The sequence below is a fragment of the Cetorhinus maximus genome, chromosome 38 (assembly GCF_964194155.1).
Source record: "Cetorhinus maximus chromosome 38, sCetMax3.hap1.1, whole genome shotgun sequence".
Lineage (NCBI taxonomy): Eukaryota > Metazoa > Chordata > Chondrichthyes > Lamniformes > Cetorhinidae > Cetorhinus > Cetorhinus maximus.
In genome coordinates, this window is record NC_135916.1 from 1,525,340 (window position 1) to 1,595,848 (window position 70,509).

The following is a 70,509-nucleotide window of genomic DNA, read 5'->3' on the forward strand; positions in this document are numbered from 1 at the left end:
GCCCTGCTGGAATCAGAACGCTGTTTACTCGCTTACCCGGGCCCTAATATTTTCATTTCTATCTGTTTGAAACAAAGGTCTCCCGCTCACTGAGTAAAAGGCCGTCAAGGGTAGTGGTTGGGGGGAGGGGAAGCGCGCATGCGCTCGTCTTGTCACCGATAAATTCCAGAACGCAGGGCTGCAATGCGCATGTGCTTTTGGAAACTAACTCAGAACAAACCAAAACAAAAACAGAATTACCTGGATAAACTCAGCAGGTCTGGCAGCATTGGTGGAGAAGAAATCAGTCAACGTTTCGAGTCTTCATGACCCTTCGGCAGAACTGAGTATAGTTAGGAGAAAGATGAAATATAAGCTGGTTTAAGGTGGGGGGGCGGGGGGAGAGAGAAGTTGAATGTGTGGTGATTGTGGAGATAAGCAAGCAGTGATAGGAGCAGATAATCAAAAGATGTTACAGACAAAAGGATCAAAGAGGTGTTGAACGTGGTGATATTGTCTAAGAAAGGTGCTAATTAAGAATGGAAGACATGACACTCAAGGTACAGCTCTAGTGGGGGTGGGGTGGAAAGACTAACAAAGTTTTAGTCTTAGATTTAAAAATAATGGAAATAGGTTGGAAAAGAAGAATCTATATAAATTATTGGAAAAAAAAGGGAGGGGGGAGAAACGGGGTGGGGATGGGGGGAGGGGGAGTTTAAGATCTAAAGTTGTTGAATTCAATATTCAGCCCGGAAGGCTGTAAAGTGCCTAGTCGGAAGATGAGGTGCTGTTCCTCCAGTTTGCATTGGGCTTCACTGGAACAATGCAGCAAGCCAAGGACAGACATGTGGGCAAGAGAGCAGGGTGGAGTGTTAAAATGGCAAGCGACAGGGAGGTTTGGGTCATGCTTGCGGGCAGACCGCAGGTGTTCTGCAAAGCGCTCACCCAGTTTGCGTTTGGTCTCTCCAATGTAGAGGAGACCGCATCTGGAGCAATGAATGCAGTAGACTAAGTTAGGGGAAATGTCAGAACAAACCAGGTCACCTGATCCTTCCCCATGTCAATTTCCTCAGGCTTGAGCATAGGAATTGGAATGTGGGGAACGGGCAGAGACGTTACGAGCGGGAGGGCCATCCCTGGATTAAATCCAAACTGGGCGTCTTTGCTTTTCATTCCAGGATTCCGCAAATTAAGCCTCATGTCGAATAGGTGTGTTTGCTGTTATAGCTCAGAACTTAATATCAGATCGTAAAAGTCTCAGGTTAATATAATCAGATTGAAAATGTCAGTCACTGACTGTCGTATTCAACAATTTTAGTCGAAGTTTTCCCGAGAGTTCCAGAGTTTATAGAATGTTTCGTTTCATTATTATTACCTCAACATCTGTCACTTTCCTGGACTGTGGGACAGAAATGTCTCTGCCTCTCGTCCAATGTTAGTGAGAGATGAGACCAGGCATCTCTCACCGCTGGGGGGATTTATAAGTGCCGGTCTTATCAATCAGCTCCAGAATATTGGGTGCTCCAATAAGGAAACCTATTAATCTTCTAAGCTCCAATGATTATAAGTCCAACGTGTTCAAGATTTCCTCACCAGTCAACAAGATAATCGCAGGAAGCTGCTCATGAACATTCCCTGAATTGTATCAAGAGATCGATATTATCCTTTTGTTCTAGCGGATGTTTGAGACACAATTATGAATTGTGATATGTGTATATTCTGTTGAAATAGTGACAGTGTGTCTTTTTTCACCCGATAATGGGTATGATGGTCACTCATTGTTATATTGTCACACGGTAGAGAAATGGAGGCTAATTGTTCTCTCTCTCTCTCTCTCCCACACACTCACACACACGTAGACACGCAATCACAAATACACTTGACCCCGCTCTTTGTCCCCAAACCCTCTACTTCTGTTGATGTGCATGTTACTAATGTTATTGATAGGACAAAGTCAACTGACACTAACAATCCGCCCATGTGATGTGTAGGACTGTCACTGTTTATTCTCTCAGAAATTCAGGTCTGATATTTCATCATATCATCTCCAGTCAAAAATCGAACTGTGCTCTGAAAAACTCTGCGATTGTCAGCAACGTGAACTTGCGCGAAAATGCTTCCATACATAACTGGACTTCTCTGGGTGTTGAGATTGGGATAAAATGCAATTGGTGAAATTGTGAATTCTCAGTTCAGGAGGAGCAACGTTAAAAGGGAAATCTAGAGCGACTGGGAGCAGATAATTTGTATTGTCACCAGAAATAAACATCTTGATGTGAGCTAATCAGACAATTACCTGAAATCATATATAATTGGCTCTACCCCAGATTCTGCAAATCAGACTCTCTGCGGGTCCAATGCCTCAGAGAGTTTTATGTTCGCTGAATTCACACTCGACAGCAAATAAATAGAAACCGGAGCAAAGATCGAAAAGAGATGGAAATCTCTACCGAGACATTCACAATTGTTAATCATGTTACTAATGAACCTTTAAATGTGAAGATTGTGTAAGAGAGAGTTTGAAGTGGGCGGGAGAATCAGAGGAATGAAACTGTGTTTGTGTGTCCGTTCTGATCAGGAAATTCCCGAGCCCCGCTTGGGTAAAATAAAAATATTTTCCAATGGAAGACAACCCCTGCTCCCCAGCTTAACCCCAAAGTGAGATTTCAAGACAATTTCATTGTTGTTATCTAGAGTTCGGTCTAAAAGTAGAGGTCATGTCAGAGATCGGGTGAAGGAGCCGCAGTAAATCAGGTTTTAATCGAAATTCGAGTCTTCAATTCGCGTGAAATCTTTTTGGCAGCGAACATTACAGTGTTTGAGATAAGAACGATTTAGTTTGGGACACTGGAGAGCCGGAATTTCCATGGAATTGGGGAGTTTGTGAGGAGAGAAAAACACAGAGAGGCAGCAGCAGCCTGGAGCTGACAGCAGCCTGTCTCCGCCCCGTCCGCTCGCTGCCTTTAAGTTGCTCAGTGCCGCCACCAGCGGCTTCATTTCTCAGCCCGTTCAGATTGACAGAGACACTTTTGTGCAGAGTCCTGGAACATGACCGATACTGCAGCCGCCGAAACGGCTCCTCCAGCCGCTCCCGCCGCCCAGGTCAAGACTCCCAAGAAGAAGAAGAAGGCGGCTCCCCGGAGCAGTGCAGCCGGTCCCAAGCTGGGCGAGCAGATCCTCAAGGTGGTGGCGGATTGCAGCGATCGCAAGGGGATGTCGCTGCCCGCGACCAAGAAGGCGCTGCGCGGCAATGGGGTGGATGTGGAGAAACTCGGCTCCCAGATCAAGCAAAGCATCAAGAGGAATGTGAAGAATGGCTTCCTGGTTCAGGTCAAGGGCACGGGCGCCTCGGGCTCCTTCAAAGTCCCTAAGAATACAACCCCGGGGAAAGTGGGAAAGAAGGCGAAGGCAGCAGCTGGCAAGAAATCTCCAGTGAAGAAAGCGGCAGCCAAGAAGGTGACAGCAAAGAAAGCAGCGGCCAAGAAAACTCCAGTCAAGAAAGCACCGGCCAAGAAAACTCCAGTCAAGAAAGCAGCGGCCAAGAAATCCCCAGCGAAGAAAGCAGCGGCCAAGAAAACAGCCAAGAAGGCGGCAACTCCCAAAAAGCCGGTGAAGAAAGCAGCCCCCAAGAAAAAGTCTCCGGCCAAGAAGGTGTCGGGCGTCAAAAAAGTGGCGATAGCGAGGGCCAAGCCCAAAGGGAGATAAGCAAAGACAGAAAAGAAGGGAAAGATCCCGAGCAAATTGTAAACCTCTAAACCCTAAGGCTCTTTTCAGAGCCGCGCACATTTCACATGAAAGAGCTGATCCCCTAATCATTTGATCCCTGTCTCGGAGCTGGGAGCAGATTTCAGATGGAAATGTTTCTTTTTCCTTCCACTTAAATCCCATTTTCCCGCTCAGTCACTGACACACTCTCCACCCGTCCCCTCCCGCACTGTGCAATAAAACACAGGGATATCCTTACAGCTCCCTATCCGGGATGTGTCCTAGTGCATTCAATGTTTATCTTTTCTTTATTCACATTTGCAGGGTGAGAGTCTGCAATGGAGTGAGCATCGCTCAAAATTCCGCCTCACAACTAAGGCCCATACCTGTTGTTTCTCTAATTCTGTTGGAAGAGATGTTAGGGAATTTCTCAATCCCTTTATTTCATTGTGGAGGGGAGGGGTCGTGGGCGAGTCTAGAGTTGTGTTGGTATAGAATAGGAGAGGGATTGAAATAGACGTAAACATTTGACGCTTAATAGAATTGCAGTATCGAGGGGGGGATATTACTGAGAGGATTGGATTTAATAAATTCGATTATCGAGCTAGCTGGTTAATGATGTTGAAGTATTTCAGTTACGTTTAAAGCTCTTTGTTCAATTCTCTTCAGAATTTGATAAATAAATGTATTTCGGGCAGGCAGGAGGAGGAGCTGGTTTACCAGAGACATTGCCCTGTCTGTCACTCAGTCTGTCTCGCCCCGCCTCTCACACTCTCTCTCTCTCTCTCTTCTCTCCCTTCCTCAGTTAGGTCGGGGCGGGCTGTATAAAAGCGGAACCTGAAGCAGCTCCCCACTCATTCAGCAGCGATTTGACTGAAGAAGCATCATGTCTGGCAGAGGGAAAGGAGGCAAAGGACTGGGGAAAGGCGGAGCAAAGCGGCACCGCAAAGTGCTTCGCGATAACATCCAGGGCATCACCAAACCAGCCATCCGCCGCCTGGCTCGCCGTGGCGGTGTCAAGCGCATTTCGGGCCTGATCTACGAGGAGACCCGCGGGGTGCTGAAGGTTTTCCTGGAGAATGTGATCAGGGATGCTGTCACCTACACCGAGCACGCCAAGCGGAAGACGGTCACCGCCATGGATGTGGTGTACGCTCTGAAACGCCAGGGCCGCACTCTCTATGGATTCGGCGGCTGAACAAATCGACCCGACTCTATAACAAAACCCAAAGGCTCTTCTAAGAGCCGCCCACAACCTCACATTGAGAGCAGTGACCTCAGAGCGGGAGAGGGAAAGCGAGATGTAGTTCATAAAAACAGCTTTTTCATCTGCGCATTCTCCATTCGCTATACTATAGTGAGTTACACAAGGTTTCATGGTTTAATTTCGTTCGGTTTTCAGGATTTCGCTTCCTTTCAACCTCCCGAAACTCGATTCCCAGCCTGGCTGAGGAACACGACAGATTCCAAAATAACACCGAGTTCACAAGATAAAGGCCATCATTTATTACACTTGAATGAGGTGTAAATATTTTGAGACACATTATTCTCGCTTCTTCGCACTATTTTCACCCGGTCTTTTTTTGCTTCGCTTTCTCTTCCTGAGTCTTTGAGACACGACAGGACCTGGGAGGTATCTGCAGCTGAGCTTTATATGGATCAGCCAGTATCGATGAGGTGCCGTAGGTGGGGGTAGAGGAGTAGGGGGTGATGGAGGAGTGGACCAGGGTATCCCGGAGGGAAGGATCCCTGCGGAATGCCGCCAGGGGGGTGTGAAGGGAAGATGTGTTTGGTGGTGGCATCATGCTGGAGTTGGCGGAAATGTCGGAGGAATGATGCCTCCGGCCAGCAATCGATCAGGGAATTTATTCTCCGTTCAAAAGCAGGAAGTCGGAGCTGGGACCGAAATGGGGCTCGAAAACATCGAGATTTTATGATATTTCTACTTTGAGATTTATTTTATCTGCCTTCAAACTTGCTTTATTTTAATGTCAGTTACTCGTCCCTTGAAATTGGCGGGCATTTTGAAATTGATGAACTGTCAGTTTCTGCTCCACCAATCAGGGCCCAGAAATCAATGCAGCCCCGCTGCTCTTTTCAAATTTCTGGGCGGGATTGCGCTGCATCCAATCAGGACAGGAGGGAGGTCACAGACATGTCTTAAATAGACAGACACAGAGCGGCTTGATCATTCTCAGAGTCTGTGTTCCACAGCGTTTGTTATCATGGCCAGGACCAAGCAGACAGCGCGCAAGTCGACCGGAGGGAAAGCTCCCCGCAAGCAGCTGGCTACCAAAGCTGCCCGCAAGAGCGCTCCAGCCACGGGCGGCGTCAAGAAGCCCCATCGCTACAGGCCCGGCACTGTGGCTCTGCGGGAGATCCGCCGCTACCAGAAATCCACCGAGCTGCTGATCCGCAAACTGCCCTTCCAGCGCCTGGTGCGAGAGATCGCTCAGGACTTCAAGACCGACCTGCGCTTCCAGAGCTCGGCCGTCATGGCCCTGCAGGAGGCCAGCGAGGCTTACCTGGTGGGGCTCTTTGAGGACACCAACCTGTGCGCCATCCACGCCAAGCGAGTCACCATCATGCCCAAGGACATCCAGCTGGCCCGCCGCATCCGCGGGGAGCGCGCCTAAAAACCCGACCCCCCCACCCCCCAGCACCATGTGCAACAAAGGCTCTTTTAAGAGCCACCAAGTCGGTCAGAGAAAGAGCTGCGATCTATTGTTAAAAGACGCCACCTCTTCTGCATATAATTTTCATTGTATTTCACCCTATACCTTTCCTTTGCTACATTTGTTGGGCTTTGGAGAACATTTGAAAGACGGTTATTTTATTATTCCAGGAATGTTTTCCCAAGTAGTGACAATTGAGGAAAACACACATCCCATTGGCTTCTGCACGTTATCAGTTACATCTCTGTTTGAGTGACCAATGTGGAGGATCCACGCATTGACTTATCTTATACCTTCGGGAGGAATGGCGGTGCGATCAATGCTTATTGGTCCATTTTATTACAGCTGGTAATGTTCCTTTATATTACCAATCAGATCTCTGCTTGATTCACCAACGTGGAGACGTCACGTGGTTGACTTCCTAAAGTAATGGCGCCAAATCGTCAGTTACTAACCCATTATATATTTCAAATTTGGAAAGACCGCACTGAAATCGTAATAGCTAATTCCCTTTTTAAATTATAACAATGCACGATTCACCCAACTCTCTCCATCTTTTGGACATCCTGCAGCTTACCTGTATCTGTTAGTTTCTGACTTTTGAGTGCGGAGTTTCATGTCTCTGACATGAAGCAGAAATTAAAGCGCCAATTTTGCAGGAACCGAGCCTTTGTTTTATTGAACATTGAAAAGCCCGACGAAACGTATGTAAAACGAATAATTAATTTGATACAGAATATTGCCTTAACATAAAGCTCAGTCAATTCCATAGTTTAAAAGATTGGTCTCCCTTACTGCACTATATCATATTTGGTCACAAGCCCCAAATTCGCTTTTAAAATCCGGAATCCATTCGGGTTTAATCTCGGACCTTTTTTCCAGTCCTCTTTCTCTTTGTTCAACATATTCTGGCATGTGAATATGGGCTTTTGTTAGGACTCTCTGCACCTTGTATATCATTGTCCGTTCTTTGAATATGATGCTCACTTTTCAACTTTTTAATGTAGCATGTGAACATGGATTTTAATCAGGACTTATCAGTTGTTGACTGTGTATAAGTGTCATATTCATTCTGTATGTATCAGCCTCTGGTGCTGTGTATGAATCTTGCTAACCTTTGTTATGTGCCTGTTGTGGTTCTGTATATGGCTGCAGAATTAATACTCTAAATGTAAATTTTGGACCCTGTGGGCATTGAATTCGTTTTTTTCTTTCACCATATCTGTTAAGAATTGATGAGTTGTGTGTTTTATTAAGTGTTTTCAGTTACTTGAATACTGTGATAGAGTTGAATTAATCCTGTACCCACCAGTGTGTTGCATTGTATGTGGATGAATACATTTTGCCCTCTGTGTAGTACTCTGTACCTGCTATGTATGGAAGAGTGCATTCATTCTATCTGCAATATTTTCTGGTACTATCCGTGAGAGAGGGATTCCATCTGAATCTATCAATATCTGGAACTAAATGTGAGAATGAAGTTGATACGGATCCAGCCAAGCTGTTTGAGAACAATATTTTTTTGTGTGTCAGTCAATCTGGGCAATTTTATGTCATTCTGGGTTTTTGGCTCTGCGTCCTTAAGACTTTTCTAAAAAGATTTGTGTATGTCTGTGGCTCCTGCTCTCCATTTAATTCCCTGCTACTCTATATGTGGTTGAATAATGCATTGCTTCCAAATATATTGTTAGTTTCTTGCTCTATATTTATTAGTCCCTTAAATTGATGGAGTGTGTATTCACTCATTTAGCTGACAGTGAGTGTGATTCATTCAAATTATCCCTGCATCTGCTATTGCATGGGAATGTGCCACTCTCTGCATGTCTTTCAGTGCCTAGTACAATGCATGATTTTGGGATTAAATTGTACATGACAGCGTCGGGTAAGGTATGTGTTTGTGAAGTTATTTCTATAATGTTATGGCCTCTATGATTCTATATGAATGAGATTATATTGGTATACTTCAGTTTCAGGTAGGCTAAGTGAATGTGGGGTTCATTATTTATCTTTCAGCCTTGGTGCTTTCCAAGAGTAAGTGCTAAGGTTAAACAAGAAGTGTTCTGAGAATTTCCATTATGATTCTTAGTGAGAATATTGATATGGCACGTGTTGTGTATTAAGGTCTGTATTCATTAAAATTATATTTTACCTTTATTTCAGATATTGTATGAGATCTTTGGTGTGGAATTTAATATGTTCCTCTGTGTGGCGTCTGGGTACATTCTTAGCTTCACATATACAGCTGATTGAAATGCACAGATTTAATGCTAAGACTCCACTCTTGTGAAAGGAATGGATTGTCTTTCAATCTGAAAAAGTTTTGGGCCAGGATTGATGGGCCTACCATTCTGTGACACTCATTGAGTTTGAATTGGGGATCATATTCTGTCTCCCCTGTCGTGTTTGAATGTTGCATTGAACATGTCTGCCCATTTTTGGTTTAACCTATAACATGGGTTCTACCAATGTTATAGCCATAAGTTATATTCTGTAGTTGCATAGGAGTTCAAAAATGGTACTCAATTTGTAGCTCTGTGAAAACAATTGTGAATAGCTACATCCCCTTCAATCAACTATATAGCCTCACATGTAATTGATGCAGTTTGTAGTCAAGGAATTACCATTGTACCTTTATTCATGCAGAGCTTTTCATAGAATCACAGAATCACACAGTGCAGAAGAGGTCCTTCAGCCCATCGAGACTGCAACAACACGTGAGAAACAGCTGACCTACCTACCTAATCCCATTTATCAGCACTTGGCCCCTTAGCCTTGAATGTGATGATGTGCCAAGTGCTCATCCAAGTACATTTTAAAGGATGTGAGGCAACACACCTCCACCACCCTCCCAGGCAGCGCATTCCAAACCGTCACCACACTCTGGGTAAAAATTTGTTCCTCACATCCTTCATAAACCTCTTGCCGCTCACCTTGAACTTACGCCCCCTCGTGACTGACTCTTCAGCCAAGGGGAACAGCTGCTCCCTATCCACCCTGCACATGCCCCTCATAATCTTGTACACCTCGATCAGGTCGCCCCTCAGTCTTCTCTGCTCCAACGAAAACAACCCAAGCCTATTCAACCTCTCTTCATAACTTAAATGTATCATCCCAGGCAACATCCTGGTGAATATTTTGTTAGACTGCTATGAAATATATAGCCCTGTCTAAATTCTGAGGTACTGCATTGCAATTTATTTAGTAACGTACAGTGAGCTATCTTTTTTCTGTTCTGGCTAAGAAGAGTTTAGTAATATCTGATGAGAATGAAAGAGAGAGTATGATATTTGTTGTGTTTTCTTTTAATCCTTTGATTGGTCTGCTGGATTATATGATAGATGGAAATATAAACCATATTAAGACTCTCCGGAGCAGTTTGTCTTTTGGATTGAACAGTTGTCTCTTCCCTTTGAAACAGTGTGGGAATGAATAATTATTTACTCGTGACAGTGGACATAATGACCTGGCAGCATCTCTGTTCTCTGTGAACGATGCTGCAAGTATCTTGTGTTGGAACAAGCTCACTTTTCATCTTGCTTATGTTATAACTTTTATAGTTGTCACTATTATGTATCCACCTTAGTTACTAGCCTCATCTGTCCATGCATAGCATTGTTTGTGTGCTGAGATTTGTTCACTTCTTTTTAAATTGATCATTTCAACCATTTTATGTGTACCATTGTTTCCACTGCATATTAATTTATTAATCTGCAGGCCTGTACTATTATTTGAGTAATGTTTCCATTTTTAAAAATGATGCTGAATTTCACTTTCATAACATATGGGTGAAAAGATTATTTTGTCATCTTATTGGAATTGGGATCCCCCTTCTTTGCTGCAATTAATTCTATGAATTGCATGTAAAGTCACTGGGATCCATTTAGGTATTTTAACCTGTATCAAATATATTATTTTCGCTGGAATGGAAGTGTGATGTTGGTCTGTAACTCTCAGGATTTGTTTGTAATTACACTGCACGTTAATTTTTGCTGTGAGTGACTGACTGTTTAGAAAATCCATCCATGTCATTTTTTCTTTAGCATAAGATGTGTTTCATTCTCTATTTTCCAGTTTTGTTTTATAAATGAGTGTAAGTTCTGTATAATTGTGTGCATTTTCAGGTATGTGAGTATGATTAGTTTTTATTCTCCTGTTGTATTTATTAATTTCTAAGATGCCAAAATGTGATTTTGACATGGTGCCTGTCAGTTACTGGTAAGTGAGTGCTAGTGTTACACTGTCCCTGTGAATATCTGGTGTATGAGCATTACTTTGTCGCACTTCATTACTTGCAAGTGACTTTTTTTTCTCCCTCTTTGTGGCATGTGAATGTGAATATGTGTGTTGCTCTTACTTGGCATTTGACAGTTTTGTTACCTGTCTGGTAAGTTAATGTGAATTTACACTCTTTCTTTTTCAGTTTTTAACATGTAAACATGTATTTGAGACTGATTCCCAATCTCTGGCATGAAAATTAGGAAATACCATAAATGTTTCAGTTTTTTATTCTGGATGTGTCACAAATATTCTTTAATCATTCTTCTCTTGTAAAGAAATTCTAAGATTTACTCAGATTCTCTTAGTAATGTTATGAAATTGTGTGATTATTGAACTGTGTGTAAGCCTGTCTGTGTGTGTGCGCCTGTCTGTGTGTGTGCGCCTGTCTGTGTGTGTATGGGTGTGTGTGTGTGTGTGTGTGTGCGCCTGTCTGTGTGTGTGGGTGTGTGTGCCTGTTTATGCTCCTTTTGTCTATCTTATGTGTGAATGGACTTTTCTCTCTATCTGTCATTTTTCAATATGTATATGTGCACATTGACTGGCACTCACAAGTATCTGGCATGGTGGTAAAGGTACATTTTGTACATATCCAGTTTTAGCTTTTCCCTTAGGATAGCCTTGGCTTTAAGTTGTAATATTCAGCTTCTGGTATGGAAGTGTGCATGTTACCCGTACCTGACCCTTTCAGATATGAGAGTGTGGTATTCAAATTGTCTGCTCTTTTCTAGCCTCTGATGTGAGCATTTTTACTTTTGTTAAAGTTAGCATTTTTAATGATACTCTGCAATTACTGGGAATTTCAGTATCTGATCTACGATTGTGGATTTTAATCAGTACTGGTTTGTTTCTGTTTGGGATTGATATCTCTGTTATAGGAGTGATATATTCCATTCTGTTATTGTCACTTTCTAATGAGCTGAATGATCCTTTTTGATCAGAATCTGTTTAATTTTGGTGCCTGAATATGGGATTTCCTTTGCAATTGTCAGATTTTGACATGAAGGAATGTTTATACTCTGTAGCAAAAGCAAAAACAAAATATCTACAGGTGGATGCTTGAAATCTCAGGAAAAAGGAAACACAATTGCTGGAAATACTGAGCAGGCCAGACAACATCTGTGGAGACAGGAGCTGAATTACCCTCCACCTGAAAATTCTGACATCAGAAAAGGTCATTGAACTGTCATGTTCACTCTCAGCCTTTCTCCACAGGTGCTGGCTTCCTTGCTGAGTATTTCCTGCATTGTTGGTGTTTCTTCCTCTCCCTGTACGTGTTAATTTCCAACAAGTGAATATGGCATCACTGTGCACCTGCCAATGTCTGACACTTATGTTTCACTTCTATTCTGACAGGGTTTCAACGTAGAATTTGGTGTGCGTGTGTGCACATGTGCATGTTTCTAGAATGGTAGAAATTTTTTTTTTCTGCACTTTTCATAGAATGCTATGCGAATGTCAGTTCCCCCTGTATCTGTCACTTTTTAACATGTTACTATGAGTCTTATTGTTTACCTGTCTGTGAATGGGGATTTTAAAATGCACCAAGTTATTTGCTGCTGTGTGACTGATTTCTTTGATACATGTTTGGAATTAATTATGGGTTTTTAAAAAATATATATACTTTATTTATAAAACATCTGAAAGAAAATTTCTAAATCGCCATCACAAGAAGTGAAAACAGATTCAACTTTTAGACATGGATCACGAGATGCTTCAATACATTCAATGAATATTACAATCATTTCAATATGGTCATTACAGACAGTCAGACAGCGCAATGATATTGGAGTTATCAACATACATCATGTTGCACACTTGAGGTGTTACAATACTATTACTATTCAATGCAGATATTTTTTGTGAGCAGTACAGCTTTACTCTGGGTATTTAACTCTCTGTAATGCACTTGTGGCTATTACTCTGCACCTGCCAGTGACTGACATGTGAGGATGCATTTTGCATTCACTGTTGCTGACATGTAATGCATATTTTACTACTTAACTCTCAGTTACTGGTATATAGATGTGCAGATTTTATTCTGTATCAGTAATTCTGTGATATGTCAGTTTGATTCATTTTCCTGTTGTTTGGGTCAGGGTCAGAAGTATGATCATGGAAAAATAAATATGTTGAAACTCTTAGGCTATTTTAAATGAATGAGAATTTAATTATTTGCTTTCAATCCCCGGCATGAGAATGTGCCCTATGCTTCTCATATTCTTGTAGGTGAGTATTGTCTTTCCTCCAGGTCTCTATGCACCTTGTAGGTCATTGTCGGTTTTGCCATGAACATGTCAGCCTGTATTACTTGAGTGTGATGTTCACATTGCAGCTTTCAATTTAGTGTGTGAGCATAGACCATTCGTTCCCTCCTCCCAACCCTTCAACCCAAACCTACAGATTTTGATGCATGTTCATGTGTGATTTTAGCGTAGCTATCAACGTCTGCTTTCTGGGTACCCATTTTCTTCTTATTTTGAAAATTCTGATGTGGAAAAAATGATTTTATTCTGCACCTCTCTATCGCTGGTATGTGTCTGTGGTTTTACAATGTAAGCATCTGCCCCTGTCATGGGAATTCAGGTTTCTTTTGTATCTGTCAGTCTCTCCTATGAGAGCAGTGAAACGTTATTTGCTGTACTTGTCAATATCTGCTTTGTCAGTTAAGGTTTAAGCTTTCTTGTTTGTAGAGATCTGTTGATATAACTATTAGTGAGAATATTGCTCTGGCACGTGATGTGTATGTGTGTCTGTCTTAATGAATATGTACTTTATCATTATCAGGGGAGGCGATGGTGTGGTGATGTTGTCATTGGGCTATTAATCCAAAGACCTAGGGTAATACTCTGGGGACACGGTTTCGAATCCTGCCGAGGTTTGGCGGATTCTGAAATCAATAAAAATCTGGAATTAAAAGAATAATGGTGACCATTGTCGATTCTTGTAAGAATCCATCTGGTGCACTAATGCAGGAAACCTGTTGTCCTTACCTGGTCTGGCCGACATGCGGTGTTGTGTTAGACCCACTTGGCCACACAGTTGTAATAAACTGCTAAAAAGTCACAAAAATGGAATGGAATCAGATGGACCACCCGACATTGAGTGAGGCTCCGGAAACAAAAACGACTAAACTCAGCCCTGTTGACCCTGAGGGTAGATGGGAACACCTCCAGCTAGAATTTCCACTCCAAGTCACTCCACCATCCTGACTTGGAAATATATCCTGTTCCTTCACTGTTGCTGGGGAAAAAATTTGGAATTGACTCCCTAACAGCACTGTGGGTGTACCTACACCACGTGGACAGCAGGGGTTCAAGAAAGCAGCTCACCACCACCTTCTCAAGGGCAACTAAATGGTGGCACAGCCAGCAAAGCCACATCCCGTGAATGAATTTTAAAAAAGATATTATATAGGATCTTTGGTGTTGAATTTATGGTGTTGCTTTATGAATGCTGGGTGCACTCAAGGATTAATTCTGTAAATTTCAATCAGCTTTAATACCTGGTATTTAAATTACAGGCGATGTTCTACTCTTGTGACATGAAAGGGCTGCCCTTCAATCTGATAATGGCTGTGATTGTTGACTGCAATTGGTGGACCTGCAATTAAGCAGTACTGAGTAGGAGTGTACTGTGGTAAAATTATTCCACCTCCCCTGAGTGTCTGACCATTGGATGGAGCATTTGTACCTAGTTTTGAGATCAATTTGAGCCTGACTATTCCTGTTCTCGGTGATGGTGGAGCTGATGTTCTGTCTGTATCTCTGCACTCTCGGAGTAACATCGTACCTGCTGTCAGTTAGAAAGAGGTGGCTAGACGTTTATTTTTCCTGGGATATCATCAGCTTGAAACTGATCCTTTCATTGATTTGCCTGGGGGAAGAAACAAAAGTCTTATAACTCAAAATCAGCAGAGGACATTGAAAGACAATAGGTCAACGTAATATTTCAACTGACAATAAATAAAAAAATATATATCTAGATGCAAAACATAACGAAACAATAAAAACTACAGTGTCTGATTCCACGTCAGCAACCTGCTTTGGTAGTTATCAAGCAATTGAGTGACACTCAGAAACAATCCACATCTGTATGGCTCCAAGGGTGACACTCCCCGAGGAAACAAAGACAGTTCAGATTTCAATATCCTGCTCCTAGCCGGTGCTAAAATGTTTATATCTTAATAGCTGGTGCCTCCAATACGTGTCCCCTACATGGTTTCTCTCCTCCTTACTCTCTGCCTGTTTCGACTGTTCACTGTCCAAATGCCGACAAGTTGCATGAATCAGCAGCTATACTTGGAATATACATTACAGGTTTGAGGAGAGAAAATCCCAATAGTTTTCAATTGCAGCTTCCTCAAGTTCTGTCTCCCTCAGCAGGGCCACACACAGCCCCATAAAGGACTCTCCCCGTTCAACCGCTCACTCCAAGTTCCTGAACACGTTTCCGCTCCGCTCCGCCTCTTACAAACAGCCCCCGGTTCTCCCTGAACTTACCCCGAGTCAATGATGATTTCTGTGTCCACAGTGACAAACCGGCGACCTGCTGGAATCAGAACGCTGTTTATTCGCTTACCCGGGCCCTAAGTTTTCCATTTCTATCTGTTTGAAACAAAGATCTCCCGCTCACTGGGCGCATGCGCTCTTCTAGTCATGTATGGGGAAACTGAAGGAGGGCAACAATGCGCACGCGCTTCTCTGGAAGAGACGTCACAGAACAAACGTCATTTGCTCCTCCCCTCAGTCAATGTTCTCCAGCTTGAGCATCACAATGGGTCTGTGTGGAACGGGCAGAGTTTCAGGCAGGTGGACGACTCCTGTATGAAGCTCAAACTGATATCGCTCCCTGCAGCATCTTTGCTGTTCATTCACAGGTTTAGCAAATCAATCCGCCCAGTGAATCTATGTGTTTGCTGTGACCAGGCAGAAGTTAATGTCTGGTCTTAAAATCACTGTTTAATAAAATCAGTTTGAACCTCTCAGTCACTGAGTGTCAATTCGAACATTTTTTATCCAAAGTTTACAGAGAGCTCCAGAGGTTATGGATCATTACATTTCGGATACTATTCACCTCACCCACTGGCATTACTTCTGTGTGTGTGATAGAAATGTGTCTGCCTCTGGCCCAGTATTAGCTGGAGCTGAATCAAGCCATCTCTCACCTCTGTGGGTCTGTCAGTTTTAAATTAGTTTTCCCGATCAGGTTCAGCATCTTCGGTCTTTCAAAAAGGAAAACTCTCAATCTTCTAATTTCCAATGATTAAAAGTTCAACTTGTTTATGATTCCCTCATCAGTCAACAGCATCATTTCTGGAATCTAGTCAGGAAAATTCACTGAATAATTTCAAGAGAATTATATCCCTCTCTGGTTCTAAAGGATGTTTGGGACAAAATTATTAATTCTCATATTTTTATATTCTATTGAAATACTGATGATCTGTATGCCTCTATCCGATGATAGATATGAGGGCCACTCATTGCTATATTGACACGTGGTAGCAATAGAGAGAGCGATTTCTCTGCCTCTCCCTCCCTTGCTCCTTCTATCTCCTTCAATCTTGCTCCCTCTCCCCCCTATCTCGCGACTTCTGGTGCTGTGCAAGTTAATAATGTTAATGATAGGTCAATATACACTGGCAATGTGAACACTCCCCCAGTGTTATGAGTCAGAATGTCACTGTTCCTTCTCCTCTCGGAAATTCAGGCCTGACATTTGATCTGATTTCAAAATTGATTTCACCCGAAGGAGAGTCACACTGACTTGAAAAGTTGACTCTGTCTTCCTCTCCACAGAGGCTCTCAGAGCTGCTGAGTTTTTCCAGCTATTTTTGTTTTTCAGATTTCCAACACCTGCACTATTTTGCTTTTATTTCATCGGTTCATCTCCAATCAAAAATCGAAGCGAGCTCTGAAAAGCCCTTTCATTGTCAGGAACTTGACTATGCGCGAATTTGTGTTCATATATAACTGGCCCGCTCTGGTTGTTGAGATTGGGGTACATTGCAAACTGTGAAATTTTGACCCGTCAGTTCAGTAGGAGCAACATAAACAGGGAAGTTTGGAGGGACCGAGAGCAGTTAATTTGTATTGTCATCAGAAATAAACATCTTGATGTGAGCTTTTCAGACAATAGCGTGAAATCATATATCACAGAATCACACACAGTGCAGAAGAGGCCCTTCGGCCCATCGAATCTGCACTGACACGTGAGAAACACCTGACCTACCTACTTAATCACATTTACCAGCACTTAGCCCATAGGCTTGAATGTTATGACGTGCCAAGTGCTCATCCAGGTACTTTTAAAAGGATGTGAGGAAACCCGGCTCCACCACCCTCCAAGGCAGCGCATTCCAGACTGTCACCACCCTCTGGGTTAAAAAAGTTATTCCTCACAGTCGCCATGAACCACCTGCCCCTCACCTTGAACATATACCCCCTTTTGACTGACCCTTCAAATAAGGGGAACACCTGCTCCCTATCCATACTGTATATGCCCCTCATAATCTTGTACACCACGATCAGGTCGCCCATCAGTCTTCTCTGCTCCAACGTAAACAACACTAGACTATCCAACCTCTATTCATAACCTAAATGTTTCATACCAGGCAACATCCTGGTGAATCTGCTCTGCACCCACTCCAGTGCAATCACATCCTTCCTATAATGTGGCCACCAGATTGTACTACAGCTGTAGCCTCACCAAGGCTCTATACAACTCCAACATGACCTCCCTACTTTTGTAATCTATGCCTCGATTGATTAAGGCAAGTGTCCCATATGCCTTTCCCCCACCCCACTAACATGACCCTCTGCCTTCAGAGATCTAGGGACACACACGCCAAGGTCTCTTTGTTCCTCAGAACTTCCTAGTGTCATGCCGTTCATTGAATACTTCCTTGTCAAATTACTCCTTCCAAAGTGTATCACCTCACACTTTTCACGGTAAAACTCCATCTGCCTCTTATCTGCCCATTTGACCATCCGATCTATATCTTCCTGTAGCCCAACACACTCAACCTCGCTGTTAAACACCAATCTGCGAATGAGACCATCTACGGCTCCCATGCCACAGAGAGCTAAACGTTCGCTGAGTTTACAATCGACAATATTCTTCAAAGGAAAGGGAGCAAAGTACGAAAAAGAGGAGGAATTCACGCCTGAGAGCTTCACATTATTGACCGCTGTTCCCTGTAAACATGTAGATGTGAACATTGTGTAAGAGAGTGTTGGAACTGGGCGGGAGAGTCAGAGGAATGAAACTGTGTTTGTGTGTCCGTTCTGATCATGAGATTTCCGAGTTCTGCTTGCCTAAACTAAAAATATTTTCTTTTCATAAGTTCCCTCTTTTCCCCAGCTTGACGCCAAAGTGAGATTTAAAGACAATTTCTTGGTTGTTATCTAGATTTCAGTCGAAAAGTAGAGGACATGTCAGAGATCGGGTGAAGGAGCCGCAGTAAATCCGGTTTTAATCGAAACTCGAGTCTTCAATTCGCGTCAAATCTTTTCGACAGCGAACATTACAATGTCAGAGAAAAGAAGGATTTAGTCTGGGACACTGGAGAGCCGGAATTTCCATGGAATTGGGGAGTTTGTGAGGAGAGAAAAACACAGAGAGGCAGCAGCAGCCCGGAGCTGACAGCAGCCTGTCTCCGCCCCGTCCGCTCGCTGCCTTTAAGTTGCTCAGTGCCGCCACCAGCGGCTTCATTTCTGAGCCCGTTCACATTGACAGAGACACTTTTGTGCAGAGTCCCGGAACATGACCGATACTGCAGCCGCCGAAACGGCTCCTCCAGCCGCTCCCGCCGCCCAGGTCAAGACTCCCAAGAAGAAGAAGAAGGCGGCTCCCCGGAGCAGTGCAGCCGGTCCCAAGCTGGGCGAGCAGATCCTCAAGGTGGTGGCGGATTGCAGCGATCGCAAGGGGATGTCGCTGCCCGCGATCAAGAAGGCGCTGCGCGGCAATGGGGTGGATGTGGAGAAACTGGGCTCCCAGATCAAGCAAAGCATCAAGAGGAATGTGAAGAATGGCTTCCTGGTTCAGGTCAAGGGCACGGGCGCCTCGGGCTCCTTCAAAGTCCCTAAGAACACAACCCCGGGGAAAGTGGGAAAGAAGGCGAAGGCAGCAGCTGGCAAGAAATCTCCAGTGAAGAAAGCGGCAGCCAAGAAGGTGACAGCAAAGAAAGCAGCGGCCAAGAAAACTCCAGTCAAGAAAGCACCGGCCAAGAAAACTCCAGTCAAGAAAGCAGCGGCCAAGAAATCCCCAGCGAAGAAAGTAGCGGCCAAGAAAACAGCCAAGAAGGCGGCAACTCCCAAAAAGCCGGTGAAGAAAGCAGCCCCCAAGAAAAAGTCTCCGGCCAAGAAGGTGTCGGGCGTCAAAAAAGTGGCGATAGGGAGGGCCAAGCCCAAAGGGAGATAAGCAAAGACAGAAAAGAAGGGAAAGATCCCGAGCAAATTGTAAACCTCTAAACCCTAAGGCTCTTTTCAGAGCCGCGCACATTTCACATGAAAGAGCTGATCCCCTAATCATTTGATCCCTGTCTCGGAGCTGGGAGCTGATTTCAGATGGAAATGTTTCTTTATCCTTCCACTTAAATCCCATTTTCCCGCTGACTCACTGACACACTCTCCACCCGTCCCCTCCCGCACTGTGCAATAAGACACAGGGATATCCTTACAGCTCCCTAACCGGGATGTGTCCCAGTGCATTCAATGTTTATCTTTTCTTTATTCACATTTGCAGGGTGAGAGTCTGCAATGGAGTGAGCACCGCTCAAATGTCCCGTCTCACAACTAAGGCCCATACCTGTTGTTTCTCTAATTCTGTTGGAAGAGATGTTAGCGAATTTCTCAATCCCTTTATTTCATTGTGGAGGGGAGGGGTCGGGGGATAGTCTAGAGTTGTGTTGGTATAGAATAGGAGAGGGATTGAAATAGACGTAAACATTTGACGCTTAATAGAATTGCAGTATCGAGGGGGGGATATTACTGAGAGGATTGGATTTAATAAATTCGATTTTCGAGCTAGCTGGTTAATGATGTTGAAGTATTTCAGTTACGTTTAAAGCTCTTTGTTCAATTCTCTTCAGAATTTGATAAATAAATGTATTTCGGGCAGGCAGGAGGAAGAGCTGGTTTAACAAAGAGGTTGTTCTGTCTGTCACTCAGTCTCTCCCGCCCCGCCTCTCTCACACACTCTCTCTCTCTCTCTCACTCTCCCTTCCTCAGTCAGGTCGGGGCGGGCTGTATAAAAGCGGAACCTGAAGCAGCTCCCCACTCATTCAGCAGCGATTTGACTGAAGCAGCATCATGTCTGGCAGAGGGAAAGGAGGCAAAGGACTGGGGAAAGGCGGAGCAAAGCGGCACCGCAAAGTGCTTCGTGATAACATCCAGGGCATCACCAAACCAGCCATCCGCCGCCTGGCTCGCCGTGGCGGTGTCAAGCGCATTTCGGGCCTGATCTACGAGGAGACCCGCGGGGTGCTGAAGGTTTTCCTGGAGAATGTGATCAGGGATGCTGTCACCTACACCGAGCACGCCAAGCGGAAGACGGTCACCGCCATGGATGTGGTGTACGCTCTGAAACGCCAGGGCCGCACTCTCTATGGATTCGGCGGCTGAACAAATCGACCCGACCCTATAACAAAACCCAAAGGCTCTTCTAAGAGCCGCCCACAACCTCACATTGAGAGCAGTGACCTTGGAGAGGGAAAGCGATATGTAGTTCATAAAAACATCTTTTTCATCTGCGCATTCTCCATTCGCTATACTATAGTGAGTTACACAAGGTTTCATGGTTTAATTTCGTTCGATTTTCAGGAATTCGCTTCCTTTCAATCTCCAGAAACTCGATTCCCAGCCTGGCTGAGGAACACGACAGATTCCAAAATAACACCGAGTTCACAAGATAAAGGCCATCATTTATTACACTTTGATCAGGAGTAACTATTTTGAGACACATTATTTTCGCTTCTTCGCACTATTTTCACCCGGTCTTTTTTTTCTTCGCTTTCTCTTCCTGAGTCTTTGAAACATGACAGGACCTGGGAGGTATCTGTAGATGAGCTTTATATGGATCAGCCTGTATCGATGCAGCATGTTGACTGGTTCCAGGAAGCACGTTGTTTAAGAGCTTTATTCAGGCCTGTTTCAGAGCGATCAATACAATAATGCGAATTTAAAAGGGAATGGAAGGCAAATCTCAGGAGGTCTGGCAGCAGCGGCGGAGATGAAAAGAGTTGACATTTCGAGTCCTCATGACCCTTCAACAGAACTGAGTATAGTTAGGAGAGGGGTGAAATATAAGCTGGTTTAAGGTGGGGGGGCGGGGGGAGAGATAAGTTGAGGGTGGGGGGGCGTTGTAGGGACAAGCAAGCAGTGATAGGAGCAGATAATCGAAAGATGTCACAGACAACAGTAATAAAGAGTTGTTGAAGGTGACGATATCTAAACGAATGTGCTAATTACGAATGGATGGCAGGACACTCAAGGTACAGCTCTAGTGGGGGTGGGGTGGAAAGACTAACAGGGCATAAAAGGTATAAATTTAAAAATAATGGAAATAGGTGAGAAAAGAAAAATCTATATAAATTATTGGAAAAATCAAAAGGAATGGGGAAGAAATGGAACGGGGGTGGGGATGGAGGAGAGAGTTCAAGTTCTAAAGTTGTTGAATTCAATATTCAGTCCGGAAGGCTGTAAAGTGCCTAGTCGGAAGATGAGGTGCTGTTCCTCCAGTTTGCGTTGGGCTTCACTGGAACAATGCAGCAAGCCAAGGACAGACATGTGGGCAAGAGAGCAGGGTGGAGTGTTAAAATGGCAAGCGACAGGGAGGTTTGGGTCTTTCTTGCGGACAGACCGCAGGTGTTCTGCAAAGCGGTCGCCCAGTTTGCGTTTGGTCTCTTCAATGTAGAGGATACCGCATTGGGAGCAACGAATGCAGTAGACAAAGTTAGGGGAAAAGCAAGTGAAATGCTGCTTCACTTGAAAGGAGTGTTTGGGCCCTTGGACGGTGAGGAGAGAGGAAGTGAAGGGGCAGGTGTTGCATCTTTTGCGTGAGCAAGGGGACGTGCCGTAGGTGGGGGTTGAGGAGGAGGGGGTGATGGATGAGTGGACCAGGGTGTCCCGGAGGGAACGATCCCTACGGAATGCCGCCGGGGGGGGGTGAATGGAAGATGTGTTTGGTGGTGGCATCATGCTGGATTTGGCGGAAATGGCGGAGGAATGATGCCTACGGCCATCAATCGGTCAGGGGATGAAAGAATTTAATCTGCGTTCAAAAGCAGGAAGTCGGAGCTGTTTCCGAAATGGGTCTCGCAAACATTGAGACCTTGTGATATTTCCACTTTGAGATTTATTTTATCTGCCTTCAAACTTGCTTTATTTCAATGTCAGTTACTCGTCCCTCTGAAATTGGCGGGCGTTTTGAAATTGATGAACTGTCAGTTTCTGCCCCACCAATCAGGGCCCAGAAATCAATGCAGCCCCGCTGCTCTTTTCAAATTTCTGGGCGGGATTGCGCTGCATCCAATCAGGACAGGAGGGAGGTGACGGACATGTCTTAAATAGACAGACACAGAGCGGCTTGATCATTCTCAGAGTCTGTGTTCCACAGCGTTTGTTATCATGGCCAGGACCAAGCAGACAGCGCGCAAGTCGACCGGAGGGAAAGCTCCCCGCAAGCAGCTGGCTACCAAAGCTGCCCGCAAGAGCGCTCCAGCCACGGGCGGCGTCAAGAAGCCCCATCGCTACAGGCCCGGCACTGTGGCTCTGCGGGAGATCCGCCGCTACCAGAAATCCACCGAGCTGCTGATCCGCAAACTGCCCTTCCAGCGCCTGGTGCGAGAGATCGCTCAGGACTTCAAGACCGACCTCCGCTTCCAGAGCTCGGCCGTCATGGCCCTGCAGGAGGCCAGCGAGGCTTACCTGGTGGGGCTCTTTGAGGACACCAACCTGTGCGCCATCCACGCCAAGCGAGTCACCATCATGCCCAAAGACATCCAGCTGGCCCGCCGCATCCGCGGGGAGCGCGCCTAGACTGACCCTTCCCGACTCTAGACTTACCACGAGAACCACAAAGGCTCTTTTAAGAGCCACCAAGTCGGTCAGAGAAAGAGCTGCGATCAATTGTTAAAAACTCCAGCACCTAAAACCCACAAACCTACAATTTATTTTCTTTCCTTTTGATTATCCTGTTCCCTCCCTCTGCTGCATTTGGGGTTATGGGGTGATTCCGTTTATATTTGTTTGTAATTTTACATCATTTTATTGGAAATGGGATGAGTTAATTATTCAAAGAACGTTTCCCTGAACATTGGCAATTGGTCATATATAGATGCAGCACAGACTTTTCATGTCTGGAAAAGGCAACAGCACCAGCGTCTCGTTGTAACCAGCGCTTTCACAGATCGCATGAGAAATATAATGTCATTCCGAATCGATAGGGATGTTATCGCGCATCCGGATAGACAACAGGTCGCCCCTTTCACTGATTAAGTGAGTGGCTCTGAAAAGAGCCTTTGGGTTCTCAGTTTAAAGAATGGTCGCTTCACTTGGTCTTGGTGGCTGCAGCGGCGCCGCTTTTCTTGGGCAGCAGCACGGCCTGGATATTAGGCAGCACCCCGCCCTGAGCGATGGTCACCCCTCCCAGCAGCTTGTTGAGCTCCTCGTCGTTGCGGACGGCCAGCTGCAGGTGCCTGGGGATGATGCGGGTCTTCTTGTTGTCCCGGGCCGCGTTGCCGGCCAGCTCGAGGATTTCAGCCGTCAGGTACTCGAGCACGGCGGCCAGATAGACCGGGGCTCCGGCACCCACACGCTCAGCGTAGTTCCCCTTCCTCAGCAGCCTGTGAACGCGGCCCACCGGGAACTGCAGTCCGGCCCGGGAGGAGCGAGACCTGGCCTTGGACCGAGCTTTCCCACCGGTCTTTCCTCTTCCAGACATGGTAACAATCTCACAAGCACTTTCACAGAGAATGCTGATATCCGCCTTCTTTCAGTTCTCTTATACCCTCAGGAGGAATGGTGGTGCGCTCAGAGCTGATTGGTTAATTGTAATATTCTTAAGATTATCGTCAAATTTTTCACATTGCCAATCAGATCTCTGCCTGACTCACCAATCTGGAGTCGCCACGAAATTGAATTCGGAAAGAAAGAGCGCCAAATCGTCAGTTACTAACCGATTATAAATTTCATATTTGAAACTACCGCCAAATAATAGATCAAATGATAAATCGCACTTAAATCGGAATAGCTAATTCAGTTTTCAGACTAAAAATGTAATATTCACTCAATCTCTCTCTAATTTGTCTGGTCTGCAGTTTACCTGTATCTGTTAATTTCTGATTGGGAGTGCGGAGTTTCATGTATCTGACATCAAGCGGAAATTCAAGGCCCCAATTTAACAGATTCTAATCCTTCGTTTTATTCAATATTGAAAATCCCGCCGGCACATTTGTAAAACGAGGAGCTAATTTCATGCAGAAAATCGCCGTTACAGTTAACACAGTCAGTTCCAAACTATTAAAAGTTAGGCCTCCCTTATTGTACTATATCATCTTTAAACGCAAATACCTCACTCGCTTTTAAAACCAGGAATCCATTCGTGTTTAAACTCGGACCTTTTTGCAGTCCTAACAGCCGGCGGAATTTCACGTTTACCGAGTGCTGCGGTTAAGCAATATCAGACTGGATGTACAAGTGTGATATTATTTTAAAATATTAAAATTACATTATAATATTGTATCCAGATTGCAGGTTATTAATTCACTCCAATTTGAAGTGGTTCCGAATGAGTATTTATCTTGTTGCACGACTCGTGTTCGGTCTGCAGATGGAGCCAGGTCACAATAACTTGCACCTTATCGTTTCTGAACACACGTCGAGAAGCAACGGGCCTAATGCTGCTCTTGGAACTTGCCGAGCTCGCCTCCGCCCCCCGTTAAAGAGGCAATGGTAGTGGCCAACTCATCGCCCTCCATACTGATCGGAACAAGCTGTTATATTCTGCACTTGCTGTTTTCTGCATTGGAATAGTGACTTTAGCTCTGAACCTCTCCGTCACTGCAATTCATTTATGCATTTTATTCTATAGCTGTCAGGGCCTGGAAGTGACTGTGAGGTGGACTTTGCTTCTGCTGCCATCAGCTTTTGACAAGCTGTAAAAATGCCAGATTCATTCCGTGTGTATCAGTCTCTGGTGCTACACACGAAAGGTGTTACCCTTCAGCACCTGTCAGTTTGTGGTACTGTGTATGACTGCAGGATTAATACTCTAAATTTCAGTTTTGTCTCCCTTGCGGTGTAGAATTCATTTCATTTCACAATTTCTGTTTAGGATTGAGAAATTGTGTATTTCATTATGTCCTGTCGCTATCCGTGTACTGTGATCGAGTTAATTTTGCACTAAGCAGTAATCTTGTATTATAGGTGGATTTAATTGTACCTCTGTGTATCGCTAAGTATCTCTTATGTACTCAAGAGTGGGATTAATTCTATGCCCTGGTGCAATCAGTGAGAGTGAATTCCATTTGAATCTGTCAATATCTGGAAATTAATGTGTGGTTCAAAGAGATACTGATTGATTCAACATCTTTGAGTGAGAGTTGTTTTGTGTTCGTCAATCTGTGGCATGTTATGTGACTGTGGGTTTCCTCTGTGTCTTTTTGACTGTTTTTCCTTTTTTTGTCGTGTGTGTGTGCGTGTTTGTGTCTGTGTGTGTGTGTGTGTTTGTGTGTTCGTGTTTGTCTGTATCTGTGTTTGTGTGTGTGTGTGTGTTTGTGTGTGCGCGTGTTTGAGTGTGTGGCTCTATCTCTGCATTTAATTTTCTGCTATTTTGTTTGTGGTTGGATAAATGCTTTGTTTGTCCTAGGTGCACCTGTGTTTAAGTATTTGTGTGCGTGTGTTTGTGTATGTATGCAAGAGATCTTGTGCGCATGTGTGTTTATGTATGTGTGTGTGAGTTTGCTTTGCATGTGTGTCTGTGTGTGTTAGAGCATGACTCTGCGAGTGTGTGAGTGTTTGTGTGGGATTGTGCAGGACTCATTTCCCATTTGTCTTCGTCCGGTACAGGATGTAGTTTTGGAATTAATTTACATGAAATTTAAGTGTCAATCCTGTGAACGTCACCTATGGTGGAATTAATTCCCTATATCTCAGTGATTGTACCGATCGTGTATCTCAAATTTGTGCTCTGTGTATATTTTTCCTTTATTGTACATGTGTAGCTTTCTCCTGTACCAAATATGTATCCCATGCATGTGTGTGAAATCTATTTCTTCAATGCGTTAATCTATTACTGTTTCCCGGCTCTGCTGCAGATTTAGACATGAAACTTTGTATTTAACAAAGACAGGTTTTATTCATTTGTTTTGTTTGAATTAAGGTATAGCATTCAGGCTGCAACTCGGCAAAAGTCTTTGTGAATGATAATGAGACCCTTGAAATTACATGCTGTGTACCTCATATCTGATTGATTCAGTTTGTAACGATTTTACGTTATGAATCATAGTGAGCATATTGACCTGGAACGTGTTGTTTATTCATGCTGTACTAATTAAAATTACACTTTCTCCTTATTTCAGATATGGCATGAGATCTTTTGAGGGGAATTTAACGTGCCCCCAGACTCTTGGTCTTTGGTACGGGCTGTTATGTTTTAATTATCAACTTACATATTTTGATGAATTTTCACGTGTAATTTTACTGTAGTTATCAACATCTGATCTCTCTGTACCCAATCTCTTCTTATTTTGAAAAGTCGGTTATGGAAAAATTGATTTTATTCTGCACCTCTCTATCTCTGGTATGTGTCTGTGGTTTTATAATGTGGGTGTCTGCCCCTGTTACGAGAATCCAGCTTTCTTCTGTATCTGTCAGTGCCCCCTATGAGAGTGGTGATATGTTATTGACTGTACTTGTCAATATCGGCTTTATGAGTGCGGCAGCGCCCCGAAGCCGAATTTCACATTGGGAACACATGAACAATCGTCCTGATTGATCACTTTTTAATCGTTAGCAGTGGCCTCCTTCTGTGCAGGGACTAGTTCTCTGATTTGCATGGACAGGATGGTCAATAACCATCCAGTGCAACAGGCAGTTATCAAACTATGGTCAACTGCTTGTAAGGCAGGTATGTTAATCCCTGTCTGACCATCAGACTCTATCCTACGCTACACCATCTGCATATAGGAACACATCACACTATAGAGTTTTGGACTTTTGAATTTGATTTTGTCAATTCCCCGTTACATCATCTAATTTAAAGTGCTTCTGCTGCGTACGTATGTTGTTGCACGGCTCATCTTCTGTCAGGAGATGGCAGCAGTTCACTATAACTTGGATCTGGCTCTTTCTGATCAAACATCTAGAAAACAATAGGCCTGATGCTGCTCTTGAACATTGCCAAGCTCACCTCCGTTAAAAAGACTACGACAGCGGCCAATTACTTCCGCTCCATACAGATCGACACAATGTGTTTTGTTCTGCACTTGATGGTTTTTGCAATGCAATATTCACCCTAACTGGGTACTTCTCGGTCACTGGATTCACTGATGTGTTTTATGCCATACCTGTTGTTTTCAAGCAAGGGACAGAGATATTGCTCTGTAATTGACGGTCTTGGAGTTTCATTTCACAGCATGTGTTGACTGTTGCTGTGTGAGTGCGCTTTTTATTCAATACTTGTCAGATATTTTGACATAAGAGACTGTGTCTTTTTTGTTACCTGCCAGTTTTTTGATATTGAGTGTAAGTTCTATACAGCCGTGTGCTTATTCAGGTACGTGAATTAGATTCCCCACCAACAGCTCCGCACCCACCCCCAAACCCCGCCCCTCCTGTATCTATAGGTCTCCGGGTTGTGTAAAAATGACTTTGCCACGATCTCTGTCAGTTCCTGGTAAATGTGTGCCGGTGTTAGACTGCCCCTGTGAATTTCTGGTGTGTGAGCATTTATTTTATTATGTAGCAGTTCGTTGCTTGGAAGTGATTGGCGCTTTTCTTTTCTCTCCCCCTCTATTCGTCAGTCTGTAGCATGAGAATGAGAGTTTTTATTCTGCATCTGCCAATGTCTGACATGTGAGTGTGGGTCTCTCTTGGCATTTGTCAATGTTTGCAATGTGTGTGGTGTGTGAATGTGAATATTACATTGGGTTATTCAGTGTCAAATCGATCATCGTGTGTTTGAATCAACCTCTCAGTTTCTGACATTTAAATGTGAAAATACCTTAAAATTATCAGTTCTTTTGTATGTCAACTACATCCTGTACCTATAAATCTATTGTAAGCCAATCTAAGATTTACTCATTCTCTCAGTAATGTTATGTGGTTATGTAATCTCTGTTATGACTGAATGGACTTTTCTCGCTATCTGTCAGTTTTCAATGTATGAAAAGCAAATACATGGCAGATGCTTTAAAACATCGATTATGAACATAAGAACAGAAGAAATAGGAACAGGAGGCGGCCATTTGGCCACTCGAGCCTGCCTCATCATTCAATAAGATAATGGCTGATTTCTTTGTGTTTCAATCCCCACATTATCATCTACCCCCATAACCTTTGATTCTCTTGCCTATTAAGAATCTATCTGCCTCTGCCTTAAAAGATCTCAATGACCCTGCCTCCACTATCTTCTGAGGCAGAGATTTCCAAAGTCACACAGCCCTCTGAGAGAGAAAAATATCCTCACCTATTTCCAAAAAGTGTGATATCTAATTTAGAAACAGTGCCCCCTATTTCTCGAAACATCCTCTTGGTATCCACAATTTCAAGGCCATTCAGGATCTTGTATACATCAATCAATCACCCCTCACTCTACTGAGACCCAGTGGAAACAAGCACAGTCTGTCCAACCTTTTCTTATAAGACATCCCACTCATTCTAGGTAACTATCTAGTAAAGTTCCTCTGAACCACCACCAAGTAGTGTGAAGTTATCCACATCAGTTGAAAAGACAGCATGGGAGAGTGTTATTTACATGGTGATAGACTGGGAAAGGTTGAAGTAAAAAGGGAGCTGGGTACCCATGCACACCAATCACTGAGAGCAAGCATGCAGGTGCAGGTAGCACTTAAGAAGGCAAATGATATGTTGGCCTTCATCGTGACATGGTTAATTGCAGGAGCAAGGATGTCTAACTGCAGCTATACAGGGCATTGGCAAGAACACTCCTGGAGTATTGTGTGCAGTTCTGGTCTCCTTGCCTAAGGGAGGATATATTTATCATAAGAGGAGTGCGGCGAAGGTTCACCAGAGTGATCCCTGGGATGGCAGGATTGTCCTCTGAGGAGAGTTTGGGTCGAGTAGGCCTGTTTTCACTGGAGTTTAAAAGGATGAGAGGGGGTCTCAATGAAAGGTGTAACATTCTGACAGGGCTGGACAGATGGCTTGCAGGGATGATGTTTCCTCTGGCTGGGGGTCTAGAACAAGGGGTCACATTCTCAGGATACAGGGTAGATGGTTTAGAACTGAGATGAGGAGAAAGTTCTTCAATCAGAGGGTGGTAAACCTGTGCAATTCTCTATGATAGAAGAGTGTGAAAGCCAAGTCACTGAATATATTTAAGAGCGAAATAGATAGATTTCAAGACTCCAAATGGACAAGGGTATGATAACAGTGTGGTTGGATGGTGTTGAGATATAGGGTCAGCCATGATTAAATTGAATGGCAGAGCAGGCTCAACAGGGCAAATGACCTACTCCTGCTCCTATTTTCTCTCTTTCCATGCCTGATATGTGATAATGGATTTCAGCTGTACCAGTTAGTTCATGTTTGGGATGTGTGTGTATTTTGTTCTGTATTCATATCTCTGTCTTGCAAGTGGTATATTTTGCTCTGTTCCTGATAATTTCTGATGAACTGATCGGTGGTTCTGTTTAGAACCTGTTGATTTCTGCTATGTGAATATGGGATTTCCTTTGTCCTTGTCAGTTTATGGCATGAAGGTTTAACTCTGCAGCTAATGCAAATTCCAAATACCGTGAATATTGGAAATCTCAAGAAGAAAAATCAAAAATGCTGGAAATACTGAGCAGCTCTGGCAAGATTTGTGGAGACAGAAACAAAACTGCCATTTGTTTGAAGACTCCGAACTGATGAAGCGCCATTGAGCTGAAATGTTTTGTCTTGTTTTTTTCTCCACAGATGCTCCCAAACTCGCTGATTATTCCTCACATTTTCTTTGTTTGTCCCCCATGTATGTTATTTCCAGCAAGTTCATCTGGCAGTTTCAAATATTTAATTCTGGCTTCCATTCTGACAATTTGCAATAATTGAATGGAGATTTTGCACTGTACCTCTCAGTTGTTTCTTTGTGTGTATCTGTGTTTTCTGTACCTGTCAGTTTCGAGTATGTGAGGATTTATTTGTACTGCAAATTTTATATTATGCCAAGTCGATGTGCATCCGTTAGCTTCTCTGAACTTACTGTGCTTTTAATTCTTTACCTGTCTGTGAATGGGGATTCTGCACTGTTCCCTGTTATTTACTCTTGTGTGACTGTATTTTTCCCAACACACTTATAGTTCCTGCTGGCCTTTACTATGCATATGTCAGTCTCTGTAATGTGAGTGTAGCTATTACTCTGCACTTGCTTGTGCTTGATTTGTGAGTATATTTTTGAGTATTTTTGCCTGCATCTTAAATGGAATGTGTGTTTTGCTATTAACTCTCATTTGCTAAGATGTGTGTAAGTGGGTGGAACTAATCCTGTACCTGTACCTCTGTGATATATCAGCGTGATTGTATATCCCCACTAACATTTCAGGGTCACATATGTGAGCATGAAAATGATTTTGTGTCCCTTAGTTTACTGTAAATGAGTGAGGATTTAATCATTTAATGTCAGTCCTCTGTATGAGAATGTCGGGTTTATTCTGTCCTATTACTGGATAATTGTTATTTTTCTCTGTCTGCCTGTCATATGTCTTGTCAGTTTTCCTCTGAACCGTCAGGCACCATTATTTGAGCCTGAGTCTGAGGTTGCATTTTCAATTTTATTTGTGATCCTGACCTTTACTTCCCTGTATCCCTCTGTTTTTGGTATGTGACGAGTAGTTTTATTCAGGACCTTACACATTTGAATTCAGGTTTATGTGTGTTTTTCCTGTAGCTATCAAAGTCTGTTATTTGAGTAAGAGTGTTCCTCCCTTTTTAACAGTTCAGTTCTGGAAGAATTGGTTTAATTCTGTATCTCTCTGTCTTGAATGTGCTGTTGATGATACATTATCACTCTCGGTCTCTGTTATGGGAATCCATATTTTTTGTGTTTCTGGCAGTCTCTGCTAGGGGAGAGGTGTTAATATGTTCCCTGTACTTGGTCAATATTAATTTGGTGAGATAAGGTTTAATATATTTATGTTTTTTGAATTGCATTTTCACTAATATTTCTCATTATCCAGTATAATTTATGCATTTTAATTTCATGCCAGTCATTTTCTAGTATTTGAGTGTGATTTCACTTGATATATTTCTGTCTCTTGCATGCGTGCCTTGGTGAAACTTATTTTCAAGCTGTCAGTGTCTGGTATGTTTTATATTTATATGTCAGCCATTTTTCAGTGAATGTGACTTTTATTTTCTGTGTTTTTAGTGCTTTTACTTTTATATATTTTTGCAAATTAGGTAACTGGAAGAGAATCTTAACCTGCAGTCAATCAGTTGTGTGTCACAATCTTGTTACATTTGACTAAGTGTCTAACGTTTACTGCACCTTCAACAGAGAAAATAACTGAGCAAACTATTGGGATTAAAGGGTGACAAGTCCCCAGGACCTGATGGCCTAAGTCCCAGTGTCTTAAAGGAACTGGCAGTGTAGATAGTGAATGCATTGGCTATAATATTCCAAAATTCCCTGGATTCTGGAAAGGTTCCAGTGGTTAGGAAAGATGCTCACATAACGCCCTTATTCAAAAAGTGGGGGAGGGAGAAAGTAGGAATCTATAGACCAGTTAGTATAACATACGTCTTTGGGAAATTGTTGGAATCCATTATTAAGGAAGAAGTAATGGTGCATTTGGAAAGTCAAAATGCAATCCATCAGAGTCAGCATGGTTTTATGAAGAGTAAATCATGTTTGACTAATTTGCTAGATTTCTTTGAAGATGTGAGAAGCAAAGTGGGTAATGGGGATCCTGTAGATGTTGTATTATCTGGACTTCCAGAAGGCATTTGATAAGGTGCTGCACAAAAGATTAATACGCAAGGTAAGATCACACAAGGTTAGGGGTAATGTATTAGTTTGCATAGAGGATTGGCTAACCAACAGAAAGCAGAGATTCGGGAAAAATGTCTATTTTTCTGGATGGCAAGCTGTAACTAGTGGGGTGCCACAGGGTTTGGTCAATGGGCCCCATTTATTTACAATCTATATTATTGATTAGGATTCAGGGATAGAAGGTCCGATAGCTAAATTTGCAGATGACACCAAAATAGGTGGGAAAGTAAGTTGCAATGAAGAAATAAGAAATTTTCAAATGGATATGGACAGGTTAGCTGATAGGGCAAATGGAGTTTAACGTAGGTAAGTGTGAGATTATCCATTTTGGTCGGAAGAATAAAAAGGCGGTTTATATTTAATAGAGAGCAACTGCAGAATGCTTCAGTGCAGAGGGTTCTGGGTGATCTCGTGCATGAATCGCTAAAAGCTAATATGCAGGTACAGCAGGTAATAAGGAAGGCAAATGGAATTTTGGCATTTATTGATAAAGGAAAAGTGTATAAAAATAGGCAAGTATTGTTGCAACTGTACAAGGCATTGGTGAGACCGCACCTGGAGTACTGCGCACAGTATTGGTCCCCATTCTTGAGGACCGATGTACTTGCACTGGAGGCGGTTCAGAGGAGGTTCATTAGATTGATTCCAGAGATGTGGGGCTTGTCTTATGAGGAGAGATTGAGCAGTTTAGGCCTATACTCGCTAGAGTTTAAAAGGATGAGAGGAGATCTAATTGAGGTATATAAGATTCCAAAAGGAATCGACAAAATAGATGAGGAGTGGTAGATTCCCCTTGTGAGACACTCTAGAATGAGAGGCTATACTTTTAGGCTAAGGGGTGGTAGATTTAAATCAGTGATGTGGAGCAATTACTTTTCTCAAAAGGTCATGAATCTGTGGAATTCACTACCTCAGAGTGCAATGGATGCCGGGACACTGAATAAATTAAAGGAGGAGATAGACAGATTTTTAATTAGTCATGTGTTGAAAGGTCATGGGGAGAGGGCGGGAAATTGGAGTTGAGGTCGAAATGAGATCAGCCATGATTGTATTGAATGGAGGGGCAGGCTCGAGGGGCTGAATTGCCTACTCCTGCTCCTAGTTCTTATGTTCTTATGCATTACCAATGTATATAGTCCTGCTAATTTTCAGCTGCGTATGTTTAAATTACTACCGTAATACCTGCTTCTTAACTACCGGGCCAGCATTTAATTACTTAGATGCTGTCAATGTTCCATGTATATACTCACAGATGCTTCTTGTGTGTTTGTCTGTGTGTGTGTGTGTGTGTGTGAGAGAGTATTTGTGTCTGCAGGTGTGAATTTTTGTGAAAATCTGCATGACTGTGTGTGTCGGAGAGAAAGTGCAAGTTTGTTACTGTGTGCATTCATTTATGCATGTGTGTGTTTGTGCTTCTGTGTGCGTGAGGGCCTGTGTGTATGTTTGTGTGCATGTGTGTGATTTTTTGTGTGTGTGTGTTTGTGTATGTGTGCAACAGATGGTGTGCACATTTGTGTATATGTATGTTTGTCTGTGTGTGTTAGTGCAAGAGCCTGCGAGTGTGTGAATGTTTGTGTGGGAGTGTGCAGGGCTAATTTCCCATTTGTCTTTCTCTGGTACAGGATGCAGCTTTAGAATTAATTTTAATGAAATTTAAGTGTCTACCCTGTGACCATTACCTGTGTTGGAATTAATTCCCTAAATCTCAGTTATTATACTGTTTGTGTATCTCAAATTTCTCCTCTGTGTATATAACTCCATTATTATACATGTGAAGGTTTCTTCTGTACATAACATGTATCACATTCATGTTTCTGAAAACTATTTCTCCAATGCATTAATCTATTACTGTTTCCTAGCTCTGTTGCAGATTTTAAAATGAAACTTTGCATTTATCAAAGACCGGTTTTATTCTTTTATTTAATGTGAACTAAGGTATAGCATTCAGGCTGCAACTCGGCAAAAGTATTTGTGAATGATAATGAGACGCTTGAACTCACATGCTGTGTATGTCATATCTGATTGATTCAGTGTGTAATGATCTTACGTTATGAATCATAGTGAGAATATTAAACCGGCATGTGTTGTGTATCCATGCCATATAAATTAAAATTACACTTTCTCTTTATTTTAGATATAGTATGAGATCTTTGGAGGGGGGTTTAATGTGTTCCTCTGTGAGAACCTAGGTACATTCTACAGAATAATTTTGTACATTTCAGTCTGTTGCACTATCTGTAGCTAAGACTGCACTCTTCTGAAATGAATGAGGTGCCTTTCAATCTGATAGTATTTGTGGGTTTGGACTGAGATTGATGGACCTACCTTTCTGCGGTGCTTAGTGAGTGTGAATTGGGGAGAAATATTCTGTCTCCCCTGTTGTATTTGACTGTTGCGTTGAACACGTCTATCTGAAACTTGAGATCAATGTGAATCTGATTCCTGCTCTCAGTGATGGTGGAACTGCTGTTCTGTCTGTGCTTTGAACAATAATGTACCTATGCCTACTCGAAGCATAGAGCTGCATGATTATTTAAGATGGGAAATCTATAGCTTGGCATTGGGGCTCAAAGAGAAATGGTGGCCCAATGTTATATAATTTTGAGATTGCAGGTAAGTGTGTGTCTGCGCATGTGTGTATGTGTGTGTGTGTGTGCGTGTACATTTACCTGCCGGTCTTTAGTATGGGAGAAATTTATTTCTTCTCCACTATTTATATTCCGCTATGTGAATGTGGGATCACACTGTATCTTTCACTTTTTAACATCTTACTATGGCGTTTATTTCTTTCCTGCCTGTGAATGGGGATTCCAAAATGCACCTAGTTATTTGTTGCTGTGTGACTGTCTGATTTGTTTTATGAATGTTTGTAATTGATTCTGGGCTTTACTCTGGATCATTGACTCTCTGTAATGCATTTGTGGCTATTATTCAGCACCTGTCAGTGCCTGATTTGTGAGTAAGCATCTTACTTTCACTGTTTCTGACATGTAATGCATATTTTTACTCATTGCCTCTTAGTTACAGGTATGTGGATTTGCATTTTATGTTCTGTATCTGCAATACTGTGAAATGTCAGTGTGATTCATTTTCCTGTTCTTTGTGTCAGGATCAGAAATGTGAGCATGGAAAAATTTGCTGAAACTCAGGTTATTTCAAATGAGTGAGACTTTACTCATTTGCTGTCAATCCCTGGTATGAGAAGGTATGGTTTAGTCTATGCCTATCATATTCTTGTGTGTGAGTATTGTCTTTTCCCATGGTCTGCATGTACCTTGTAGGTCATTGTCGATTTTGCTGTGAACTTGTCAGCCTGTATTACTTAAGTGTGATATTCACATTGCAGCTTTCAATTTAGTGTGTGAGCAAGGACCTCCCCCCACACTAACATCCCCCGCACTACCCCTGACTGTATCTCTTGGTCTTTCATACAGGCTGTTATGTTTTAGTCAGCAACTTATGGGTTTTGATGCATTTTCAGGTCTGACATTACTGTAGCTATCAACATCTGATTTCTCGGTACCCAACCTCTTCATATTTTGAAAAGTCTGTCATTGAAAAATTGATTATATTCAACACCTCTCTATCTCTGGTATGTGTCTGTGGTTTTATTATGTAAGTGTCTGCCCCTCTTACAGGAAGGTAACTTTCTTCTGTATCTGTCAGTCCCTCCTATGAGAGTGGTGTTATGTTATTCACTGTACTTGTCAATATCTGCTTTGTGAGTTAAGTTTTAAACTTTCTTGTTTGTAGTGATCTGTCGATATAACTATTCTGAAAATATTGCTCTGGCATGTGATGTGTATGCGCGTCTGTATTAATGAATAAGTACTTTATCATTACCAGGAGCAGGTGATGGTGTAGTTGTATTGTCATTGGACTAATAATCTGGACAGCCAGGGTAGTGCTCTGGGTTCAAACCCTGACACTGCAGATGGTGGAATTTAAAATCAATAAAAATATGAATTGAATTAATGATCACCACGAAACCATTGTCGATTGTGGTAAAAACCCTTCTGGTTCACTAATATTCTTTAGAGAATGAAATCTGTCGTCCATGTACATGTGACTCTACACCCACAATTAAATGCCCTCTAAAATGGCCTAGCTAGCCACGCAATTGTAACAAATGGCAACAAAAAGATCATCGACAAAGGCAATCTCAGCCCTGTTGATCCTGAGGGACAAGGGCAGCAGATCGATGAGAACACCACCACCTGGAAATTCCCCTCCAAGTGCCTCACCATTCTGAGATGGAACTATGCTGTCATTGCTGGGTCAAAAACCTGAAACTCCATTCCTAACAGCACTGTGGGTGTATCAACACCACAGGGACTGTAGCGGCTCAAGAAAGCAGCTTGTAAACCAACTTCTCAAGGGCAACTAAATGCTGTCCCAGCCAGCGAAGCAAACAACTCAAGGATGAATAAAATAAATGTATGATACTGTGTGGGATCTTTGGTGTTGAGTCTATTGCATTGCTTTATGAATGCTGGGTACATTCAAGGATTCATTCATTGAATTTCAATCAGCTTTATTTCCTGATATTTAAATTACAGCCAATGTTCCATTCTTGTGACATGCATGGAGTGAGCTTCAATTTGATATTGGTTGTGAGTTTGGACTGAAATTGGTGGACCTGCCATTCAGAGGTACTGAGTAGGAGTGTATTGTGATTATTCCAACCATCTCCCCAACCCCCGCCTCCCTTCTGAGCGTTTGACTATTGGATTGAGCACATGTATCTGGTATGAATTCCATTTGATTCTGACTATTTCTGTCCGTGGTGACGGTGGAAATGATGTTCTGTCTGTATCTCTGCACTCTGTGAGTAATATCATACCTGCTGTCAGTAACAATGAGATGGCTGCACTTTTATTTTGGTTGGGAAATCAACAGCTTGAAACCGATCCCTTCATGTATTTGCCTAGAGGAAGAAACATATCTCTTGAAAGTCAAGATCAGCTGAGGCTTTGAAAGAAAATAGATCAACGTAACCTGGCAACTGATAATCAATTTTTATAATGCTCTACAAATCGTAAAGGACAATAAGAAGTACAGTCCCTGATTCCACTTCAGCACCCTGCTTCGGTACTTTTCAAACATTTGAGTAACATTCAGAAACAGTCCTGTCCTGTCCTCCTCCAAGGATGTCACTACCCGAGGGGACAGGTACATTGGTGCAGGTCAGGTTTCAATTTCCAGCTCCCATTGTAAGAGCCGTCAACAAAAACCAACAGCCGCTGCGACAATGTTTCTTTAACACTTATCACTTGAAAAGCTGGTGCCTGCGATGGGTGATATTTACATGATTGTTCCCCATCCTCACTGTCCGCCTGTTTCCACTGTTCACTGTCCAAATGCCGACAAGTTGCATGAATCAGCAGCTATACTTGGAATATGCATTACAGGTTTGAGGGGAGAAAATCCCAATAGTTTTCAATTGCAGCTTGCTCAGGTTGTGTCTCCCTCAGCAGGGCCACACACAGCCCCAGAAAGGCCTCTCCCCGTCCACCCGCTCACTCCAAGTTCCGGAACACGTTCCCGCACCGCTCCGCCTCTTACAAACAGCCCCCGGTTCCCCCTGAACTTACCCCGAGTCAATGATGATTTCTGTGTCCACACTGACAAACCGGGGCCCTGCTGGAATCAGAACGCTGTTTACTCGCTTACCCGGGCCCTAATATTTCCATTTCTATCTGTTTGAAACAAAGGTCTCCCGCTCACTGAATGAAAAACTTCAATGGCGGAGTCTGGGAGAAGGGCAGCGCATGCGCTCTTCTAGTCAGGTCTGAGGAGTTGAATGAGGGCAGCAATGCGCATGCGCTTCTCTGGAATTTTACGTCACAGAATCAACATCATTTGCTCCTCCCCTCAGTCAATGTTCTCCAGCTTGAGCATCACAACTGGGGCTGTGTGGAACGTTTCATCTAAGGCAGCATCCTGGTTATCTGAATATCCCTGGTCACCCTTGGTTCTCTGGGCTCGTTACTCCTTCCTCCTTCCTTTCTATTAATTTTCCGTAGATTGTAAATTCAGAAAAAAACATCTAACACTCTGAGACATGGGAGCCGCAGACTGTCTGATTCGCAGATTCCGTGGAGGAACCAATCACATGTGATTTCAGGCTATTATCTGAATAGCTCACATCAAGATGTTTATTCCAGGTGACAATATCAATTATCTGCTCCCGTTCCCTCCGGATCTCCCTGTTTATGTTGCTCCTCTTGGAGCCATTTACTAGCAAAAATTTGCCATGGTGATTGACTTGATTTGGGGGTATGAGCATTTTTATGGGCAGGGTCAGTTTTCAGCATGATGTTATTTAAATGAGGGCAAAAGTTTGTGGTAAAACACAATTTACGCTTGAAATTCCTTGGTCATTTGTACTGAATTGGGTGAATTGTGTTGGAAATAGCAGTGAAAGTGAGTGAGGAGAATGCTGAGGCAGCTTGGAGAGGACATGTTGAGCCTGTACCGGCCCCATTTCAATTTTGAACACCCCCCATAGTCCCTCTGTATGTTTCACCACAAACAGGTCTTCCAAGTCTAAATTGGCCATTTCCTGCCTTATTTCACTAAAATCCACTCTCAACCAATCCAAAACATTTTTATTTGCAACTTGTCGATTTCTTTGTCCATAACAAACTTAATCTGTACCGTGTTGTATTTGCTATCGCTAAAATACTCACCCACCGTCACCTCAGCCACCTGTCCGGCTTCATTCCCCCGAATTAGGTCCAGCCATGCACCTTCCCTTTTTGGACTCCCGACATATTGACCTAAAAAGTTCTCCTGTACACATTTCAAAAAATCCACTACGTCCGAGCCCTTAACACTATTTATATCCCAATTAATGTTGGGAAAGTTGAAATCACCTGATATAATTACCCTATTGCTATTCTTTTTACACAACTCCACAAACAGTGCACATAGTTGCCCCTCAATTTACCGCTGACTACCTGGGGGTCTATAATTAAAACCTAATAACGTGGTTGCCCACTTTTTATTTCTTAGCTCAACCCACAAAGTTTCATTTGATGCATCGTTACTGCAGTAACTGACTCCTTAATTAATAATTCTAAGCCTCCTCCTCTTTTACCCCCTCCGTTGTCTCACCTGAAATTTCAACATCACGGAATATTGAGCTGCCAATCCTGCCCTTCCCTCAACCACGTCTCAGTGATAGCTACTACACCACAATTCCAAGGGTTTCAATCCACACCCTCAACTCATCCGTTTTATCTGCAATACTCCTGGCACTTAAGTTGAGGCCATCCAGCCTTGCCTTACTCCCTTGAAGCTTATTGCAGCTGTACTTCGTCGCTCATGGTTCTTCTACTGGCTTATGATGTGTCCCCATTCTGCTAAAATTCTGTGTCCCCTCCCCCTGCCGAGTTAGCTTAAACTCCTCCCAACAGCACTAGCCTATCGGTGTGTGTGCCTTTCTGTCTCTGCCTCAATCTCCCTCTATCTATCTCTCTCTCACTCACTATTGATTCTTCTCTTTCCTTGCTCTCTTGCTCCCTTTCGCACCCACATCTCTCTACTTCTGGTGCTGTGAATGTTACTGATGCTGTTACCCATCCTCCATTGATATGCGTGACACCGTTAGTGTTCATCCTCTCAGAAATTCAGCTCTGAAATTTCATTTGATTATCTCTAATAAAAAATCGAAGTGTGTTTTGAAAATCTCTGTCACTGCCAGGAATGTGACAATCCGCGAATGCGCGTTAACATATAACTGGCCTGCTCTGGTTGTTGAGGTAGGGGTACATTGCAAACTGTGAAATTGTGACCTGTCAGTTCAAGAGGAGCAACATAAACAGGGAGATCCGGAGGGACCGGGAGCAGATAATTTATATTGTCACCTGGAATAAACATCTTGATGTGAGCTATTCAGATAATAGCCTGAAATCACATATGATTGGTTCCTCCACGGAATCTGCGAATCAGACAGTCTGCGGCTCCCATGTCTCAGAGTGTTAGATGATTTTTTTCTGAATTTACAATCGACGGAAAATTAATAGAAAGACGAGCAAAGTTCGAAAAGAGGGGCAATTCTGTCCTGAGACCCTTACATTTGATACTAGTTTCAGCCTGTGAAGGTGCAGATGTGAACATTGTGTAAGGGAGCGTTGGAAATGGGCGGGCGAGTCAGAGGAATGAAACTGTGTTTGTGTGTCCGTGCTGATCATGAGGTTTCCGAGACCCGCTTGCCTAAAATAAAAATATTTCCCTTCCAAAAATTCCACCTGTTCCCCAGCTTAACCCCGAAGTGAGATTTCAAGAGCATTTCTGAGTTGTTTTCTAGATTTCAGTCTAAGAGTAGAGGACATGTCAGAGATCGGGTGAAGGAGCCGCAGTAAATCAGGTTTAAATCGAAACTGGAGCCTTCAATTCGCGTGAAATATTTTCGACAGCAAACATTACAATGTCAGAGATAAGAAGGATTTAGTCTGGGACACTGGAGAGCCGGAATTTCCATGGAATTGGGGAGTTTGTGAGGAGAGAAAAACACAGAGAGGCAGCAGCAGCCTGGAGCTGACAGCAGCCTGTCTCCGCCCCGTCCGCTCGCTGCCTTTAAGTTGCTCAGTGCCGCCACCAGCGGCTTCATTTCTCAGCCCGTTCACATTGACAGAGACACTTTTGTGCAGAGTCCCGGAACATGACCGATACTGCAGCCGCCGAAACGGCTCCTCCAGCCGCTCCCGCCGCCCAGGTCAAGACTCCCAAGAAGAAGAAGAAGGCGGCTCCCCGGAGCAGTGCAGCCGGTCCCAAGCTGGGCGAGCAGATCCTCAAGGTTGTGGCGGATTGCAGCGATCGCAAGGGGATGTCGCTGCCCGCGATCAAGAAGGCGCTGCGCGGCAAAGGGCTGGATGTGGAGAAACTCGGCTCCCAGATCAAGCAAAGCATCAAGAGGAATGTGAAGAATGGCTTCCTGGTTCAGGTCAAGGGCACGGGCGCCTCGGGCTCCTTCAAAGTCCCTAAGAACACAACCCCGGGGAAAGTGGGAAAGAAGGCGAAGGTAGCAGCTGGCAAGAAATCTCCAGTGAAGAAAGCGGCAGCCAAGAAGGTGACAGCAAAGAAAGCAACGGCCAAGAAAACAGTGAAGAAAGCACCGGCCAAGAAGACTCCAGTCAAGAAAGCAGTGGCCAAGAAATCCCCAGCGAAGAAAGCAGCGGCCAAGAAAACAGCCAAGAAGGCGGCAACTCCCAAAAAGCCGGTGAAAAAAGCAGCCCCCAAGAAAAAGTCTCCGGCCAAGAAGGTGACGGGCGTCAAAAAAGTGGCGAAAGGGAAGGCCAAGCCCAAAGGGAGATAAGCAAAGACAGGAAAGAAGGGAAAGATCCCGAGCAAATTGTAAACCTCTGAACCAAAAGGCTCTTTTCAGAGCCACCCACATTTCACATGAAAGAGCTGATTCCCTGATCATTTGATCCCTGTCTCCGCGCTGGGAGCAGTTTTCAGATGGAAATGTTTCTTTATCCTTCCACTTAAATCCTATTTTCCCGCTCACTCACTGACACACTCTCCACCCGTCCCCTCCCGCACTGTGCAATAAGACACAGGGATATCCTTACAGCTCCCTATCCGGAATGTGTCCCAGTGCATTCAAAGTTTATCTTTCCTTTATTCACATTTTCAAGGTGAGAGTCTGCAATGGAGTGAGCATCGCTCAAATGTCCCGTCTCACAACTAAGGCCCATACCTGTTGTTTCTCTAATTCTGTTGGAAGAGATGTTAGGGAATTTCTCAATCCCTTTTGGCAGCCTGGAGGGGAGGGTTCGGGGGATAGTCTAGAGTTGTGTTGGTATAGAATAGGAGAGGGATTGAAATAGATGCAAACATTTGACTCTTGATTGAAATGCAGTATCGAGGGGGGAATATTACTGAGAGGATTGGATTTAATACATTCGATTTTCAAAATAGCTGGTTTATGATGTTGAAGTATTTCAGTTACATTTAAAGTTTTCTGTTCAGCTCTCTTCAGAATTTGATAACTAAATGTACTTCGGGCTGGCAGGAGGAGGGACTGTCTGACCAGAGACATTGTCCTGACTGTCACTCAGGCTGTCTCGCCCCGCCTCTGACACACACACACACACACACACACACTCTCTCTCTCTCTCTCTCCCTTCCTCAGTCAGGTCGGGGCGGGCTGTATAAAAGTGGAACGTGAAGCAGCTCCCCACTCATTCAGCAGCGATTTGACTGAAGAATTATCATGTCTGGCAGAGGGAAAGGAGGCAAAGGATTGGGGAAAGGCGGAGCAAAGCGGCACCGCAAAGTGCTTCGCGATAACATCCAGGGCATCACCAAACCAGCCATCCGCCGCCTGGCTCGCCGTGGCGGTGTCAAGCGCATTTCGGGCCTGATCTACGAGGAGACCCGCGGGGTGCTGAAGGTTTTCCTGGAGAATGTGATCAGGGATGCTGTCACCTACACCGAGCACGCCAAGCGGAAGACGGTCACCGCCATGGATGTGGTGTACGCTCTGAAACGCCAGGGCCGCACTCTCTATGGATTCGGCGGCTGAACAAATCGACCCGACTCTATAACAAAACCCAAAGGCTCTTCTAAGAGCCGCCCACAACCTCACATTGAGAGCAGTGACTTCAGAGCGGGAGAGGGAAAGCGATATGTAGTTTTATAAACACACAGCGTTTCCATCTGCGCATTTTCCATTAACAATATGATCGTGAGTCACACAAGTTTCATGGTTTAATTTAGTTCGGTTTTCAGGAATTCGTTTCCATGATTCCTGCCGAAACTCGATTCAAAGCTTGACTGAGGAACACGACAGCTCCCAAACTAACACCGAGTTCACAAGATAAAGGCCATCATTTATTACACTTTAATCAGGAGTAACTATTTTGAGACACATCATTCTCGCTTCTTCGCCCCATTATCACCCTGTCTTTTTTCTTCGCCATCTGTTCCTGGGTCGTTGAGACATGACAGGGTGTGGGGGGTACCAGTATACCAGCTTTAAATGGATTAGCCTGTACCGATGCAGCATGTTGTCTGGTTCCAGGGAGCACTGAACAACTTTATTCTGGCCTGTATCAGGGCGATCAATGAAATAACCCGAATTTAAACGGGAATGTAAGGCGAATATTGAGAGGCTGATAGAAAATTTCTGACTAAACTTAATCACCTCGATTCTGCCTCTCAGGACGGACGGAAGGGTGAAGTGGAAGATCTGCTTTTGGTGCATGGTTTGGACTGCGAAGATGCATTTACGCACATTGTGGAAGATAGTTCAAATATGTAAACTTAGATATTAACTTGATTTACAGAAAGGGTGCGCAATCCGCCCACCCACATCGCCTCCCCCAGCCATAAAACACTAGAAACAAGAGCCAAGCCATTCTCTTTATAACATCTATAGGGCTTTGACATGAATAAACCGATAAGGTTGATCAGTTTTATATGTGAGACCCAAAATTCCGCCCATCAATAGGAGTTTTATTCCAGCCTGCTGTAAACCGATCAGGGAATGAATGAGAATTTAATCCACGTTCAAAAGCCGGAAGTCGGAGCTGGGACCGAAATGGGGCTCGCAAACATTGAGACCTTGTGATATTTGTCCATTCAGATTGATTTTATCTGCCTTCAAACTAGGTTTATTTTAATGTCAGTTACTCTTCCCTTTGAAATTGGCGGGCATTTTGAAATTGATGAACTGTCAGTTTCTGCTCCACCAATCAGGGCCCAGGAATCCATACAGCCCGCTGCTCTTTTCAAATTTCTGGGCGGGATTGCGCTGCATCCAATCAGGACAGGAGGGAGGTGACGGACATGTCTTAAATAGACAGACACAGAGCGGCTTGATTATTCTCAGAGTCTGTGTTCCACAGCGTTTGTTATCATGGCCAGGACCAAGCAGACAGCGCGCAAGTCGACCGGAGGGAAAGCTCCCCGCAAGCAGCTGGCTACCAAAGCTGCCCGCAAGAGCGCTCCAGCCACGGGCGGCGTCAAGAAGCCCCATCGCTACAGGCCCGGCACTGTGGCTCTGCGGGAGATCCGCCGCTACCAGAAATCCACCGAGCTGCTGATCCGCAAACTGCCCTTCCAGCGCCTGGTGAGAGAGATCGCTCAGGACTTCAAGACCGACCTGCGCTTCCAGAGCTCGGCCGTCATGGCCCTGCAGGAGGCCAGCGAGGCTTACCTGGTGGGGCTCTTTGAGGACACCAACCTGTGCGCCATCCACGCCAAGCGAGTCACCATCATGCCCAAGGACATCCAGCTGGCCCGCCGCATCCGCGGGGAGCGCGCCTAAAAACCCGACCCCCAGCACCATGTGCAACAAAGGCTCTTTTAAGAGCCACCAAGTCGGTCAGAGAAAGAGCTGCGATCTATTGTTAAAAGACGCCACCTCTTCTGCATATAATTTTCATTGTATTTCACCCTATACCTTTCCTTTGCTACATTTGTTGGGCTTTGGAGAACAATTGAAAGACGGTTATTTTATTATTCCAGGAACGTTTTCCCAAGTAGTGACAATTGAGGAAAACACACATCCCATTGGCTTCTGCACGTTATCAGTTACATCTCTGTTTGAGTGACCAAAGTGGAGGATCCACGCATTGACTTATCTTATACCTTCGGGAGGAATGGCGGTGCGATCAATGCTTATTGGTCCATTTTATTACAGCTGGTAATGTTCCTTTATATTACCAATCAGATCTCTGCTTGATTCACCAACGTGGAGACGTCACGTGGTTGACTTCCTAAAGTAATGGCGCGAAATCGTCAGTTACTAACCCATTATATATTTCAAATTTGGAAAGACCGCACTGAAATCGTAATAGCTAATTCCCTTTTTAAATTATAACAATGCACGATTCACCCAACTCTCTCCATCTTTTGGACATCCTGCAGCTTACCTGTATCTGTTAGTTTCTGACTTTTGAGTGCGGAGTTTCATGTCTCTGACATGAAGCAGAAATTAAAGCGCCAATTTTGCAGGAACCGAGCCTTTGTTTTATTGAACATTGAAAAGCCCGACGAAACGTATGTAAAACGAATAATTAATTTGATACAGAATATTGCCTTAACATAAAGCTCAGTCAATTCCATAGTTTAAAAGATTGGTCTCCCTTACTGCACTATATCATATTTGGTCACAAGCCCCAAATTCGCTTTTAAAATCCGGAATCCATTCGGGTTTAATCTCGGACCTTTTTTCCAGTCCTCTTTCTCTTTGTTCAACATATTCTGGCATGTGAATATGGGCTTTTATTAGGACTCTCTGCACCTTGTATATCATTGTCCGTTCTTTGAATATGATGCTCACTTTTCAACTTTTTAATGTAGCATGTGAACATGGATTTTAATCAGGACTTATCAGTTGTTGACTGTGTATAAGTGTCATATTCATTCTGTATGTATCAGCCTCTGGTGCTGTGTATGAATCTTGCTAACCTTTGTTATGTGCCTGTTGTGGTTCTGTATATGGCTGCAGAATTAATACTCTAAATGTAAATTTTGGACCCTGTGGGCATTGAATTCGTTTTTTTCTTTCACCATATCTGTTAAGAATTGATGAGTTGTGTGTTTTATTAAGTGTTTTCAGTTACTTGAATACTGTGATAGAGTTGAATTAATCCTGTACCCACCAGTGTGTTGCATTGTATGTGGAGGAATACATTTTGCCCTCTGTGTAGGACTCTGTACTGCTATGCATGGAAGAGTGCATTCATTCTATCTGCAATATTTTCTGGTACTATCCGTGAGAGAGGGATTCCATCTGAATCTATCAATATCTGGAACTAAATGTGAGAATGAAGTTGATACGGATCCAGCCAAGCTGTTTGAGAGCAATATTTTTTTGTGTGTCAGTCAATCTGGGCAATTTTATGTCATTGTGGGTTTTTGGCTCTGCGTCCTTAAGACTTTTCTAAAAAGATTTGTGTATGTCTGTGGCTCCTGCTCTCCATTTAATTCCCTGCTACTCTATATGTGGTTGAATAATGCATTGCTTCCAAATATATTGTTAGTTTCTTGCTCTATATTTATTAGTCCCTTAAATTGATGGAGTGTGTATTCACTCATTTAGCTGACAGTGAGTGTGATTCATTCAAATTATCCCTGCATCTGCTATTGCATGGGAATGTGCCACTCTCTGCATGTCTTTCAGTGCCTAGTACAATGCATGATTTTGGGATTAAATTGTACATGACAGCGTCGGGTAAGGTATGTGTTTGTGGAGTTATTTCTATAATGTTATGGCCTCTATGATTCTATATGAATGAGATTATTTTGGTATACTTCAGTTTCAGGTAGGCTAAGTGAATGTGGGGTTCATTATTTATCTTTCAGCCTTGGTGCTTTCCAAGAGTAAGTGCTAAGGTTAAACAAGAAGTGTTCTGAGAACTTACATTATGATTCTTAGTGAGAATATTGATATGGCACGTGTTGTGTATTAAGGTCTGTATTCATTAAAATTATATTTTACCTTAATTTCAGATATTGTATGAGATCTTTGGTGTGGAATTTAATATGTTGTTCTGTGGGGCGTCTGGGTACATTCTTAGCTTCACATATACAGCTGATTGAAATGCACAGATTTAATGCTAAGACTCCACTCTTGTGAAAGGAATGGATTGTCTTGCAATCTGAAAAAGTTTTGGGCCAGGATTGATGGGCCTACCATTCTGTGACACTCATTGAGTTTGAATTGGGGATCATATTCTGTCTCCCCTGTCGTGTTTGAATGTTGCATTGAACATGTCTGCCCATTTTTGGTTTAACCTATAACATGGGTTCTACCAATGTTATAGCCATAAGTTATATTCTGTAGTTGCATAGGAGTTCAAAAATGGTACTCAATTTGTAGCTCTGTGAAAACAATTGTGAATAGCTACATCCCCTTCAATCAACTATATAGCCTCACATGTAATTGATGCAGTTTGTAGTCAAGGAATTACCATTGTACCTTTATTCATGCAGAGCTTTTCATAGAATCACAGAATCACACAGTGCAGAAGAGGTCCTTCAGCCCATCGAGTCTGCAACAACACGTGAGAAACACCTGACCTACCTACCTAATCCCATTTATCAGCCCTTGGCCCCTTAGCATTGAATGTGATGATGTGCCAAGTGCTCATCCAAGTACTTTTTAAAGGATGTGAGGCAACACACCTCCACCACCCTCCCAGGCAGCGCATTCCAAACCGTCACCACCCTCTGGGTAAAAATTTGTTCCTCACATCCTTCATAAACCTCTTGCCGCTCACCTTGAACTTACGCCCCCTCGTGACTGACTCTTCAGTCAAGGGGAACAGCTGCTCCCTATCCACCCTGCACATGCCTCTCATGATCTTGCACACCTCACTCAGGTCGCCCCTCAGCCTTCTCTGCTCCAACGAAAACAACCCAAGCCTATTCAACCTCTCTTCATAACTTAAATGTTTCATCCCAGGCAACATCCTGGTGAATATTTTGTTAGAATGCTATGAAATATATAGCCCTGACTAAATTCTGAGGTACTGCATTGCAATTTATTTAGTAACGTACAGTGAGCTATCTTTTTTCTGTTCTGGCTAAGAAGAGTTAAGTAATATCTGATGAGAATGAAAGAGAGAGTATGATATTTGTTGTGTTTTCTTTTAATCCTTTGATTGGTCTGCTGGATTATATGGTAGATGGAAATATAAACCATATTAAGACTCTCCGGAGCAGTTTGTCTTTTGGATTGAACAGTTGTCTCTTCCCTTTGAAACAGTGTGGGAATGAATAATTATTTACTCGTGACAGTGGACATAATGACCTGGCAGCATCTCTGTTCTCTGTGAACGATGCTGCAAGTATCTTGTGTTGGAACAAGCTCACTTTTCATCTTGCTTATGTTATAACTTTTATAGTTGTCACTATTATGTATCCACCTTAGTTACGAGCCTCATCTGTCGATGCATAGCATTGTTTGTGAGCTGAGATTTGTTCACTTCTTTTTAAATTGATCATTTCAACCATTTTATGTTTACCATTGTTTCCACTGCATATTAATTTATTAATTTGCAGGCCTGTACTATTATTTGAGTAATGTTTCCATTTTTAAAAATGATGCTGAATTTCACTTTCATAACATATGGGTGAAAAGATTATTTTGTCATCTTATTGGAATTGGGATCCCCCTTCTTTGCTGCAATTAATTCTATGAATTGCATGTAAAGTCACTTGGATCCATTTAGGTATTTTAACCTGTATCAAATATATTATTTTCGTTGGAATGGAAGTGTGATGTTGGTCTGTAACTCTCAGGATATGTTTGTAATTACACTGCACGTTAATTTTTGCTGTGAGTGACTGACTGTTTAGAAAATCCATCCATGTCATTTTTTTTTTAGCATAAGATGTGTTTCATTCTCTATTTTCCAGTTTTGTTTTATAAATGAGTGTAAGTTCTGTATAATTGTGTGCATTTTCAGGTATGTGAGTATGATTAGTTTTTCTTCTCCAGTTGTATTTATTAATTTCTAAGATGCCAAAATGTGATTTTGACATGGTGCCTGTCAGTTACTGGTAAGTGAGTGCTAGTGTTACACTGTCCCTGTGAATATCTGGTGTATGAGCATTACTTTGTAGCACTTCATTACTTGCAAGTGACTTTTTTTTCTCCCTCTTTGTGGCATGTGAATGTGAATATGTGTGTTGCTCTTACTTGGCATTTGACAGTTTTGTTACGTGTCTGGTAAGTTAATGTGAATTTACACTCTTTCTTTTCCAGTTTTTAACATGTAAACATGTATTTGAGACTGATTCCCAATCTCTGGCATGAAAATTAGGAAATACCATAAATGTTTCAGTTTTTTATTCTGGATGTGTCACAAATATTCTTTAATCATTCTTCTCTTGTAAAGAAATTCTAAGATTTACTCAGATTCTCTTAGTAATGTTATGAAATTGTGTGATTATTGAACTGTGTGTAAGCCTGTCTGTGTGTGTGCGCCTGTCTGTGTGTGTGCGCCTGTCTGTGTGTGTGTGGGTATGTGTGTGTGTGTGTGTGCGCCTGTCTGTGTGTGTGGGTGTGTGTGTGTGTGTGTGGGTGTGTGTGTGTGTGTGTCGGTGTGTGTGTGGGTGTGTGTGTGTGTGTGTGTGTGTGTGCGCGCCTGTCTGTGTGTGTGTGGGTATGTGTGTGTGTGTGTGTGTGTGTGTGCGCCTGTCTGTGTGTGCGGGTGGGTGTGCCAGTTTATGCTCCTTTTGTCTATCTTATGTGTGAATGGACTTTTCTCTCTATCTGTCATTTTTCAATATGTACATGTGCACATTGACTGGCACTCACAAGTATCTGGCATGCTGGTAAAGGTACATTTTGTACATATCCAGTTTTAGCTTTTCCCTTAGGATAGCCTTGGCTTTAAGTTGTAATATTCAGCTTCTGGTATGGAAGTGTGCATGTTACCCGTACCTGACCCTTTCAGATATGAGAGTGTGGTATTCAAATTGTCTGCTCGTTTCTAGCCTCTGATGTGAGCATTTTTACTTTTGTTAAAGTTAGCATTTTTAATGATACTCTGCATTTACTGTGAATTTCAGTATCTGATCTACGATTGTGGATTTTAATCAGTACTGGTTTGTTTCTGTTTGGGATTGATATCTCTGTTATAGGAGTGATATATTCCATTCTGTTATTGTCACTTTCTAATGAGCTGAATGATCCTTTTTGATCAGAATCTGTTTAATTTTGGTGCCTGAATATGGGATTTCCTTTGCAATTGTCAGATTTTGACATGAAGGAATGTTTATACTCTGTAGCAAAAGCAAAAACAAAATATCTACAGGTGGATGCTTGAAATCTCAAGAAAAAGGAAACACAATTGCTGGAAATACTGAGCAGGCCAGACAACATCTGTGGAGTCAGGAGCTGAATTACCCTCCACCTGAAAATTCTGACATCAGAAAAGGTCATTGAACTGTCATGTTCACTCTCAGCCTTTCTGAACAGGTGCTGGCTTCCTTGCTGAGTATTTCCTGCATTGTTGGTGTTTCTTCCTACCCTTGTACGTGTTAATTTCCAACAAGTGAATATGGCATCACTGTGCACCTGCCAATGTCTGACACTTATGTTTCACTTCAATTCTGACAGGGTTTCAACGTAGAATTTGGTGTGCGTGTGTGCACATGTGCATGTTTCTAGAATGGTAGAAATTTTTTTTTTCTGCACTTTTCATAGAATGCTATGCGAATGTCAGTTCCCCCTGTATCTGTCACTTTTTAACATGTTACTATGAGTCTTATTGTTTACCTGTCTGTGAATGGGGATTTTAAAATGCACCAAGTTATTTGCTGCTGTGTGACTGATTTCTTTTATACATGTTTGGAATTAATTATGGGTTTTTAAAAAATATATATACTTTATTTATAAAACATCTGAAAGAAAATTTCTAAATCGCCATCACAAGAAGTGAAAACAGATTCAACTTTTAGACATGGATCACGAGATGCTTCAATACATTCAATGAATATTACAATCATTTAAATATGGTCATTATAGACAGTCAGACAGCGCAATGATATTGGAGTTATCAACATACATCATGATGCACACTTGAGGTGTTACAATACTATTACTATTCAATGCAGATATTTTTTGTGAGCAGTACAGCTTTACTCTGGGTATTTAACTCTCTGTAATGCACTTGTGGCTATTACTCTGCAGCTGCCAGTGACTGACATGTGAGGATGCATTTTGCATTCACTGTTGCTGACATGTAATGCATATTTTACTACTTAACTCTCAGTTACTGGTATATAGATGTGCAGATTTTATTCTGTATCAGTAATTCTGTGATATGTCAGTTTGATTCATTTTCCTGTTGTTTGGGTCAGGGTCAGAAGTATGATCATGGAAAAATAAATATGTTGAAACTCTTAGGCTATTTTAAATGAATGAGAATTTAATTATTTGCTTTCAATCCCTGGCATGAGAATGTGCCCTATGCTTATCATATTCTTGTAGGTGAGTATTGTCTTTCCTCCAGGTCTGTATGCACCTTGTAGGTCATTGTCGGTTTTGCCGTGAACATGTCAGCCTGTATTACTTGAGTGTGATGTTCACATTGCAGCTTTCAATTTAGTGTGTGAGCATAGACCATTCGTTCCCTCCTCCCAACCCCTCAACCCAAACCTACAGATTTTGATGCATGTTCATGTGTGATTTTAGCGTAGCTATCAACTTCTGCTTTCTGGGTACCCATTTTCTTCTTATTTTGAAAATTCTGATGTGGAAAAAAGGATTTTATTCTGCACCTCTCTATCGCTGGTATGTGTCTGTGGTTTTACAATGTAAGCATCTGCCCCTGTCATGGGAATTCAGGTTTCTTCTGTATCTGTCAGTCTCTCCTATGAGAGCGGTGAAATGTTATTTGCTGTACTTGTCAGTATCTGCTTTGTCAGTTAAGGTTTACGCTTTCTTGTTTGTAGAGATCTGTTGATATAACTATTAGTGAGAATATTGCTCTGGCACGTGATGTGTATGTGTGTCTGTCTTAATGAATATGTACTTTATCATTATCAGGGGAGGCAATGGTGTGGTGATGTTGTCATTGGGCTATTAATCCAAAGACCTAGGGTAATACTCTGGGGACACGGTTTCGAATCCTGCCGAGGTTTGGCGGATTGTGAATTCAATAAAAATCTGGAATTAAAAGAATAATGGTGACCATTGTCGATTGTTGTAAGAATCCATCTGGTGCACTAATGCAGGAAACCTGTTGTCCTTACCTGGTCTGGCCGACATGCGGTGTTGTGTTAGACCCACTTGGCCACACAGTTGTAATAAACTGCTAAAATGTCACAAAAATGGAATGGAATCAGATGGACCACCCGACATTGAGTGAGGCACCGGAAACAAAAACGACTAAACTCAGCCCCGTTGACCCTGAGGGTAGATGGGAACACCTCCAGCTAGAATTTCCACTCCAAGTCACTCCACCATCCTGACTTGGAAATATATCCTGTTCCTTCACTGTTGCTGGGGAAAAAATTTGGAATTGACTCCCTAACAGCACTGTGGGTGTACCTACACCACGTGGACAGCAGGGGTTCAAGAAAGCAGCTCACCACCACCTTCTCAAGGGCAACTAAATGGTGGCACAGCCAGCAAAGCCACATCCCGTGAATGAATTTAAAAAAAGATATTATATGGGATCTTTGGTGTTGAATTTATGGTGTTGCTTTATGAATGCTGGGTGCACTCAAGGATTAATTCTGTAAATTTCAATCAGCTTTAATAGCTGGGATTTAAATTACAGGCGATGTTGTACTCTTGTGACATGAAAGGGCTGCCCTTCAATCTGATAATGGCTGTGAGTGTTGACTTCAATTGGTGGACCTGCAATTAAGCAGTACTGAGTAGGAGTGTACTGTGGTAAAATTATTCCACCTCCCCTGAGTGTCTGACCATTGGATGGAGCATTTGTACCTAGTTTAGAGATCAATTTGAGCCTGACTATTTCTGTTCTCGGTGATGGTGGAGCTGATGTTCTGTCTGTATCTCTGCACTCTCGGAGTAACATCGTACCTGCTGTCAGTTAGAAAGAGGTGGCTAGACTTTTATTTTTCCTGGGATATCATCAGCTTGAAACTGATTCATTGATTTGCCTGGGGGAAGAAACAAAAGTCTTATAACTCAAAATCAGCAGAGGACATTGAAAGACAATAGGTCAACGTAATCTTTCAACTGACAATAAATAAAAAAATATATATCTAGATGCAAAACATAACGAAACAATAAAAACTACAGTGTCTGATTCCACGTCAGCAACCTGCTTTGGTAGTTATCAAGCAATTGAGTGACACTCAGAAACAATCCACATCTGTATGGCTCCAAGGGTGACACTCCCCGAGGAAACAAAGACAGTTCAGATTTCAATATCCTGCTCCTAGCCGGTGCTAAAATGTTTATATCTTAATAGCTGGTGCCTCCAATACGTGTCCCCTACATGGTTTCTCTCCTCCTTACTCTCTGCCTGTTTCGACTGTTCACTGTCCAAATGCCGACAAGTTGCATGAATCAGCAGCTATACTTGGAATATGCATTACAGGTTTGAGGAGAGAAAATCCCAATAGTTTTCAATTGCAGCTTCCTCAAGTTCTGTCTCCCTCAGCAGCGCCACAGACAGTCCCATAAAGGACTCTCCCCGTTCAACCGCTCACTCCAAGTTCCGGAACACGTTTCCGCTCCGCTCCGCCTCATACAAACAGCCCCCGGTCCTCCCTGAACTTACCCCGAGTCAATGATGATTTCTGTGTCCACACTGACAAACCGGGGCCCTGCTGGAATCAGAACGCTGTTTACTCGCTTACCCGGGCCCTAAGATTTCCATTTCTATCTGTTTGAAACAAAGATCTCCCGCTCACTGGGCGCATGCGCTCTTCTAGTCATGTCTGGGGAAACTGAAGGAGGGAAGCAATGCGCACGCGCTTCCGTGAAACTGACGTCACTGAAAAACGTCATTTACTCCTCCCCTCAGTCAATGTTCTCCAGCTTGAGCATCACAATGGGTCTGTGTGGAACGGGCAGAGTTTCAGGCAGGTGGACGATTCCTGTATGAAGCTCAAACTGATATCGCTCCCTGCAGCATCTTTGCTGTTCATTCACAGGTTTAGCAAATCAATCCGCCCAGTGAATCTATGTGTTTGCTGTGACCAGGCAGAAGTTAATGTCTGGTCTTAAAATCACTGTTTAATAAAATCAGTTTGAACCTCTCAGTCACTGAGTGTCAATTCGAACATTTTTTATCCAAAGTTTACAGAGAGCTCCAGAGGTTATGGATCATTACATTTCGGATACTATTCACCTCACCCACTGGCATTACTTCTGCGTGTGTGATAGAAATGTGTCTGCCTCTGGCCCAGTATTAGCTGGAGCTGAATCACGTCATCTCTCACCTCTGTGGGTCTGTCAGTTTTAAATTAGTTTTCCCGATCAGGTTCAGCATCTTCGGTCTTTCAAAAAGGAAAACTCTCAATCTTCTAATTTCCAATGATTAAAAGTTCAACTTGTTTATGATTCCCTCATCAGTCAACAGCATCATTTCTGGAATCTAGTCAGGAAAATTCACTGAATAATTTCAAGAGAATTATATCCCTCTCTGGTTCTAAAGGATGTTTGGGACAAAATTATTAATTCTCATATTTTTATATTCTATTGAAATACTGATGATCTGTATGCCTCTATCCGATGATAGATATGAGGGCCACTCATTGCTATATTGACACGTGGTAGCAATAGAGAGAGCGATTTCTCTGCCTCTCCCTCCCTTGCTCCTTCTATCTCCTTCAATCTTGCTCCCTCTCAACCCTATCTCGCGACTTCTGGTGCTGTGCAAGTTACTAATGTTAATGATAGGTCAATATACACTGGCAATGTGAACACTCCCCCCGTGTTATGAGTCAGAATGTCACTGTTCCTTCTCCTCTCGGAAATTCAGGCCTGACATTTGATCTGATTTCAAAATTGATTTCACCCGAAGGAGAGTCACACTGACCCGAAAAGTTGACTCTGTCTTCCTCTCCACAGAGGCTCTCAGAGCTGCTGAGTTTTTCCAGCTATTTTTGTTTTTCAGATTTCCAACACCTGCACTATTTTGCTTTTATTTCATCGGTTCATCTCCAATCAAAAATCGAAGCGAGCTCTGAAAAGCCCTTTCATTGTCAGGAACTTGACTATGCGCGAATTTGTGTTCATATATAACTGGCCCGCTCTGGTTGTTGAGATTGGGGTACATTGCAAACTGTGAAATTTTGACCCGTCAGTTCAGTAGGATCAACATAAACAGGGAAGTTTGGAGGGACCGGGAGCAGTTAATTTGTATTGTCATCAGAAATAAACATCTTGATGTGAGCTTTTCAGACAATAGCGTGAAATCATATATCACAGAATCACACACAGTGCAGAAGAGGCCCTTCGGCCCATCGAGTCTGCACTGACACGTGAGAAACACCTGACCTACCTACTTAATCACCTTTACCAGCACTTAGCCCATAGGCTTGAATGTTATGACGTGCCAAGTGCTCATCCAGGTACTTTTAAAAGGATGTGAGGAAACCTGGCTCCACCACCCTCCAAGGTAGCGCATTCCAGACTGTCACCACCCTCTGGGTTAAAAAAGTTATTCCTCACAGTCGCCATGAACCACCTGCCTACAATTTATTTTCCTCACTTTGTCACCGGGTAACTGTCCTTTGCTTCCTTTACTGGCTGTTTCGGATGATTTGAGATCATTTAAAAGGCAATTATTTTAATAAAATGGGAACTTTTTCGCGAATTCTGGAGACTGGATATAAATAGTTGCAGCACGTACTACTGATGTCCGCAACATGTAACAGTGCTAGCAGGATGCGTCTCACTCTAACCCACCCTTTCACAGATATCAGAAATGTTGTCATTACGAAGCGATAGGGATGTTCACACAAGCACAAAAACCCGGATTCAGCTCCAAATGCACCAAAGAGCCACCGAGTCGGTCAGAGAAAGAGCTGCGATCTCTTGTTAAACAATCTAGCTCCTAAAACACTCGGGCCTACAATTTGTTTAAGTCCTTTTGTTCATCCGGTCTCTCCCTCTGCTGCATTTGGGGATATGGGGTGATTCCATTTATAGTTCTTTAGCTATTTGACGTCATTGAATTAGAAATGAAATGAATTAATTATTCAATGAATGTTTCCCTGAACATTGGCAATTGGTCATTTATAGATGCAGCACAGACTCCTCATGTCTGGAAAAGGCAACAGCACCAGCATCTCGTTGTAACCAGCGCTTTCACAGATCGCATTAGAAATATAATGTCATTCCGAATCGATAGGGATGTTATCGCGCATCCGGATAGACAACAGGTCGCCCCTTTCACTGATTAAGTGAGTGGCTCTGAAAAGAGCCTTTGGGTTCTCAGTTTAAAGAATGGTCGCTTCACTTGGTCTTGGCGGCTGCAGAGGCGCCGGTTTTCTTGGGCAGCAGCACGGCCTGGATATTAGGCAGCACCCCGCCCTGAGCGATGGTCACCCCTCCCAGCAGCTTGTTGAGCTCCTCGTCGTTGCGGACGGCCAGCTGCAGGTGCCTGGGGATGATGCGGGTCTTCTTGTTGTCCCGGGCCGCGTTGCCGGCCAGCTCGAGGATTTCAGCCGTCAGATACTCCAGCACGGCGGCCAGATAGACCGGGGCTCCGGCACCCACACGCTCAGCGTAGTTCCCCTTCCTCAGCAGCCTGTGAACGCGGCCCACCGGGAACTGCAGTCCGGCCCGGGAGGAGCGAGACCTGGCCTTGGACCGAACTTTCCCACCGGTCTTTCCTCTTCCAGACATTGTAACAATCTCACAAGCACTTTCACAGAGAATGCTGATATCCGCCTCCTTTCAGTTCCCTTATACCCTCAGGAGGAATGGTGGTGCGCTCAGAGCTGATTGGGCAATTATATTATAGCTCATAATATTCTTCATGTTACCAATCAGATTTCTGCCTGACTCACCAATGCGGGCAAGCAACGTATGAAGTCGGAAGTTAAGGGCGCCAAATCATCAGTTAAACAAACGATTATATATTTCAAACTGGAAAAGACAGACAAAATTAATCAAAGGAAATATCGCACAGAAATAGTCTTAGCTAAACAAAGGATAATTCCTTTACAAATCGTTCTAATGCTTAACATTAAAGCAGTTCTGTTACAGAATGTTAGAAGGTTTCTCGCTCTCTTTTCCTCGATAACAGTTTACCCGAAACTGTCAGTTTCTGGTTTTGCCTGTGGACAAGAGGACAATAAAGGCGCCAATTTTCCAGAATCAAAACTTTTGTTTTATACAAGTTCGTGAGTGTCAAAAGCGGAGTGCACATTTTTTGGCTTAAATCTGCCAGTATTGAAACTGAGGCATCCTACACCGCCAGGGCTGATACGGAATGAATTGATCAAATCAACTTTTATAATGCTGGGGAGGGATAGCATCTTTGAGGGATCAAAGATAGACTCTGCTTGATTACATTTATGCAACAAGGCAGGGTCTATTCTGAAGCAGCAAACATACGTTGTATTCCAAACCAACAATAAAAACGAAAATCCTCTGCAGGCTCCGTGATTCTGGGATTAAGCCTAATCTTCATTATCCGTTACTTAAATGTAGTTTTCACTCACGGACAATCTATGGTCAATAATATTAAGCTTTTCTTTTGAAATTGAAATCACCGATATATGTTTCTGTTTTTGTTTTTGTCTCTGTAACATTCAGATTTAAGTCAGTTTGGATTTTATCTGGTGCATGTCAATCCCTGGAGAAAATTTTATATTTCATTCGACATCTAATGCTACCAACATAAGATTATGCTTCTATTCTCCTTTTAATCCCCACATTATCTGTTAAACCCTGCTATGGGTGCATGGAATATCTGTCTGTTCATGATAGATAAAATGTGAACTTTAATCTGAAATGTATATTTTTCCAAAAAAAATAAAGCAGGGTAAAAAACAGGGAATTACAGACTGATTAGTCTACCCTCAGTGGTAGACTTAATACTAGAGTCAACTATGTGATAATAAGAGACTTAGAAAATGTCAAATATATTGGACAAAGATTGCATGCATTTATGAAAGGAAAATCATGTTTGACAAACCTATTGTAGCTTTTTTTGGGAATTAAATTGCAAAGTAGATAGGGGAAAACCAGATGATGTGGTCTATTTAGATTTTCAGAAAGCTTTTGTTAAATGGCCACTTAACTGGTTTGTGTACCAAACTGAAGTGCATGGGATGGCGGTTTGGATTGGCATGTACAGTGAAAGGATTAGTAACAGGATAAAGAGAGCAGGAATAAATCAGTCTTTTTGAGAATGGCAGAAGTTGACAAGTGGTGTGCCACAGGGATCAGTGCTTGGGTCCCAGTATTCAGAATAGACAAGAATGATTGTGATGAAGTAAGCAAAGGTAATATTTCCAAGGTTGCTGATGACACAAAGCTTTGAGGGAATGTGAGAGATGAGGAGGAAGTTAAGAGTGCCCAAGGAGATTTAGATAATTTGAGTGAGTGGGAAAAAACATGGCAGATGGAATATAATGTGGGTAGGTGTGAATTCATCCACTTGGGTACGAAAAACAGAATGGCAGAGTATTATCTACATAGAGATACGTTGGGAAATGTTGATATATGAAGAGACCAGTGTGCAGCACATGATCACCAGGCTGATTCATGGGCTGGCAGGGTTGTCACATGAGGGGGGAATGGGCCGATTCGGACTGTATACACTCAATGATTGTAGAATGAGAGGGGATGTATTTGAAATATATGAAATAGTGACAGCGCTGGTCAGGCTGGGTGCAGGGATGATGTTTCCTCTGGCTGAAAGGCCTAGCACATGTATTCACAATCTCAGGATCCATTGTCGTCCATTTTGGGCTGTGTTGAGCAGAACGTTCTTCACTCAGAGGGTGGTGAACATGTGATTGATTTGCATTCATTTTGTAACCTCCAGTATCTTGTATTATATGTGAATGTATATATTTTTCCCTCCGTGTATCAGTCAGTATCTAAGACGTTTGCAAGAGTGGAATTAACTCTATCTTTAATATTTTAACGTGCTATCTCCAAAAGTGAGATTTCAGTTAAATCTCTCCATATCTGGAACTAGATGTGAAGTTCAAATTGATATTCATATAGTCAACTGCTACAAGTATGTTTTCCTTGTGTGTCAATCGGTGATATATTGCCTGACTGTGGATTTGGCCCTGTAGCATTCGGATTTTTCTCATTTTTATGTTCTCAGTGTATGTTTGTGGTTTTATCCCTGTATTTCATTCACTGGTACTTTGCATCAGATGGGGATAGTTCATTGCTTCTCAGCATCTAGTATAATCTGTGAGTTTGGCCATGGTTCTATAATTGTCAGTCTCTCAAACTGAATGTGAGTGTGTAATAAATCAGTCTTTAATACCAACTAGCTGACAATGAGTGTGTGATTCATTCAGCTGAACTGTGCACCTGGTTTGTATGGGAATGTGTCACTCTCTGCATATCTCTCAGTGCCCTTTACAGTGCATGATTTGGGGATTAATTTGAACACAACAGTTTCCAATAGGCGATGTGATTGTGCGGTTATTTCTGTATTTTTATGGTTTCAGCTATTCTATTTGAATGAGATCTTTTCTGCCTCATTCAGATTCAGGTAGTGTAGTGAGTGTGGGATTTATTATAAAGCTTTCAGACTTGGAAATTTGGGTGATTAACATCTGCATCATGGATTTTTCCTCCCCTGGCGCAATGTGTGTGGAGATAATTATGTAGTTGCCGTTCTCTGGTGTGCTTTGAATTTATTTTTGTTCATATAGCTGTATTTGGTCTGTGTTTGAACGTGTGAGTAATTTTGCACCTGAGAATTCTGCCCATCTAAGTAGGTATATTGTTCAATCTGTTTCTGTTTTTCAACACTGTTGCAGGTAAGTGTGAGATAAGACTATATCTGGACTTTTATTGTAACGTGTTGGAATATATTTTTATGAAACCCTCAACATAGCAGTATTTGTTAACCTTTGGTTTAACCTATAACATTGGCTTCATGTGTTTTGTAGTCACAGGTTATATTCAATAGTTGCCTGGGATTGCCATTTGATTTTTAGCTCTGTGAAAACAATTGTGAATATTACAGCTCCTTTAATCAGATACACAGCCTCATATGTAATTTGTGCATTTTGTATAAAGCGATTGCTGTTGAATCTATACTGATGCCAGCATTTTTGGTGTGAAATATATAGATATGTCTAAATTCTAAGGGGCTGTGCTGCAATTTATTCAGTCCCTTCCAATCAGTTATTTCTTGCCTAATGATGCTCAGAATAATTAATTAATTTCTGACCAACGCAACACAATATAATTAAATCTGATATTTGGTGTGTTTTCTGTGAACATTTTGATTGATGTATGCTCCTCTCATCTAGGTTACATGGAAATAAAAACAAGCAACAGCAAAAAAATCAGACTGCTCAGTTTGTATCTTGCATTGAAAAGTTGTCTCTTCCCTTTGAAACAGTATGGGAATGAACAATTAATTGGTTGTGACTGTGGACATAATGACCTGGAAGTTTCTCTGCTCTCAGTGAAAGATGCTGTACCTACCTTGTGTTGCAGTTGGCTCACTTTTTAACCTTGGTCATTTTGTGACTTTTGAAGTTGTCACTATTATCGACCTTTGTCACTAACATCATCATGCACCAGGAATAACCATAGCACAGCTTGTGAGCTAAGATTTGTTTGTCTCTTTTCATGTTGTACCTTTCAACCATTATTCATTCCTGATATTTCGACTGCAGATTGATTTATTAATTTGGAGGCCTGTACTATTATTTCATTAATTTTTCCATGTAGAAATATGAAGGTGAGTTTCACTTTTGGAACACATGGATGAAAATAGTATTTTGCCATTTTTATTTGAACAGTGATATCCTTCTTTGCTGGACCACTCCTCTGATTGCATTGACAATCACTGGGATGCATTTAAGTAGTTTATTCTGTATCTATTGTTTTCTGAGATGCAAAGGTGAAAGCTTTGTAACTGTTAATTTTTAAGTCTCATTACAATGTAAATGTCGAATTTAGTTTTGTCTGATTTTTCTCATAAATATTTAAATGCCAGGTTTGTTGTCCTCTAAGGCTGTGTTTCCGTCTCCATCTGCCAGTTTTTTTTATGAGTGTGAGTTTTAAACTGTCGGGTGTGCTTTCACATATGTGAGTATGAATTCCGTTTCTTAATCTGCTGCTGTATTTATCAGTTTCTGGGATTCTTAATGCGACTGCGACTCAGTACCTGTCAGGTTCTGGTAAGTGATTGCTGGTGTTAGAATGTCCATGTGAATGTCCAGTTGTTTTACTTTCTAGCACTTCCTTACTTGCTATTGAGCATTTTTTCCTCACTCTCTCCATTAGTTTGTGGCATGTGAATGTGAGTACTGTTTTGTATCTGTCAATAACTGCATTGTGAGCATGGGTCATAATTGCAATTGACAGTTTTAGGTACGTGTCTGGAATGCAAATGTGAATTTTACACTGCAGTTCACACTTTTGAATGTCTGAACTTGTGTTTGAGATTACTTCACTGAGCCTGACAATGTAACTATGATTATCTCGTAATATTCTCAGTACATTTCCTATGAGTATAGCCTACATTCTTTATCTATTAGTGTCTTAGAAGCAAATGTAAGACTTATTCAAAATCTCTGAGTATTACAGAATTGTCATTGTGCGATTGATGATGTGTCTGTGCATGCCTGCTTTTATCTGTGTTTGTGTGTGTGTGAGAGACAGAGAGAGAGCACGTCTGAAGATGTGTGTGTGTGTGTGTGTTCACGGTGTGTTTTTGTGTTTACGCTCATTCTGTCTCTCTAATGTGTTTATGGACTTATCTTTTTATTTGTCATTGTTCAGTATAGAAATATGCATGTTGATTGGTACTCATAATTATCTGGCATGATGGCATGGATTCATTCTGTACATGTCCAATTCTTACCTTATCATTTATGACAGACTTGGCGTGTAAGCAGTAACTGTGAGGTTTGGTGTATGTAAGTTTGCATTTTATCAGTAGCTGACCTTTTCAGATATGAGAGTGTGGTATTCAATCTACCCACTCATTTTCAGTTTTTGTTGTGAGCATGTCTTTTACTTTGTTAAAGTGAACATGTAGTTTCTGAGACTCTGCATTTACAGTGAATGTGTTGTATGAATGAGGATTTTAATCTGTACCTATTTGATTCGGTTCCTTGCTTTATTTTCGTTGCTCAAAATCTCTGGTTTACAAGTGATATGTTCCAAGACGATGTTTAATCGATTCGAGTTGCTAATTAGCTGCTTCATGATATTCAAGTGTGTAAGTTCTGTTCAAAAGACTCTGTTCACTTCCCTTTAGAATTTGACAAATACAATTCTGTTTCTGGCAGGCAGGAGGAGGAGCTGGTTTACCAAAGAGGTTGTTCTGTCTGTCACTCAGTCTCTCCCGCCCCGCCTCTCTCTCTCTCTCTCTCTCCCTTCCTCAGTCAGGTCGGGGCGGGCTGTATAAAAGCGGAACGTGAAGCAGCTCCCCACTCATTCAGCAGCGATTTGACTGAAGAAGCATCATGTCTGGCAGAGGGAAAGGAGGCAAAGGACTGGGGAAAGGCGGAGCAAAGCGGCACCGCAAAGTGCTTCGCGATAACATCCAGGGCATCACCAAACCAGCCATCCGCCGCCTGGCTCGCCGTGGCGGTGTCAAGCGCATTTCGGGCCTGATCTACGAGGAGACCCGCGGGGTGCTGAAGGTTTTCCTGGAGAATGTGATCAGGGATGCTGTCACCTACACCGAGCACGCCAAGCGGAAGACGGTCACCGCCATGGATGTGGTGTACGCTCTGAAACGCCAGGGCCGCACTCTCTATGGATTCGGCGGCTGAACAAATCGACCCGACTCTATAACAAAACCCAAAGGCTCTTCTAAGAGCCGCCCACAACCTCACATTGAGAGCAGTGACTTCTGAAGGGGGAGAGGGGAAAATAAATCTTTGTATTTTTTTATTAAGAGGCACTGCTTTGCCACCAATGCATCCTCTTTTCACAATACCATCGTGAGTCCCAAAAATGCCTTGGTTTTATTTAGATCAGTTTTCACGAATTACCGATCTTCCTACCCGAGGACCACGGCTGTACCCAATGTAATGTCGAATTTCATCAGGAGAAACTACTCTCAAACCTTGTATTCCCCCTTCGTCGCTCTAACTTTATTTTTTTTTCCATCGGTTTCTATTTCTGGGTCTTTGACGCATGACAGGACCTGGGAGGTACCAGCTTTATACGGATCAGCCTGTATCGATGCAGCATGTTGTCTGAACAGAGCTTTATTCTGGCCTCCCTCTGAACAATCAGAAAAATAATCCGAATTCAAGACGGGTTATAAGGTAGACATTGACTGGCTCTTGCTGCCGATTCTATTCAGATCAGATTTTACAGCCGGCATGAATCAGACCAATATCGATTTACAGACATGAAAAATAAAACTACCCTTAATCACCTCTATTCTGCAACACGGGCCGAACAGAAGGTTTGAACAGATAGCTGTTTGATGGCCGCCCAGGACACGATGGACTGTTTCTATGTTGTACAACTTTATGACTGTATCAGAAGGGAAAACTCTGCTTTTGGCGCTCGGTTTGGACTATACTAAACATGCATTTCGGAATAATTGTGGAAGAGAGTTTGAATGAAAGTGGGGTATTGGATAAATCCATTAAATTGTGGTCCGACGGGCAACGGCACATGGTTGTGATGTACAGTCAAAGGCCAAATGTTATTCACACCCAACACATAATGAAGCCGGAATGAGAGAGGGATGCAGTTTCCGCCAGTTCATTTTACCTAATACAATAATAAGAACATAATCGTTCATCAATGTAAATTTCGACAGATACACGGTTTAAATAAACGGTCTGCAAGCCCCCCTCCCCCATAAAGACCCCACGGCGCATCCATTCACCAGCAGAAACAGGAATCACACCATTTTCTCTTTAACATCTATAGCGCGTTGACATGAATAAACCCAGTCAGTTGATGAGGTTGATGTGTGAGGGCCAAAATTTCCCCCATCAATAGGAGTTTTATTCCAGCCTGTTGCAAACCGATCAGGGAATGAATGAGAATTTAATCCGAGTTCCAAACCAGGAAGTCGGAGCTGGGACCGAATTGGGGCTATCAAACATCGAGATTTTATGATATTTCTACTTTGAGATTGATTTTATCTGCCTTCAAACTAGGTTTATTTTAATGTCAGTTACTCGTCCCTCTGAAATTGGCGGGCATTTTGAAATTGATGAACTGTCAGTTTCTGCTCCACCAATCAGGGCCCAGAAATCCATGCAACCCCGCTGCTCTTTTCAAATTTCTCGGCGGAATTCCTTCTTATAAATCCTTCTTATCTGTAACACTGTAATGTTCGCTGTCGAAAATATTTCACGCGAATTGAAGACTCCCACTTCGATTTAAACTTGATTTACAGCGGCTCCTTCACCCGATCGCTGACATGACCTCTACTTTTAGACCGAAATCTTGAAAACAACAAAGAAATTGTCTTGAAATCTCACTTTGGGGTTAAGCTGGGGAGCAGGGGGTGTATTTCTTTGGAAAATATTTTAACCTTACCCAAGCGGGGCTCGGAAATTTCCTGATCAGAGCGGACACACAAACACAGTTTCATTCCTCTGACTCGCCCGCCCACTTCAAACACTCTCTTACACAAAGTTCACATTTAGAGGTTCATTGGCAACAAGATGAACAATTGTGAATGTCTCGGTAGAGATTTCGTTCTCTTTTCGATCTTTGCTCCGATTTCTATTTATTTGCTGTCGATTGAGAATTCAGCTAACTTTAAATACTCTGAGGCATTGGAAGAAGGGAAAGATCCCGAGCAAATTGTAAACCTCTGAACCCAAAGGCTCTTTTCAGAGCCACCCACATTTCAAATGAAAGAACTGATCCCCTGATCATTTGATCCCTGTCTCGGAGCTGGGAGCTGATTTCAGATGGAAATGTTTCTTTATCCTTCCACGTAAATCCTATTTTCCCGCTCACTCACTGACACACTCTCCACCCGTCCCCTCCCGCACTGTGCAATAAGACACAGGGATATCCTTACAGCTCCCTAACCGGGATGTGTCCCAGTGCATTCAATGTTTATCTTTTCTTTATTCACATTTGCAGGGTGAGAGTCTGCAATGGAGTGAGCATCGCTCAAAATTCCGCCTCACAACTAAGGCCCATACCTGTTGTTGCTCTCATTCTGTTGGAAGAGATGTTAGGGAATTTCTCAATCCCTTTATTTCATTGTGGAGAGGACGGGTCGGGGGCGAGTCTAGAGTTGTGTTGGTATAGAATAGGAGAGGGTTTGAAATAGACGTAAACATTTAACGCTTAATAGAATTGCAGTATCGAGGGGGGGATATTACTGAGAGGATTGGATTTAATAAATTCGATTTTCGAGCTAGCTGGTTAATGATGTTGAAGTATTTCAGTTACGTTTAAAGCTCTTTGTTCAATTCTCTTCAGAATTTGATAAATAAATGTATTTCGGTCAGGCAGGAGGAAGAGCTGGTTTAACAAAGAGGTTGTTCTGTCTGTCACTCAGTCTCTCCCGCCCCGCCTTTCACACACACACTCTCTCTCTCTCTCTCACTCTCCCTTCCTCAGTCAGGTCGGGGCGGGCTGTATAAAAGCGGAACCTGAAGCCGCTCCCCACTCATTCAGCAGCGATTTGACTGAAGGAGCATCATGTCTGGCAGAGGGAAAGGAGGCAAAGGACTGGGGAAAGGCGGAGCAAAGCGGCACCGCAAAGTGCTTCGTGATAACATCCAGGGCATCACCAAACCAGCCATCCGCCGCCTGGCTCGCCGTGGCGGTGTCAAGCGCATTTCGGGCCTGATCTACGAGGAGACCCGCGGGGTGCTGAAGGTTTTCCTGGAGAATGTGATCAGGGATGCTGTCACCTACACCGAGCACGCCAAGCGGAAGACGGTCACCGCCATGGATGTGGTGTACGCTCTGAAACGCCAGGGCCGCACTCTCTATGGATTCGGCGGCTGAACAAATCGACCCGACTCTATAACAAAACCCAAAGGCTCTTCTAAGAGCCGCCCACAACCTCACATTGAGAGCAGTGACCTTCCAGAGGGAAAGCGAGATGTAGTTTTATATAAACACAGCGTTTCCATCTGCTCATTTTCTATTCACAAAACTATCGTGAGTCACACAAGGTTTCATGGTTTAATTTAGTTCTGTTTTCAGAAATTCACTTCCTTTCTAACTCTCGAAGCTCGACTCCAAGCTAAGCTGACAGCTCCCAAACTAACTCCGAGTCCACAAGATAAAGGCCATCATTTATTACACTTTGATCAGGAGTAACTATTTTGAGACCCATCATTCTCGCTTCATCGCCCCATTATCACCCTGTCTTTTTTCTTCGCCATCTGTTCCTGGGTCGTTGAGACATGACAGGGTCTGGGAGGTACCAGTATACCAGCTTTAAATGGATCAGCCTGTATCCATGCTGCATGTTGTCTGGTTCCTGGGAGCACTGAACAACTTTATTCAGGCGATCAATGAAATAACCCGAATTTAAACGGGAATGTAAGGCGAATATTGAGAGGCTGATTGAATAATGTGACTACACTTAATCACCTCGATTTCGCATCCCAGGACGGTCGGAAGGGTGAAGTGGAAGCTCTGATTTTGCTGCATGGTTTGCAGTGCGAAGATGCATTTACGCACATTGTGGAAGATAGTTCAAATATAAAAACTTAGAGGTAAACATTGTTTACATAAAGGGTGCGCAATCCGCCCACCCACCCACATCGCCTCCCCCACCCATAAAACACTAGATACAAGAGCCAAGCCATTCTCTCTATAACATTAATAGAGCTTTAAACCGATACGGCTGATCAGGTTTATATGTGAGACACAAAATTTCGCCCATCATTAGGTGCATCATACCAGCCTGCTGTAAACCGATCAGGGAATGAATGATATTTGAATTCGTGTTCGAAAGCAGGAATTCGGACCGAAATCGACTCGCAAACATTGAGACCTTGTGATATTTGTCCATTCAGATTGATTTTATCTGCCTTCAAACTAGGTTTATTTTAATTTCAGTTACTTGTCCCTCTGAAATTGGCGGGCATTTTGAAATTGATGAACTTTCAGTTTCTGCTCCACCAATCAGGGCCCAGAAATCCAGTCAGCCCGCTGCTCTTTTCAAATTTCTCGGCGGGATTGCGCTGCATCCAATCAGGACAGGAGTGGGAGTGCCAAAATTTCCCCCTTCAATAGTTTTATTCCGCCCTGTTGTAAAACGATCAGGGAATGAATGAGAATTTAATCCACGTTTTAATCCAAAACAGGATCTCGGAGCCTGCTTAATTGAAACCGTTATTGTTCATGAGGTTTATATGTGTCCGAAAAATGTTCGCCCATCAATAGGAGGCTTATTCCAGCCCGTTATAAACCGAGCAGGGAATGAATGAGAATTTAATCCGAGTTCCAAAGACAGGAAGTTGTATCCGGGTGAAAAATGGGGCGCACAGACATCGAGTTTTTATGATATTTTTATATTTTGAGATTGAATTTATCTGCCTTCAAACTCGGCTTAATTAATTTCATTTTTACTTGTTCCTATGAAATTGGCGGGCTTTTTGAAATTGATTAACTGTCAGTTGCTTCTCCACCAATCAGGCAACAGAGATTCTTGGCGCCCATCGCTCTATTCGAACGTTGCCAGGGGGATGTGGCGGTAGCCAATCAGGGCAAGTGGGCGTCCGGCATAAGGTCTTAAATAGACTGACACAGAGCGGCTTGATTATTCTCAGAGTCTGTGTTTCACAGCGTTTGTTATCATGGCCAGGACCAAGCAGACAGCGCGCAAGTCGACCGGAGGGAAAGCTCCCCGCAAGCAGCTGGCTACCAAAGCTGCCCGCAAGAGCGCTCCAGCCACGGGCGGCGTCAAGAAGCCCCATCGCTACAGGCCCGGCACTGTGGCTCTGCGGGAGATCCGCCGCTACCAGAAATCCACCGAGCTGCTGATCCGCAAACTGCCCTTCCAGCGCCTGGTGCGAGAGATCGCTCAGGACTTCAAGACCGACCTGCGCTTCCAGAGCTCGGCCGTCATGGCCCTGCAGGAGGCCAGCGAGGCTTACCTGGTGGGGCTCTTTGAGGACACCAACCTGTGCGCCATCCACGCCAAGCGAGTCACCATCATGCCCAAGGACATCCAGCTGGCCCGCCGCATCCGCGGGGAGCGCGCCTAGACTCACCCTACCCGACTCTAGACTTACCCCGAGAACCACAAAGGCTCTTTTAAGAGCCACCAAGTCGGTCAGAGAAAGAGCTGCGATCTCTTAACCACCAGCACTTTAGCCTCTTTGGCCTACAATTTATTTTCCTCACTTTGTCACCGGGTAACTGTCCTTTGCTTCCTTTACTCGGTGTTTGGGATGAATTGAGATCATTTAAAAGGCAAATATTTTAATAATAAGGGAAGTTTTTCGCGAATTCTTGAGACTGGATTTAAATAGTTGCAGCACATACTACTGATGTCTGTAACATGTAACAGTGCTAGCAGGATGCGTCTCACTCTAACCCACCCTTTCACAGATATCATCAGGAATGTTGTCATTACGAAGCGATAGGGATGTTCACACATGCACTAAAACCCGGATTCAGCTCCAAATGCACCAAAGAGCCACTAAGTCGGTCAGAGAAAGAGCTGCGATCTCTTGTTAAACAATCTAGCTCCTAAAACCCTCGGGCCTACAATTTATTTAAGTCCTTTAGTTAATCCGGTCTCTCCCTCTGCTGCATTTGGGGATATGGGGTGATTCCATTTATAGTTGTTTAGCAATTCACGTCATTGAATTAGAGATGGGATGAGTTAATTATTCAATGAACGTTTCCCTGAACATTGTCAATTGGTCATATATAGATGCAGCACAGACTCCTGATTTCTGGAAAAAGGCAACAGCACCAGCGTCTCGTTGTAACCAGCACTTTCACAGATCGCATTAGAAATATGTCATTCCGAATCGATAGGGATGTTATCGCGCATACGGATAGACAACAGGTCGCCCCTTTCACTGATCAAGTGAGTGGCTCTGAAAAGAGCCTTTGGGTTCTCAGTTTAAAGAATGGTCGCTTCACTTGGTCTTGGTGGCTGCAGAGGCGCCGCTTTTCTTGGGCAGCAGCACGGCCTGGATATTAGGCAGCACCCCGCCCTGAGCGATGGTCACCCCTCCCAGCAGCTTGTTGAGCTCCTCGTCGTTTCGGACGGCCAGCTGCAGGTGCCTGGGGATGATGCGGGTCTTCTTGTTGTCCCGGGCCGCGTTGCCGGCCAGCTCGAGGATTTCAGCCGTCAGATACTCCAGCACAGCGGCCAGATAGACCGGGGCTCCGGCACCCACACGCTCAGCGTAGTTCCCCTTCCTCAGCAGCCTGTGAACGCGGCCCACCGGGAACTGCAGTCCGGCCCGGGAGGAGCGAGACCTGGCCTTGGACCGAACTTTCCCACCGGTCTTTCCTCTTCCAGACATTGTAACAATCTCACAAGCACTTTCACAGAGAATGCTGATATCCGCCTTCTTTCAGTTCTCTTATACCCTCAGGAGGAATGGTGGTGCGCTCAGAGCTGATTGGGCAATTATATTATAGCTCATAATATTCTTCATATTACCAATCAGATTTCTGCCTGATTCACCGATGAGGGCAAGCAACGTATGAAGTCGGAAGTTAAGGGCGCCAAATCATCAGTTAAACAAACGATTATATATTTCAAATTTGAAATGACCGCCAAAAAATTAATCCAAGGAAATATCGCACAGAAATCGTCTTAGCTAAACAAAGGAAAATTCCTTTACAAATCGTCCTAATGCTTAGCATTAAAGCAGTTCTGTTACAGAATGTTAGAAGCTTTCTTGCTCTCTTTTCCTCGATAACAGTTTACCCGAAACTGTAGGTTTCTGGTTTTGCCTGTGGACAAGAGGACAATAAAGGCGCCAATATTCCAGAATCAAAACTTTTGTTTTATACAATTTCGTGAGTGTGAAGAGCGGATTGCACATTTTTTGGTGCAAATTTGCCGGTATTGAAACTGAGGCTTCCTACACCGCCAGGACTTATACGGAATGAATTGATCAAATCAACTCTTATAATGCTGGGGAGGGATAGCATCATTGAGGGGTCAAAGATAGACTCTGTTTGATTACATTTATGCAACAAGGCAGGGTCTATTCTGAAGCAGCAAGCATACGTTGTATTCACAGTTTTGGTCCCGTCGCTTGAGGAAGGATGTAACTCTTTCGAGTACAATCACAGTTCTTGGTTTCCGGGAGTGGGACATGAACCCACAACCCTCTGATTCAAAGGCGAGGGTGCTATTAACTGAGCCACAGCTGACACCTTGAGGAAGGCTGTAGTTGCACTGGAGGCGGTTCGGAGGAGGTTCACTAGATTGATTCCAGAGATGCGAGGCTAGTCTAATGATGAGAGATTGAGCAGTTTAGGCCTATAGTCGCCCGAGTTTGGAAGGATGATAGGAGATCTAATTGAGGTATATAAGATGCTAAATGGGATAGACAAAGTCGACATGGAGCGAATGTTTTCCCTCGTGGGGCATTCTAGAACGAAAGGCCATAGTTTTTGGCTAAGGGGTGGTAGATTACAATCAGAGATTAGGAGGAATTCCTGTTTTCAAAGGGCCATGAACCTGTGGAATTCACTACCTCAGAGTGCAATGGATGCCGGGGCGCTGAATAAATTTAAGGGTGAGGTGGACAGATTTTTTAATTAGTAACGGGTTGAAAGGTTATGGGGAGAGGGCTGGAAATTGTCGTTGAGGCCAAAATGAGATCAGCCATGATCGTAATGAATGGCAGAGCAGGATCGAGGGGTTTAATTGCCTACTCCTGTTCCTTGTTCTTATGTTTTTTATGTATTCCAGACAAAAAATAACAATTCTCTGCAGGCTATGTGATTCTGGGGTTAAGCCTACCCATCATTATCTGGTATTTAAATGTAGCTTTCATTCACTGACACTCTTTGGTCAATAATATTGTGTTTTTCTCACTAAATTGAAAACACCGAAATATGTTTCTGTTTTTGTTTTTATCTCTGCAACATTCA

The 70,509-nt window shown here is 43.1% G+C and overlaps 10 protein-coding genes across 10 annotated transcripts; 7 read left to right on the forward strand and 3 right to left on the reverse strand.

The window, feature by feature from the left end:
• Positions 1 to 3,027: 3,027 nt before the first annotated feature.
• Positions 3,028 to 3,684, forward strand: LOC144672481 (histone H1-like). Its single transcript, XM_078534325.1, has one exon. The coding sequence runs from the start codon at positions 3,028 to 3,030 to the stop codon at positions 3,682 to 3,684; it is 657 nt and encodes a 218-aa protein (XP_078390451.1).
• A 2,225-nt stretch (positions 3,685 to 5,909) lies between these two features.
• LOC144672428 (histone H3) lies at positions 5,910 to 6,320 on the forward strand. Its single transcript, XM_078534272.1, has one exon. The coding sequence runs from the start codon at positions 5,910 to 5,912 to the stop codon at positions 6,318 to 6,320; it is 411 nt and encodes a 136-aa protein (XP_078390398.1).
• Positions 6,321 to 18,398: 12,078 nt separating this feature from the next.
• LOC144672513 (histone H1-like) lies at positions 18,399 to 19,055 on the forward strand. The gene has a single exon (XM_078534352.1). The coding sequence runs from the start codon at positions 18,399 to 18,401 to the stop codon at positions 19,053 to 19,055; it is 657 nt and encodes a 218-aa protein (XP_078390478.1).
• A 4,061-nt stretch (positions 19,056 to 23,116) lies between these two features.
• On the reverse strand, positions 23,117 to 23,576 carry LOC144672442 (histone H2AX-like). The gene has a single exon (XM_078534286.1). The coding sequence runs from the start codon at positions 23,574 to 23,576 to the stop codon at positions 23,184 to 23,186; it is 393 nt and encodes a 130-aa protein (XP_078390412.1). The 3' UTR covers positions 23,117 to 23,183.
• Positions 23,577 to 40,515: 16,939 nt separating this feature from the next.
• Positions 40,516 to 41,169, forward strand: LOC144672429 (histone H1.5-like). The gene has a single exon (XM_078534273.1). The coding sequence runs from the start codon at positions 40,516 to 40,518 to the stop codon at positions 41,167 to 41,169; it is 654 nt and encodes a 217-aa protein (XP_078390399.1).
• A 903-nt stretch (positions 41,170 to 42,072) lies between these two features.
• LOC144672503 (histone H4) lies at positions 42,073 to 42,384 on the forward strand. Its single transcript, XM_078534346.1, has one exon. The coding sequence runs from the start codon at positions 42,073 to 42,075 to the stop codon at positions 42,382 to 42,384; it is 312 nt and encodes a 103-aa protein (XP_078390472.1).
• Positions 42,385 to 55,691: 13,307 nt separating this feature from the next.
• On the reverse strand, positions 55,692 to 56,196 carry LOC144672534 (histone H2AX-like). Its single transcript, XM_078534371.1, has one exon. The coding sequence runs from the start codon at positions 56,155 to 56,157 to the stop codon at positions 55,765 to 55,767; it is 393 nt and encodes a 130-aa protein (XP_078390497.1). The 5' UTR covers positions 56,158 to 56,196; the 3' UTR covers positions 55,692 to 55,764.
• Positions 56,197 to 61,940: 5,744 nt separating this feature from the next.
• Positions 61,941 to 62,252, forward strand: LOC144672504 (histone H4). The gene has a single exon (XM_078534347.1). It carries the CDS (start codon positions 61,941 to 61,943, stop codon positions 62,250 to 62,252), a length of 312 nt encoding a protein of 103 aa, XP_078390473.1.
• Positions 62,253 to 67,232: 4,980 nt separating this feature from the next.
• LOC144672430 (histone H3) lies at positions 67,233 to 67,643 on the forward strand. The gene has a single exon (XM_078534274.1). The coding sequence runs from the start codon at positions 67,233 to 67,235 to the stop codon at positions 67,641 to 67,643; it is 411 nt and encodes a 136-aa protein (XP_078390400.1).
• Positions 67,644 to 68,461: 818 nt separating this feature from the next.
• LOC144672474 (histone H2AX-like) lies at positions 68,462 to 68,921 on the reverse strand. The gene has a single exon (XM_078534318.1). It carries the CDS (start codon positions 68,919 to 68,921, stop codon positions 68,529 to 68,531), a length of 393 nt encoding a protein of 130 aa, XP_078390444.1. The 3' UTR covers positions 68,462 to 68,528.
• Between the last annotated feature and the right edge of the window lie 1,588 nt (positions 68,922 to 70,509).

What these genes read in the sequence shown, in the direction of transcription:
- LOC144672503 (XM_078534346.1), top strand. Translation starts at nt 42,073, where the DNA reads ATGTCTGGCAGAGGGAAAGGAGGCAAAGGATTGGGGAAAGGCGGAGCA.
- LOC144672442 (XM_078534286.1), bottom strand. Translation starts at nt 23,576, where the DNA reads ATGTCTGGAAGAGGAAAGACCGGTGGGAAAGCTCGGTCCAAGGCCAGG.
- LOC144672474 (XM_078534318.1), bottom strand. Translation starts at nt 68,921, where the DNA reads ATGTCTGGAAGAGGAAAGACCGGTGGGAAAGTTCGGTCCAAGGCCAGG.
- LOC144672429 (XM_078534273.1), top strand. Translation starts at nt 40,516, where the DNA reads ATGACCGATACTGCAGCCGCCGAAACGGCTCCTCCAGCCGCTCCCGCC.
- LOC144672504 (XM_078534347.1), top strand. Translation starts at nt 61,941, where the DNA reads ATGTCTGGCAGAGGGAAAGGAGGCAAAGGACTGGGGAAAGGCGGAGCA.
- LOC144672481 (XM_078534325.1), top strand. Translation starts at nt 3,028, where the DNA reads ATGACCGATACTGCAGCCGCCGAAACGGCTCCTCCAGCCGCTCCCGCC.
- LOC144672430 (XM_078534274.1), top strand. Translation starts at nt 67,233, where the DNA reads ATGGCCAGGACCAAGCAGACAGCGCGCAAGTCGACCGGAGGGAAAGCT.
- LOC144672513 (XM_078534352.1), top strand. Translation starts at nt 18,399, where the DNA reads ATGACCGATACTGCAGCCGCCGAAACGGCTCCTCCAGCCGCTCCCGCC.
- LOC144672534 (XM_078534371.1), bottom strand. Translation starts at nt 56,157, where the DNA reads ATGTCTGGAAGAGGAAAGACCGGTGGGAAAGTTCGGTCCAAGGCCAGG.
- LOC144672428 (XM_078534272.1), top strand. Translation starts at nt 5,910, where the DNA reads ATGGCCAGGACCAAGCAGACAGCGCGCAAGTCGACCGGAGGGAAAGCT.